Source organism: Athene noctua, chromosome 1, assembly GCF_965140245.1.
Source record: "Athene noctua chromosome 1, bAthNoc1.hap1.1, whole genome shotgun sequence".
NCBI lineage: Eukaryota > Metazoa > Chordata > Aves > Strigiformes > Strigidae > Athene > Athene noctua.
This window is the reverse complement of record NC_134037.1, coordinates 228,902,733-228,974,821: the sequence shown is the minus strand read 5'-3', so window position 1 is coordinate 228,974,821 and position 72,089 is coordinate 228,902,733.

Sequence of the window (72,089 nt, the reverse complement as noted above, 5' to 3'; positions counted from 1 at the left end):
ACAGGAGCTGCTTTGCCAGCCCAGCCCGGTGCAGCCCAGCCCAGCCAAGCCTGGGAATCTTCGCCAGCTTACTTCTAGGAATTCCACATTCTTGACTTAAGGACATTATCTGTACAGGATTACTTACGCTGAAGATGCTACATGGTACAGCTGTAGGCCTCTACCCTAGAGCAGTTCAGGGCTGGGACTCCTCCGCCAGAGGAGGTTGCCTGCCTCCACCTTCCCATCACTCTGCCTTGATAAGGAAAGCTCTGGTCTCTGTGATGACATCTCAAAACCCCAGGAACATGGCTTTTGCAATCACCTTTGTGCACAGAAATTTTCTCTACGTGATTTTTTTGTGGTTGTTTGTTTTAGGGTTTTTTTAGGTTTTTGGGAATGTGTGCATTAAATTGTTCTGAATCAAAAGGTTAAGAGTGGACTTTCATCCACTTTCCCAAGACTAGTTTCTGTTTTGTGAGGCTTGTATGTGACTTTGCTTTTTTCCTTACAACCTTAAGACATTATTCAGAAAGGAGAAGAAGATCTGAATGTGACTTTTTTTTTTTTCTTGTCAACATATGATAAAGATGATTACAGCTGTAGGTATTTTTAAGCAATCATGAGTGATGCATTTATGAGTAATAGAAGTATGTGCTAGGAAAAAATGACATTGATTTTACCGCAAAGCTACTGGTTTCACTGGCATACAGTAATTACTCTCCTGTAGAAAAAAATAGATAAGATGCTTTTAAAATATTATTTAAACAATTAATAACAATTTTGTTTTGTAAAATACATAATGTAATTAAGTATAATGGAAAGCAGAGGATACTATGTAAAATCAGACAGCAGTACACTTTTTAAATTTCATTTCACTCCGAAAATTATTAGAGACAAATATAATAATTTATTGTACATGAAAATATGAACAAATTATTTTTTCACCTTGGAAAACAGAGGGATAGAAAAATGTTCTTAAAATATGTTTGCACAAGACAGTTTCCTGCACTAACCATGAGCAAAAAGATAAGAGAAAATTAAACAGTATTAGGAATAACACCATCATGTTCAGTTCTTAGGAAGAAACTGAGCCCAAAGTTCTGCATGCATAGCAGCAAAATGTTTTCATGATAAACCTGTCTTATTCTTGAAAGCAAATTGCAATGCTGGTATGTGTTATCTAGTACAGAAAAGCATTATCCTTTTAAAATCTATTTGCACATTAGGATTTAGCTCTGAGTGTTTCTATTTGTTGGTTCCTTTGTTGCAGCGTTTCCTCCCTTCCCCTCACTGTCTCTGCACAATTAGCCATAAGTATTTCTCTGCTATCTGTGCTCTTGTTGCTTATTTGCACTTGTTTTTCCTTTCCTTTCCTTTCCTTTCTTCCTGTTCTCATTTCTGTCCTTTTCTTCAGCTGTTTCCTACATTAGCTAAAAAACATTAACATGGCTTTTAATTAGTTAGCATTATTGTTAATAAAAATTTCTATAAAATCTGTTATAAAGCTTGTAGTTATCATTTATTTCTTTTTAGGGGTTATCCTTCCCATAAGAAGGCCACAGCACAATTAAGGAATAGTACATTTTCCTTTTTTCTAGTTTAACATTATTGTTCTTTCAAGCTATGATTGGTGCTGAATACTAGGAAAGTAACAGCCAGTCCAGCGAAAGACATTCGAGGGTCATTAGTCTGAGTACCACAGACTTGATTTAGTTTTTCAGGTGCCAGATAAATCAAGCTGCATTTGGGGTATCCCCAGATATCAGGTTTTTCAGCTCTATGTATGGGGATTTTTCCTAGCACAATTTATATGCAGAAGGTATGTTGTGTAACTTTCCAATGGAACTTAGACAGAAATTGAGCATAAATGGAGCATAAGTTATTCATGAATAGAAATTGTAAGATTGTTGACAAGAATGGGTCTATTCTTTTTACCTTTGTTGTCATCCATATGGATACATTTTGGCCTAAATGTAATTATATAGTACTTTCTTTCTTAAAATATTTTCATAAGAATGAAATATCTGAATTTTTTTGGTGTTAATGGAGACTTGGAACATAAGGAAATCCAAATTAAATTAGAAATTTATTTCTAAATCTGTCAATTATTGTATTGAGAATGCAGAGAGAGAAGGAGGGAAAAGAAGACACACACAAAAAAAAAAAACCACAAAACAACCCCCAAAAAAAAACCTTAGGAAAAAAACTCCCACAGTCTTGCTTTCTCAGTTCTCATTACAACTTGTTCCTAAATTGATACTTACTTTCTTATTATTTTCGTAAGTGTATCTGATAAATTCTTAATAACTATGTAGCAAATATGTTTGACACTTCATTAAATATGTGATCACAGCATTACATATGAGAATGTTATTATGTCTATTTATTTTTTCTCTTATTAGAAAAGGTAGGTATTGTTCACCAGTGAGGACAAGAACACAGGAAGGTCTAAATCTGACATCAGAACTGATAATCCACCAAGTTTGGAAGGAGTGTTCCAGGTTTTGTTCTGATCCAACTTCAAAGTACTTTTGTAATTACTGTTATTATCACCCATATTATCATTATTATTATTATTGAACTTCTTGCAGCATTATGAATATCTGTCCACCTAGCTGCAGAGTTTAGTTCAGACCTCATCAAATTTTATCTAAAACCTTTACAGAACCAAGCATATTGAATCTGACGTCACACTAACGCATTTCAATGCAACCATATGTTAATCTCCATCAAATCACTGCATATGGAGGAATAGCTCTTTTTTGTTAGCATGTGACATTAAAGAGTCCTGGATCCTGGGCTAAAGGTTGTAAGTTATGCACAACCAAAAATAGAACTATGGTCACTATAAATTCAAATTATGTTCAGAATAGTTATGCTGGTTCTATAACCTTCAATATTCAGTGAGTGAAAGTTTCTGAAAATGAAGCATGCAAAAAGATAATCTAGAAACTATTAGAAGTACTAAAATTGTAGATCCATCTGCATATCATTTTTATCATCTCTGCTTTCAGGTATAGCTACTGGTATATTTGAGCAAAAAGATATAATGTTGTCTTTACCCATGGCATGGTAGCAACACCAAAATATTTCCCTTCAACTGAGATAAACCCTTCCCTTAATCTGAAATAAACATGCATCAAATTCCAGACATCCTGGATAAAAGAAGAAAGTATTTCTCATTTTCTCTTTCATTCATAAACCCCCCATTTTCTCATAATTACAAACAGGGCAAAACTTAGTAGTAAATGGAAAAGAGTGTAAAAGTACACATATTTATTCAGTGTACCTGTGTAATGACTGGATTGTAAATGGCAGAGAGTGAGAAAGCATATTCCTCTCTTTGATACTATGCGGTACCCTAGGTGTGAAAAGGACTGACAGTAGCCAGACTCCCAAAGGGAGTCTGAGTCTCACAGAATCTTGCCTAGCCACAATCTTCAGACAGTTAAAGACAAAGATATGCCCAAACTTTTTCTCAGAAAGAGTCTCATATAAGGTTTGGATTGATTGACAAGAGGATGATGTATACACACAGGTAAGAAATTCATTTGCTTGTATCAAATTCAGAGGTTTGTGTTAGCATCTTCAGAATAACCGTGAAATCAAAAATAATTTTCTTAAAGCCCATGAATTTGCCCATCATCCATCTTCTCTTTATAAGCTTCATAAAGTTCTCTTCTAAATCTCTTGTGAAATAATTATTTCTTCATAGGAAACATAGCATTTCAAATGGAATGAGTAATCTGATACCAGATCTTTGTAAGAGGACAGATGAACTTTTCTGGGCTGAACTGATTCTATTTATTGAGGAATATTGACTTGTTTTAAAGAAGCACCCAGTTAATACTGCTGCATTTCTTAAATTATGGGAAAGAGTTTGTAGTAACTTTCCAAATGACTCCTTTTAACTGAGTTAAGTGTGATGCTTGATCACTGAAATATCTTTGATGGCTTCAAACACAGTCTGTTTTCAAACAAAGGAAAAAGAAGGTAAAAAAAATTGATGTAATGAAATTATGATGAAAATATGAAATTTTCCTGATTGTGATGAACAAGTGCAATAACAGTAGTGACTCCAGTGATACCACTTTTGGCCTTGGGAAATAAGAGGTATACAAGCTAGCCTTACAGTACAAAACCACTTTTGAAAACTCTAAGTTTCCATCACTGACTACATGGCAAGTTTCATGTCCAATTGAGAGTGCAAACCAGGTTATTTCTATCCAACATAATTATATCCCAGAAGTCAAACCTGCAGACACAGTGAGACATGGGGTTCTGGTTTGTCCCTTTATGCATGTTTTAGTATCACTTATGATCTCTACAAGGATATATATAGTAATAAAGTATTTTACTACCAACAGACCTTTCCAATAAATATAGATCCAGTGGTTAATGTGCTAGAACAGCAGCAGGGTTTCTAGGGTCATACTTATGGGAATCTAAAGAAATAAATGCATTTTTTTAAAGCATAATTTTCTGTTTAAATAAACTAACCATTTTAAAAGGTAAAAAATTATCTTACTGAATATTTAATTTATTATTTATTATAATATATAAATATTGCTGATCTTTAGCTAAATGTACAGGAAAAACGGCTTAAAACATATTTACAATGAGCAAGGGAAGCACAGTTTCATGCACTTTTGATGACTATCTACCTGTTACGAACATGAATAATTTAGAGCATTTCTATAAGAACTGTCGTAGTCTATGGTTCAGTAAATTACTCTATATAAATGTTTTAATTAAGAAGAAGAAAAAGAGCACAGTAGGTGTACGAATGTCAACAACAGCATCCTTAAATTATGAGAGATGCATACAGCACTTTGCTGTAAATCTTAACGGCAATCTTTAGGAGATGAGAGAAGGAATCAGATCAAAGAAGAAATAGAATGACTACCAGGGCTTAAGTGAAAGGAAGTAGCCTATAAACTACCTAATTAAAGAGTGTACTTAATGATAAAAAACGACATAAAATAACAGCAATTAAAAGGGTTGGGGAGGGGGGTAGGTTATCGGTCACAGATATTTAAAAAGAAAGTACGATGAGGACAAAATATTTAGCACATTACCAAATCTATTTAAAAGACTTAAATTTCTCTTAAATTCAACACCTGGGGAAGATGTATGAGACTGATTATATGCATAGATCTGTATACTTGCCAGCCTGCAATATAGGATCCTGAATTTATCATGAATTCCATTGCCTTGAATCAGAATATATTGAATTTCAACACAGGAGACACAGGCCCTGAACCAACCCATCTAAATTTAGGCACCTAACTAAAATCTTAATAAAATAACCCTGTCAGTTTAGTTTCTCTGTTGTCACTGGGCAGAGATACTTGGTTCATCATACCTAGGATCTAGTTGTAAGTTGCCTACTTCCTTTCAATAATGCATCAGAATTTAGGATTATGATGCGTAATTTATTTACACACTTATTTGCAACAAGTGCACACTTTTAGGTGGGATAAATCTGCACTGTAATTAATTTCAAGCTGCAAATTAGGATTAGAATAATATAACTGATGCCAATATTTAAATATTTACTACCCACAGTGTATATTAATTTGGATTAATATTTAAGTCTTTATAGAAAACAATAAAAGAAGTAATGCTTAGATAACAATTGAAATCTAGGGTTTTTTTAATAGACTTAGACCTGTTGTTCTGTTTCTTGATTAAATTTATCAGTATGGATTTTTAATTCAGAATGTGAAATGCATCAGTACCATTCAGGAATAAATATTTTCCAGAAATGCTGGCATTCAAATTAAAAAGAAAATACTGTAGACAGGATAAGCTGGGAAGCTCAGTTTTCCACATGAACCATGAGAAAGTGCATGGTTACTTTTAAAATGAACAGACTTTCATGCTTTGAGGTATGTACCTGAAATGAGAAAAAATTTTTGCATGGACAGATTTTTCCATTACAGGTTTCCTACTATCTTCTTCCAAAATATCATTGGTCAGATAGATGTGCAACATGTCACACTGTGCACTAGATCAACCGTTATTCTGATATGATGTGATTCTATGTGTATGTGTATAAATATATCTTACAGGTTTTTCACTTTTACAACCTGCGTCACCGAACAGTGAGTTGTTTTCCATAAAATACACAGCTCTATGTATCATTATGAATGCAGATAAGTCTATAGAAAATAATACACATATAAGCGCTTTGCTGAGCCAGTGCCTCAAGGCATACTGCTACTGTTATTGTTGATGGTACCTTACAAAAAGAATTTTTAAGCTTCAGGACCAAAAGCACCTGTACCAAGGTACTTGCACTTCGTCAAGTTTTAGGCAAAGTGCTTGACAAAATTTGAAAGCTCTAAGTCAGAGAATTTGGGAAGTGAGGCAGTGAGATCAACTATTAAATCCTGTGAAAAGTACTGTCTTGGGAGACATCTCTGTGAGGATAAAGTGGAGCGAAATACTGAATAATAAGGATTTGCGCTGGCTAAATAGTGACAATTGGGCATGTATGCTACCATGATCTCCTGCGACACTGAGCGAAGAGATTGTGAATCCCGCAGGCTGTTAAGAACTCTTCATTAAAGCCATTATCTTTGTAGGGATTTTGCATAGCATCCAGAAGTTAATTTCTTTTTCCTTAGCAAATAATTTTTAAATTAGCCACATAGCATATACCCTTGTGCATAGTTCACCTTCGGGCTTAGTTAATGCAGGAAAAGTGAAGTTGCTAGACCAAGCTGGTTTTGAGATAAGCAGTGGAAGCAGCAGCAGAAAAGAGCCTGTGCAACTTTTCTTACACAGAGATTCTGTGTTTAAGTACAAGTTTCTGGGCAGCAGGCAGGAATTAGAAGGAAAATTCTGTGTCTTATCTGTCATAGACGATTAGACTGGATGAGCATATCCTCAAACTAAAATGAGGATCTGTTTGCTACATCAGTGAATATTGTCCTTCTAGTCAGATGTGAAACTTGTATCTGAACAGACCTTAAGGTAATGTGTTTAAATGTTATAAAGGATTCTATATTCACAGGAAAAAAAGAAAAAAAAGAAAAAAAAAAAGTATTTCCTGGACTAAACCTACCATAATGAGCTTTTTTCCATCGTTCCAGCTTTTACTTATCAAACCAGGTAGTATATGATACAATGAAAAGACGTAAAAGACTACTCACTGAAAGTAATACCTTAATTATATCACTATCATAGAAAATCTTACCATCTTTGCCAGTATCTAGGATGTCACTTAAATAAGTACTTACTGTTTGGGGGGGAAGATCACTTAAAATGCATCACGATTCTGTGATGAAGTTACTGAGGAAATTAGTCTAGACTAGTTAGCTAGGAATGAGATTTAGAAAAAAAAAAAATATCCTCAGTGTGAAGTTTAAAAACTGTAATAGACAATTATTTTCAATCATGAAAATGATTACATTTTCTATATACTCATTCACCCTATATGACCAGTCTGATAGGCTGTTAATAGTAATGTGATCTGCCCTTTTCTGATCTGTTTTCTGTGTTGGTAGGACCTGAGGTGTACACAGCTCCTGGGATAAATAGCATGTCTTGTTCACTCAGCAATGAACTTTCTGGCCAATATATCAGTGTTGACAGCCTCTCAAGAATTCCTGTGTGGACCTTTACCTGAAGTGTGGTTAGCTGAAAGTTATAGGTAGGAAAGCTTTAGGATTTTTTTATGTCAATTACACTGGTGTTTTTCTAGAGGTAAGATGTGGTTCAAATTCTCATAGGAAAGGAGTAATAATAAGGCATAAAAATAAACAATATCTGATCACACTACATCCTAAACAATCCATGTGCCTGTCTGCAGAGGTTGAGATAGATGCTAGCTGCTCTGCTGCCTCCCTGGAGGAGGCTGTCATGTCCCACATGTGGTGCTGAGAATGGATGAACTGAAATGGTGACTGAATTCTTCCATCCACCAGAATGAAGCAGACTATGAGCTTCCAGGAAGTTAAGAAAGTAGGAAAAATATGCCTAAAAGAGTGTTTTTGAGAAGCAGTGTCTTTCCAGACTATATGTCCAACACCTAAGTCCAGAACTGAAATCTATGTTTACATCAGATGTTTATGAATAATTTTTTGTACTTAAGTTGTTTTTAAAGTATGGGCACTTAATGGTTTTACAACTCAGGCAAGATTTGCACTGACAATGGCTGATACATTAGGTGAGCTTAGCAGGTGAGCTTTCTCATCTTTGTTTTCAAGCTTTATGTTATCACTAGCACTACATCAGTGTTTCTGGGTCATCAATCAATATTTCCGCTTCTAACTGGTATATTGAGAGATTATGTAGACGTCTTGCTATTGTAGTCCAAAACTGTATCTAAAAGTTTTCTTTAATTGAATTAGATGGTCAACATAAGGATAGACAAGTAATGCAAGAGAAAACATAGCTGCAAAACCAAGGAAAAATCCACTCTGAAGTGACTTATTTTCTGTCCCTATTTTAAAATTTAAGACATCTTTCAGCATACTTTTTGGATAAAAAGCTGATTTTCACTTTGTTTTTCAAACTGTAGGTGCTCAGGACCTGATCATTATGATTGTTATTATTGTTGCTTTTATTATTATTAAATATGGCAATTTATCAGCAAAACCACTTTGGTTTTGTAATTTCAAAAGAACTGGTAGGCAGTGTCACTCTGCTACTGACTCATTGACAACTTAAAGCTTTGTGCTTTGCCTTGTGACAGCTTTAACAGTAAAAATATACAGTACTTATACTAGTTTCATTCATAAGATCAGCAATCAGGTACAGTCTCCAGGGGAAGGAGATCAACTCCTCAGCTAGTCAAATACTGCTATCAGCACAAAGTGTAATTGTGGAAAAGATGTTATGTGGCTACCACCTTTATGTGTTGTTCTTAAAGAGTGACGATTTTGTTCTCTTTTGAAGCTTATTTTATATAGTGCACATTTACAGAGAAACTTCCTTCTTTACTATCTTCACCTAATCCCACTCTCTGTCAGATGCTGTCACAAAACTTAACCTTTTGTTACGAGTACGAGTAAATCACTTCTTCAAACCTGAATTTAACTTCTCAGATTCACAGCCTGGCTGAGGCGATATAGCTGTCACGCCTCCATTATACATTCAGCCTCACAGAAACTGAAATAAACAGCCTTGTAACTGTTACTCCATTTCACATTAGGTTTGACAATTCAGCTGTATGTGTGAAAGTTTACAGGACATTTTCACATTCACTCCAAACAGTCCCAACAAGTCAATGAAGGGGATTTTGGACTATCTGCCATAAAACATGTGAAGTAGTCCAAAACTTACTCTAATGGTCATTAACTTAACAAACTGCTGATCAGACAAGACCCAGATAGTATATAACACCAAATCTGTTCACTTGGACTGTCAATACTCAGTTTTATTTTGAATCTTAATAGATCTAATTGCCACTAGATTTATTTGTATTGGTTAGTAAATAAAGTCATTTCCCCCTCATCAAGAGAGTCAACGGAATCACAGCTGGAATTTCCATTATTTCATTTTCTAATTCCAAAAGCAACCAATGAAACCTTAATGAGGTGGAGGTTTTTAAATTGTCATTAATCTCAGTCTAAAGTTCTTTAATAGGATTACTAGTCTCAAAAAAACACTAAAGAAACCCAAACAAAACAACCCAAACTCCTCAAATCAACCAACAAGCCAACTAACCCACCAACACCCTCCTCCCAAGTAAGCAATCAATTACCAATCTAGGGGCTTTCTCCTGAATGATGTGAAGCATATCTACTCTTTTGTAAACAAAATTTGAAAGGCCTGGAGGAAATATCCCTTTAACAGAATAAATAAGCATATCTGAAGCAAGTGGATATCACTTGGGAGGAAAAATCTGCGTTTGCCTATGCTTTGTGTAGCCGTAGTAACGAGAATGCCAATTAGCAATCACACTGCAAAAGTGACATTTCCATTGTGTATTTCTGCAGCAATAAATGCAGTGACAATAAAAATTCCAAGATGTAAAAGCTTGAGTTGTTTTGTAGAATTTGATGAAAGTCTGGTGTCGGGCTGGGTGAGCCAGAGACACAGATGAAAAAGAGTGCTGTGCATTGTAAGTTTGCAAGAGAGCACATTCCCTTACTGCATTTCCTATGTTGTGAGGAATAGTTCTAAATAATTTGCATAATATATATTCTGTTGCTTTTGGTGCTATTGAAAATACACAGTAGACACAAGTTTTAAACTTGCCTGTAATGAACTTGCTACAGGGTTGAATTTATTTGTTTATTTATTTTATTTATTTATTCCTTCAATGAAAAAAATGGCATGAAAAGCTGATTGCTTCTAGCTATTGAATTTATAAAATATCACTTGCAGAAATAAACTTTTCTCTTGAACAAGAGTTAAAATTTAAAGCAAGATTGTGCATGTGAAAGCTGTAAATATGAAATTATAAGAGAAGGTGCTATCCTTTAAGAAACTATTAAAAAACCTGCAAATATGAATTATCTTTTTAAAAGTACAAATCCATTAACAAAAGTTTCATAATGGAGGTTTCTGTTGAGGATCTTGTTCATTTGTTTGCTTCTGTTTCTGAAAGGTGCACATTTGTCTGTGTGAACTTTAAAAATTAATACAGCCATACATAAGGAAAAATCAATGCTACATGTCAGCATGCATATATTATGCCTGAGCTTACTGTCGAATGAAAGATTTTCTGTATGGGTTAGTACACTATTTGAAATGTGAAGTCTTTCAAATACTTCGTAATCCTGATTGCATTACTGTATGAAATAGTTATGCTGTATTTAAATATCTTTTAACTTTTTTTTTTTTTTTTTTTAGCTGCCCTGTAAGTGTGACCTTCTATTTTAAAGCTGGACCATATTGATTTTTATTTCTCTTTGAGAATGTTATTACATGTGGAAAACTCACCATGTTTTCTAGTCAAAATTGAGTAGACATTATGTTCTGTATAAAGTTAACAAACTGCATTATTTTTTTTGTTTAATCCACACGATATTAAACCTGTTTTTTAAATGTCATTAACTGCATATGGCCATTTGCACACGGCTAGACTTTATCTACACATATGAATTCAGTATGCAATAATCTTTTACTTTCTTATGAAGGATGGTCTGTGGGAAGGTTACAAACTTTTCCTGTTGAAATACTATGTTTATTCCTAGTAGTGTTTGTTTTAACATAGCCTGAAAACTGTAAGATTAAATGTTTTCAATTTCCTTTCACATATTTCATCTTCCTTCCTTTTTTCTTCCTTCCCTCCACATTTCTAAAAGTGACTAAATTTAAATTCATGATGTTTCAACTGTTGTCTGTGAACCTTTGGGATCTTCTACATGAAAAAGAAAACAAACAAACTGCATAACACAAAGCCTCAAAGGAACAAATAACACCCCCCCCATTTTACTATTCTTCCCTACATGTGTCATTACTGAATCTTGTAAAAAGTCATGTACTAGCCCAAATTCAAGAAAACGCTTCATAATTAAGCAAAACCACAAATAAAATCAACAATTTTAACACTCATGCAATTGCGTGTCTGATCAGTTTGCCCTCTAGTGGCAAAAGATGCACCACAATTACGGGCTCCGTAGGTGTTTCGGTACAGGTGAATCGTGAACATCAGCAGAAGTCAGGTCCCACCTGAAAAGCAGTATTGCAAGGCCACACCACCAGAACCTAGACAAAGGCTTTACTCCCCTCACCTTCAGATGCCACACACATTTGAGTTTTGGCAGTTTGCAAGGTTCTTCTTCCAACCTGATGGACATTTATATTTTGTCTATGGATTAGTATGTCTATGTTGGATTAGTATGTCTATGCTGTGGCACCTAGCTTCTACTTCTAGTGCACCAAATGTGATGACATTTTGTTGGTTTGCATATGTGAAAAATGCCACTGAGTCCCCAATGATTGTTGATCAAGGAAATTATGAATGCTTATATGGTAAGCCATTAAAAAATATTTTAAAATTACTCTGTTAGATTTCCAAGTCAAAATTGTTTGAATTCAAATCCTCAAATATACTAATGTAGTTTTTCAATAGCATTGACATATAAAATATGAACTAGCTTGAGAGCATTAATTTGTTTAGAAATGGTACTGGATTATTTACAAAAAATCCCTGGTTGTCAAGCATGTTCTTGGATGGCTGTTAGCTTGACTAAGGGAAACAGAGGAAAAATGGAAACCTCAGGGATCAATCCTTAGTGTCTGCAACACTGAGAAATTCAGAAAAATCAGGAAGCTACACCAAGCCCAAAGTTTCAGAACTTCAGGACTCTGAGATAGGAGTGTGAATATCCACAGGAGCTAATCAGCAGAGCAAGCCAGCTTTGCCATTGGAGCTTGTGCCTCATCAGTTCATCAGGGTGGGATGTACTAGAGAGGAAGGGGCAGCTGCTGCAGTGTACCTAAATTCCATATTTCCTGCTCAGGTCTTTCTAAAGAGACATGAAAAAATACCAGTATCTCAGGCATAGATACATGACCAATGCTATAATGATATGTGGGTGAAATAATGAAAAATTGAGAAAGAACAAACCCAAGTTTTTCTGAAGTTTCAGAAAGGCTTATTTTCACTCAAAATCAAAACTGTTTCTTACAATACTCCAAATATGACACTGCTCTTGGGAGCTAACCTATTCCTCCCCTCTTGTAAAGGTCCTCTCTTTGTGTTTAATAAACTGAAACATGGTCCTCCCTTCACTGGTTTTTAATAAATTCCTCATCTTTACATGAAGATGTTCTGTGTCTGGTCTGCTGACCTACCTCTCACCTTCTGACATAGCAAGTGGATTTAGCAATGTAACTAAGAATATTTTAAATCTGAAATCATGCTCTGGCTGCTGTCTGATCCAAACCCCACAGGATACCATGCAATTCTTAGTTCCTCTTGGGTGAGCAAAACCTTACATCTTTCACTGTGAACAGCTCATTTAACATATTAGAAGATATCTTCTTGCCTTGTAATGTGCAGGAAAAAAAAAAAAAAAAAAAAAAAAAGAAACAACTGAGGCCTTACTACAGCTCAAGGGTGTCTTACCTGTACTGGAGGGGCTATTGAGCTATTCATCTTGATCAGAAAAAGGCACAGTCTCAGGAAAAGACACTGAGAACACCTTTATCTTCTCCATCTAACAGTAAGAAAACAAGACAGTCACAGGCATGATCTTACAGCTATACCCATAGCTCAGGAACAGTGAATGTCATCCCTGGCTGTGTCATAGACTTCCCCTGAGATCTTTTGAAGTAATTTCCACCTAGGCTGTTTAGATGCTTAAATCTTCACCCATGATCAAAGGAACATTTGAGAATCTGTGTTGTGGACTATCAGGGCCCCAGTTTCCTAATATAAAATGTGAATGACAAAGACTGTCTACTCTCAATAGTTTTCATCAGTATTAAAGGAATATGTTCCAGTGACTGAGATGATGGAATTATAATTTCATGAGATCCATGTAAATCTGCATGTTGTGTGTTTATGTGGAGAGCTACTAGTTTAGTGGGAGGACTGGGGAAGAAAGAAAACCCTAATGTATTTGAATCAGTGGGATCCTGGATAGGAGTCCAAAACATTTTATCCTTGTCTTATCTTTCAATCTTTTAAAGTGTTCACACTGCCAGTTGTAATAAAAAATACCTTCTTAGGATTTGCAAAGTCTAAACATCTTGGATGTATTACACCAACCTGAACAGCTTTGACTTTTTTTTTTTTTTTTACCCTGCTGTACTGTGTCTGACTGGGATGGAGTTAATTTTATTCATAGCAGTATGTACAACATTGTGGTTTAGACTGATGGCCAAAATTGTGTTGATAACACACCAGTGTTTTAGCTCTTGCTGAACAGCACTTGCACAGTGCCAAAGCTTTCTGATACACATTTGCTCCCCTTCATGCAATGGGCTGAGAGTGAGCAATAGGTTGGGAGGGGACATACCTGGGACAGATGACCTGAACTGACCAAGGAGATATTCTATAGAAAATAATATCATTCTCAGCAATAAAACAGAGAGAGAGCCTTTTCAAGGTAGCTGTTGCTTGGAGACTGTCTGGGCATTGGTCTGCTGGTGAGGGATGGTGAGTGATTGCCTTTGCATCACCTGTTGTTTTGATTGCAGAGGGTTTTTTCCCTTCACTTATTAAACTGTCTTTATCATGACCCATGAGCTTTTTTCACTTTTGCCCTTCCAATTCTCTCCCTCATCCCACTGCGGGGAGAGCTATTGAGCAGCTGGTGGGTGCTTACTTGCTGGCCAGGGTCAAAACATCACACCTGGTGTTTATTCAGTACCATTCAACTGCTTGTCTTAAAGATGAGTTTCTGATTCTCATAAGGATTTTCATTTTCAGGACTCAGGGAATTATCATTATGGATATCACAAAAATCCGATAGAATAATTTTTAACTGCTTTTTTATTTTATAGTGTGAGATAAATATTATATGGAGTCTCACATCAGGTATAAATCACTGTAGCACTTATTATAAACTGGTGAACTACTGTCTAGGACTATTTTTTTTAATTACTATTGGAACATGAACATTGATTTTACACTGATCCTGCCAGGGTTACCCAGAGAATATTTAAAATAAGTAAATAGTTAAATCAGTACACAAAAAACAGATCCTTCTAAGTCTTTTAAGAATATCTACAATTCATTTCCTTAGAATGCATATCTGAAGAAATTCAGTTTAAAGTATTGTTAGGAGTAAGTGAATATTGCTAAGTATTTCTTAGAACTATGTTCTTATTAACATTCAGATCTGACACTTAGATGTATGTTCCTATTAGCTTTCAGACCTGATCAACTTGTTAATAAGATTGTAGGAAAGTGAAAAGAAAGACCCAAAAGATAGTGCTCAGCATATGACTTTTAAGTAACTTAATTGTTGTTTTAACTTATCCAAGATGACTGAGAAGTAGAATCAACAAAATGGCCCTACAAGTGGAAAGTCTGTACATAGGTCCAGTATACTGACAGTATACATTCACTTGAAAACCTGAATTAAGCTTTTAATATGGAACAATGGACAAAGCCCAGTATGTTTTTACTGATGATGCCTTCCCTATTATCTGAAAACTTGTCTCATCTTTAACACCATGAACTTAGGCTTGGGAAGGGTGTTCACTACAATTATTCACATGTCATTCTGAATGAAATCATCTTCCATCAAGAAAAGAGTCGAGGTATAAACTACTAAAAAGAAAATTCATAAATTTTACTTTGAGATCCTTAGAATTTCTCTCTTTATATTCATTTCAGTGTAATTTCTATGTATCTGCATCTATACTGTTCCTGATAGTTTAGACTGTTAAAGCTTATTCAGTCACACCTGCATGAGCTGTTTCTTTAATGAAATAGTGTCTTGAAAAACTTAAGGTCAGAAGGGAGTTATTAAAGTAGAATTAAAAGAAGGATTTCACACACAGTTTGCAAGGCAGCGGATTCATCTACCAGACTTTTCTTTTTCTCCCTCTACAGACTTTTGCCTTTTAATCCTTCATAAAGTTTATTTGATCAGAATTATATTAAAAAGTGGAAGCATTTGTTCTAACAACGTGCTTGTAACCATCACTGGAAAATGTATTAAAGTTGCTGTCAAGCTGGTTAACTGATGTGAAAAATCCTTCTTTGATCCAATGAGGGATGAGTTTCATCACAGTTTAGTTTTATGATGAAGGCTGAAGAAAGCATATAAAAATTAACAGGAGTCTTAGGAGAAAATAAGATAACTAGCTTGAAAAGATATTAAGAAAAATAAATTTTAAATTTCCAGTAATACAGAAAAAGTTTTAAAGCTTAAAGCTGGTAGGTTAATGATGCTCAGCTAGTTATAAAAGCAGAGTATTTTAAAATAGCGTCAGCATGAGCATTCACATCATACAGTTTAAATAAGATTAAAAATCATCACTGCTGCGATTAAAACACACGTATCATTAGAGAAAACAAAAACATATCTAATAGGCAATAAAACTAGAATTAGACTGGAAAGAGATCTGGGTTTACTTTTTTTGTTGTTTCTTTTTTTTTAGAGACAAAATGTGAAAATGTGTAGGAAAGCTAGTCTAGACATGCAGTTGGTTAACACGTTGTTGTGCCAGACTGTCATACTAAAACAGAACTATCATCCATCTACTCCAAAATACCACCTCAAACATTGGTAAGTACTGCAAACTGCAGAGATAAGATTCAGTACAAGAAAAAAACATTCTTGTTCACATCATCTATTTGATTATTTTAGCTCTGACATGCAATTGTTTACATTCTTACATTTTAAATGTACGCTGTGTAACTGGCAAATGTTTGAAAAGGGACAGTAGAGGTTTACCATTAGGTGATGCAGGCTAATATGTTAGAAGCTTAGACACAGTAACATACAGGTAAAGTGATGTCTCTAAGTCATTCATGATACAAAGGGGCATGACTGATAAGTGATGGATTTATACAGCCCTTATGTAGCCCTAGCTTTATACATGTCCTTAAATTTTAAGTATTAAGGATGTTATATTTTTCTAGTTGTGACACGTTAAAATCATATGAAGGCCTTCTTTTTAAGGTGTTTAACATTTTGAAGATAAAACTTTCAAAAATAGTCAGCAAAACTATTATTCTCTTTGGAAAAATGTAAAGGGGAATAAACCAGTCTGCTAACCGAGAAGACAAAAACAATGTCAGAAAACTTATAGGTACAGGATGTCAAAACAAATTTTATAATTTACTTGAAAGAAAATAAACATGCAAAAATATCATATGTATTGGAAAATAAATCCTGCAATTAATATATACTGCAGATATAAGCATTGCACCCGAGTAAATTGCTTATTCTATACCTCTGATCGTCCTCCTTTTTTATGAAGTTCAAACAATAAATCAGTTCTCAAGTATCAATATATAAATAAAACATATCTCTGAAGACACAGATGGAAGCACTGATCAGTGTAAGATTTTTAAATCAAACCTTTACATCCCTAATTGACTTTTCCAAGGTAAAGTTCCACATGGAGACCAGGGCAGTAAGAACAAAGGATGTAAGGATTCACTCCATTAGGTCTGACGAAAACAAGAATATGTATCCCTGTTACAAAAGAAAAAAAATAATGTACCTAGTAGACTGGAGAAACTGGAAGTCTTAAATAATTACTCTTTTAACAAGGCCAAAACCAGTGTCTGCATATGTAGTCATATTATCGACTGTCTTTATTAGAAATTTTCTCAGCGTTGCACTGATGAGCTGGTACACAGTGACATCTGTGCTAGATTGCCCCCTTCCTCTTCACTCCATTTAGGACTTACTCAACTCCAGAAAGTACTAGCTAAATGTGCCATTAATATAAGAGTAGTAACTGTTGATTAAAATCTGTTTTGTGTGAGGGAATGGGGTAAAGAATGGGTTTTGTTGCAAGTTCATCTTCAGTAATATCAGGCTTTATGCCAGTCAATGGACTAAAAGAGCAATGACCTGAAATTATGAACCAAAGTTTTAAAAAGAGAAATTATCCCTTTTTTCCTAAGTAAAACAATCTGAAAGTTCACATGGATAAAACCATTACAATATATGGGCTTTGAGTGGTATTTCAAACTGAAGATTGGGGGGTTTTTAAACTGACATTTCTGAGCTAATTGCTTGTGGTGATCATCTTACAAACTATGTCATGTCCCTGCAACACTAATATAATATGAATGAAAGATACGGTAAAACTAATCTTTATCCAGCTTTTATGCAAATTTGCAATCAGAATAGGAATTTTAATGTTTAAAAATTAAAGATATTGTTTAAAAATTAAAACATTGAAAGAATTTATTCTGATTATTTTAGAAAAGGCACAAAAAACAGAAACAAAGTTATCAGTCTTTTCTTTTTAAATTCTAAAGATATTAGTATCACAAGTTATGTCACTTTCAGCAAGGTGATTCTGACCAGCAATTGCCTGAGAAACATTCTTTGCAATTTGTGCTATATTTAAAAGTTTTGGGTTTTTCACTGTAAAAAATATATTTCTTGTACTTCAAACTTATGGAAATCCAAGGTAAAGACAGCAGCAAAGATGCTTCTTAGTCTGGTGTGAAATGAGAACTCAAAAGTTCAGACACAAATTTGGAAAAAGTTTAGGGTAGTACTTGAGGGTAAACCATGGTTCTGTAATAGAGCTTTTATTTTGCAACATTTAGAAATCAGTATTACAGGTAAATAACATAAATTCAACAGTAGGCTGAGACCATAACTATCAGTAAAGAATTCCTGTGTGGTTTTTGCTGAATTTGAATTGATATCAGAATACAGTCTTTTTTGAGTTAATATTTGATCTGGAGGTAAAATAAGATGGGGTCAAATATTATCTGGAAAGCCTCTCAGAACTCTGAGAGTTTAAATTTTCAGTGGTCTCCTCTGAGTCAGATCTAGTAGCATTTTTCAAAGCTAAATTCCCTGAACAGAGACCTCTGATGTCATTTGAGACTTCCTAGATTATCCCAAGTAGTCTCCTACTGATAGTCCAGAAGGGAATATGGGTCATTCATAGGTTTTATGTCATACTTGCCAACTTCTTATAGATAACTTGGATACCCCAGGGCTTCTCAAATGCCACTAAGTGTTTTTGCATCAGGGCAACTAAGATGACCCTTATTGCTTTTCTCTCTGTAATCAGTTTTGAAAGAGGAAGCAAACCGTGTTTGAGCAATAAGCAGCTGTAGCAATATAAGAGGCTTTTACCATACTCCTTTCCTTTCAGTTCAGACTTTATTCAATATTGTTATGTTAAAAATCTTGTTTGAGGGCAATGAGGAAACAGACCTTATGTATAAAGCCAATAATTTATTGTTAGTGTAGTGGCTGTTTTAACAGCCTAATCCAGGAAGCACTATTAGTTCAGGTCAATTATTACAGAAAAGGAAATACTACTTCTCTACAGAAAAAAAAAGTCTCCATAACAGGAGTAATACAATTAAAACTGTTACAGACACATTTAGTTTTTATGCTTTTCCTGTTATTATCCCTTCTGCTCCTCTGAGTCCTGGAGTTAGTTTCATGCTGGTGGTGGTGGAGGAGGTGTTACAGTGAGTTATCAGCAGCAGGAGTCCTTCACAGGGAGGAATATGGTTGGTGTTCATGGTGAGTCTTTCTTCTTCCTCACTCTGGGATTCACTAAGAATAATTTTTATATGTTTGCTAGAATGATTTTACAACTTTCTCTTTCTTCACTGGTGTGCAGCTGCATATTGTATCTGAATAGAATGCCTATGGTAGCTTTTAGGTATGTTAGATACTCATCCTTTTTTCTTTGTTACCCCTAAAACCCATTTTGTCCAGCTCTAGATCTGCATGTCTGTAACTGACCATAGGTGAGTTATTTACAGCCATGGGGTCTGCAGTGCCAGTCCGTACTCCATCACTTATCATCCCACTCCTGTGCTCTTCTGAGCTGCATCCCCACTTCTCAAGGCTTCTGCTATCAGACCAAACCTGTATTTCTCTAATCCACATCATTATCTTGGAACCATAAATATCCCATTCTTCACAGAAAAAAAACCTGCCTGTCACTACCATCAATATAAAACTGTGGTTGCACCATATAATTATAAGCAAAACAAATTAGCTACAACCACCTGATCAGAAGAAAAATTGCTGCTACAGCTAAACCAAACTAAAACAAAGCTGAGGGCAAGTCAAGAAAAGTTCAGACAAAGCAGTCCTGACAAACCTCAGTCCTAAGAACTTGCAAGCTTATTGCAAAGCCTGTGGCCTTTACTAGCTGTGGGTATATTGTATTATAGATTACAGGATTACAGTACTTGCAGAGAAGGAAATATTATCTCATATATTACATGAACTTTAGACACTTGAAACTTCATCTAGTACAAATAAAACTCAATTTTTAATTTGTTTATTTTTAAAATACAGCAGTGAATGTCACACTTATGACTGGACCTGAAATCATTCATCAAAGGGAAACAAATATCCCAACTGTGGAATTTTAAACACCTGTTCTGAACCTGGGAAATGAATAAACAACCAAGACTGCTGCTGTCCTGGACTAAGTCTACCACCAGAACTGAGAAGACTTTGAGAGGGCTATTGCAGATACCTTAGATGTGCTAGTTTTCTTTGTCAGGTTTGTTTGTTTCCTTGTTTGTTTGTTTTGCCTCAAATGTATGTAGGGAGTTAGTATATGGCAGGTTGTGAAATCAGTCTGTACAGCTGACTTGAATCTAAGCACTGTAATATTTTTAACGTTTATATTCATTAAATTCAGTAAAGATGTCATAGCAGGAGGTCAGGATATGGCTCAAAATAATGGTTTGAATATTTCTGTGATATGTAAAGAGATTTCACAATAAAAATCTATGCATTTTTCTTCCCCTAATGTGTAGTCATTTAATAGGAAAACTTGTTCTGGTTTGCTGCTGTACTTTTGAGACCTTAAGCAACAAACTGAAAAAAAGTATTGTGTTAAGACTACTGAATCTGTAATGGAGGGTGCTGGACAGCTCAGGAGCAATTTCTTTATTGAATTTCCCCTGAATTGTCTCAGGGAAAATGGCTTAGTAGATGTGGGATACATCTATCAAAGCTTGCTGCTATGAAAGGACAGCAGGCATGATTTTGTGTTACTCTTGTCTACCTTTTTAATCCTCTTGTCACAAGTAAGTAATGAAATAAGTGTTTATTGAGCATTCCATTAACGGAAGGAATTCTGGCAAAACCTTGTATAAACATGTCAGAAGACAGATGATGTTGTAGCTCCAAACTTCTCCAGCTGTACCTACAATACAAAGCCTGAAGTAGACTTCAGAATAGGCTTACAACAGTTAAATTTTGGCTCCATTTAAATTGATAAAAAAAGGCAGGCCAGGGATTAGTCCCTGGCCCTGAAGTCATCTGGAGGAAGGTTGTTTCAGACCCACATTGACTCACTAGATCAGATTTGTCTCAGAGAGATAAGTTGGAGTAAACCAAACCTGAGCTATGGACCAACATAACAATTAAGCAGAGTGAACAATAGCACTTCATGTACTGCATGATTGTGTGCCAGGGACTGGTTTTTGGCCCTAAACTTGAGTACCATGGCATGACTTGCAGACATCAACCTAACTTCCTTACCCTTCCAATCAGACTAGCCACAACGCATTGCCTACTGTGAATAGTCCTTAGCCCACGTGAATGAACAAATCGTGGTCAAGCGCTCTTGTAGAATAGTGGCTGTCACAGACTAAGTGATGGGATGTACTTTCCTAACACACGAACTCTATGTGTCTGTACCCATGACATATCCCTTTTAACTTTCCTTGGAATAGTATACCCTTACAGATTTGACGCTCAAGGTTTCTCTTCACCCCTCTTTTATTTACTAATATGGAAGTACAGTGAGATCCATGAATTTTTGCCTATATTGTTTTCTGTTGAATTGTTTGTAGCTTGGCTTAAAGTGTTCACATTATGCTTAGAAAAAGACAAACTAAAGTACTGCTGCATGTGACAGTCAATTTTTACTGACATAGCAGTCTGCAAGACTGAACACCTAGATGCACATTAAGACAGTGGATATCCTGATAATCTGCCTTCTAGATCAATCCTATGCCCTAAATATTTCCCAGGTGTCATGGTTTAAGCCCAGAGGTCAACTGAGCACCATGTAGACACTCGCTCACCCCTTCCCACCTAGGGATGGGGAGAAGATAAAACAAAGTTCTCAGGGACTGAGACAGGGAGGAATGACTCACCAATTATGGTCATGGGCAAAAGAGACTCAGTTAAGGAAGAAAAAGAACATCAGTTTAATTTGAACGCTACCAGCACTACCTTTAATTTACCAGTCAAACAGAGTAGGAGAGTGAGAAATAAAACCACATTTTAAAAACACCTTCTCCACACCCCTCCCTTCTTCCCAGGCTCACCTTTGTCCTGATTTCTCTACCTCTTCTCCCTCCAGGGACACAGAGGGGCAGGGCACGGGTGTTGCAGTCAGTTTATCACATGTTTCTGCTTCTCCTTCCTCCTCAGGGGAAGGACTCCTCACACTCTTCCCCTGCACCCACACAGACTGCCTCTCAGGGGAGACAGTCCTCCATGAACTTCCACTGACATGAGTCACTCCCATGGGCTGGAGCTTTTCACAAACTGCTCCAACATGGGTCCCTCCTGTGTGTTGCCATCCTCCCAGTGACAAACTACAACAGTGGGAGCTTCCCACAGAGTCCCAGTCTTCTTTACACAGCCACCTGCTCCGGTGTGGGGTCCTCCACGGGCTGCAGGTGGGCATCTGCTCCACCGTGGACCTCCATGGGCTGCAGGGCACAGCCTGCCCTCGCACCACGGGCTGCAGGGGAGGCTCTGCTCCAGCACACCTCCCCCCACCTCCTCCTTTAAACCTCTGAGCTCAGTGTTTGCACAGGCATCTCCCTCACAACCCCTCCTCCTCTCAGGTTCCCCTTTTTAAATACTTTATTAGCGGGGTGCAGCCGCCATCGCTAACTGGCTTGGCCTTGGCCAGAGGAGGGTCTGACTTAAAGCCAGGGGAGTTTCTAGCAGCTTCTCACAGGAGCCACCTCTGTACCCCCTCCCCTGCTACCAAAACCATGCCACACACACACAAACCCAACATATCAAGCTATAACAATACAGAGAGTAATCAAGACTTAGACTCACACGTGACTGACAGTATGACAAGCTTTCTATGTGTAATCTTTGCTTAACAGGGAAAAGTCTTCAACAGTGTGGTTATAACTGTAACATGAAGCCACCGGGAGCAGAATACTCACTTGTTTCAAATGGAAGACTGATGATCCAGTTGTGGTCTCTCTCCTTTCATAGATGTTTGTCTGCATCGTAAAGGCACCATGTGGCTTTTCAGACATCTGGTAACGGCTGATCATATTCAGGACAAGGGCAGCAGGACTTCTGTTTGGCCAGATTGCAACACAGCACTAAAACAGCAATGAAGAATCTTGCATTTGACTTGACTCTATCGAGTATTATCAGCCTCCTCCTTTCAGGAGCATTCAAGTATTAAATGAAAACCAGAGCCCATTTATGAATAGATTGTTCCCGTTCTATATATGCTGTACAATTAAAGAGCTATTACACCCGTAACTGATTACCCAAAATGACTGCAGCCAACTGTAAGGGAACACACAAGACTGTATTCACCATTTGTTTAGTAATTTAAAAAATAATAATAAAATTTTTAAAAGTCCAACCAAGTCTAAGGGTGAAGAGAAGGTCAAATTTCAGTGGATTTTATTGATTAGATTTTGTTTACTGCTATGGGGCACACTCTTATGAAATGTGCTATACAGAAAAAGAATTAAACCAAGCTAGAATAGCTCAGGGGCCTCCCAGGGCTTTTAAAGCAATGTTTTAAAATTATGTCTGGAAAGGGTAGCTTGGGGTTCAGCGTACACCTGTAGGCTGTGGCAAATTTAGGCCTAATAGCTATAAAGAAATGTAAGCAAGCCAGTGTAGATAATGAAACTGCCCTCTGAACATGTGTTAGCAACAGATTTTCTAATGTATGGATAATGTAAATATATCTATAGTTAATAAAAAGATAAAATTAAGAGACTGAATATAACTATTAACAGCATACCAGATGACATTAAGTACCATCTGTCTGTTCAAGAGCAAAATATTTTCTGGTTGTTATATTGGCTATGCTTGTAGAATTAAGGTTAAAGCTTTCTTAACATTTAAACAAATAAGGCACCACTCCTCCTCTGCCTGCAAGTACTTTTGTCACAAACCTATAACAGAGTGTTGTGGCTTAATAAACAGAGACTCTGTAAGCACTTAAATAATTTTAAAATTTTATTATTGACTTCTACCTATTTGAGCACTAAATACAGATACAAATATTGCATCTACTGTAAACATAGACTGAAAACCCAGTTTTGTTCATTACAAAATCACAAGGCTGAATTTCAAAGGAGGGATGTTTTCGCTAAGTACTAAATGATATTTCCGTGAAAACTTGAGTCATGTTCTGAATTGTAAGTAACTTTGGGAGTTAATCCTCTCAGATTCAAGGAGGCTTAAACAGTTCTAACCATTTTCCATTAGTATGGAGAATTCTGCTAAAACAGTTTGGGTCTGGTTTGGTGGGGTTTTTTTTTGTTTGTTTGTTTGTTTGTTTGTTTTTTAAATTTACCCATAGATATAGAAAATTATATTGAGTGTGCAAGTAATTCAGGGACTAGTCAAACTCTCAGCTAAGCTAATGATGGTTTTGCCAATTTCAGTAGTGCAGGATAAGGGATATTACATTTAGTGTGCAATAGGAATTAAAACATGGTCTTAGCATTTCAATACAGGCTCCAGCTGTGAAAGGCATTGTGTTGGTTCACTGCTCCCTTTTGGTTCTCTTACATGACTCTGGATAAAATTCATCTTTGTTGACCAGAATTTCCACATAGGACACTGAGAGTAGAAATGGATCTCTATTAAAAAAGGTACTACTGATATAGAATTGTTCCTGTTTTGGGCAGCTTTAACTAAACGAAAGAAAACCTTTGCTTCATGCCCTCAGAATTACTTTTAGCCATATGAGGTTGTATTTAAAATATCAGAGTGTTCATGGGAAAACTAAAACTTACTGAAAAGCCTAAGCTGCATATATCATTGCTAGACTAAAATAACACCATGTTGCGCAGTGGCATTCTGTTTTAACTGCAATGGGCTAAGGACATCAGCAGGATAAAATTTGCAAGCAGATGTACCATCTTGCATTAGTCACCTGGAATTGCAAAAAAAACTTGGCATGCAAACCCTACTTACAAACATTGTCCTGTCTTTGTTATAAAGAATAATTCATCCTGAAGGGCTCCAAAAATATATACACAGATGTGAAGACATTCTCTTGGTGTCTAACAGATCACTAAAGTGTATTTCTATGCTTTAAGACCTCCAGTATGCTTGTACTTTTTCTCATGCTTCCTACACAGTAATTCCCATGGTGTATTCTTTCCAAGTATCTGGCTGCCTGATATTCAGAATTTTTCTTGCAGGTAATTGAGCTAAATAAGAAAAAAGGGGGGAAAAAAAGTAATTTAAAAAAATTAGTCATTTTCAAATAAATAACTTGTTTATTTCGATAATTTTGTTACTTCTAAAGGTATCAGTACCTGAGAGTAAGTTCTTTGATAATTCATATCTTCAGAAAACTCCTCAACTTGGCACAAAGGTAACAAGAAGCAAAAAAAAACAGAAGCCATGTGTGGGAAATTTATAGAACGAGAAGGGTGAGAGAGAATAAACCATGGAATTAAGTCCTTTGCTCTACCTTTATAACCTGCACTGTGGCTGAAATACCACTAATATATATTATTTGGTTTAATAGTTAATTCAAATATTATAATACATTACAAAATTTCAGGAGAAATGTGATGTGAATGAAGGAGAATTTTTGGATGAGGGGTGTCCTGGTTCAGCTAGGATAGGGTTAAGCTTCCCAACAGAGAGAGAGGGGGAAGGGATCTCCAGCCGAGTTATTCATACCATGCTGGCGTCAGGTCCAGGGGCGGAACCTTTTTCACCTTGCTCTTTGGCGGGCTCGGTGGCGGGAATCCTTTGTCCGTAAACCAGCTACCGGTATTTCTCTGTATATCTTTTGTTTTGTTCACTGTTATTGCTGTTTATTGTTATTATCACTGTTACTGTTGTTGTTCAGATTGTTCTATCACTCTGTTGTATTAAACTCCTTGTTACTTTAGCCGGGGTCTGTGCCTAACTTCCAGCCCGACCGGCCGCGGGTGGGGGAGGGGCAACGGCAACGTGCTCTCCGATCCCGGCAGGAATTAAACCTGCACAAGGGGCAACAAGATCTGTTCCCCAATGGTGAAATATGATCTGCAACCTAGAAACATTCCAAGGATTTATCTATAAGCAGTTGTGCCATCTCACTGATTTCAATAGGCTAAGCTTGGCTCTAAGTCAACCAGTAAATAACATTCCAGTACAACCCCCCCCCCCCAAAAAACATTATTTAGTGTAAAACTCTTAATTTGAACCATCTCTTTTCATCTATTTTCTCCAGTCATGCTAAGGTAAGAAATTTTAGAACAATTGGAAACAAAAGATTTTTCAATATTTAATTACTGGTATGACCTAGAGTCATAGAATCATAGAATCATAGAATACCAGGTTTGAATGGTCTTCAAGGATCATCTGATCCGACTTTTCTCAGCAAAAACAGTCTGGAAAAGATGGCCCAGCACCCTGTCCAGATGAATCTTAAAAGTGTCCAATGTTGGGGAATCCACCACTTCCCTGGGAAGATTATTCCAGTGGCTGATTGTTCTCATTATGAAAAATTTTCCACTTGTGTCTAAGCAGAATCTCCCCAAAAGTGACTTCTACCCATCACCCCTCTTCTTTTACATCTGACTCCTTATAAAAAGGGATTCACAATCTTCTTTGTAGTTACCCTTTAAAAACTGGAACATGGTGACAAGGTCTCCCCTAAGCCTTCTCTTCTCAAGGCTGAACAAACGCAGTTCTCTCAGCCTTTCCTCATACAGCAGGCTTACCAGTGCTTTGATCACCTTTGTGGCCCTTCTCTGGACCTTCTCCAGCTGTCCACATCTTATTGTATAGTGGGGACTAAAACTGAACACAATATGCCATATGTGGCCTGACAAGCACTGAGTAGAGTGGGATAATGACTTCTTTATCTCTGTGTGGGGGTTTGACCTTGGCTAAATGCCAGGTACCCACCAAGTCCCTCTATCACCCCTTCCCCCTTTTTTTCTTAACAGGGCAAAAAGGAGAAAGAAAATAAGATAGGAAAAAACCCCAACCCTTGTGGGTAAAACAAAAGCAGTTTTAATGTAAGCAAAGTGAAGAAAAAGGTCCATGCACAGAAGCAAAAAAAGAAAACAGATTTATTCTGTACTTCCCATGAACAGGCGATGTCAGGCCTTCTCAGGATCAGGGCTCCCATACGCGTAGTAGTTGCCTCGGAGGGCCAAGGGTGACCCCACCCCCTTCCTCCTTTCTCCCAGCTTTATCCTGAGCAGACGTCACATGGTCTGGGATATCCCTTTGGTCAGTTCGGGTCAGCTGTCCTGGCTGTGTCCCCTCCCAAGATCTTGCCCATCCTGTCCCATGTGCGGGGGGGAGGGGGGGGGGGGGGAGGAAGTGTTGGAAAGAGCTTTGGTGCTGTGTAAGCACTGCTCAGCAGCAGCCACAACACCAGGGTGCTACCAACACCCTGCCAGCTCCCAGCATAAAACACAGCACCGCGAGGGCTGCTATAGGGGAAAAACAATTCCAACTCAGCCAGGCCCAGTACACTCTGTTGGCAATGCTCTTGTTGATGCAGCCCAGCATCCTGTTGGCTTTCTTTGACATTGCAGCATGTTGTTTACTCATGTTGAGCTTGTTGTCCACCAGGACCCCCAGGTCCCTTTCCACAGAGCTACTCTTCAGCAAGGCAGATCCCATCTTGTGCTGCAGTTACGTTTTCCCAGGTGCAAGACCTTAAACTTGTCCTTGTTGAACTTCATAAGGTTCTCATTAGCCCAATCTTCCAGCCTATCCAAGACTTCATGCAGGATGGATCTCCTTTCCAAAGTGTCCAGTTCCTCACTCAGTTTGGTATCATCAGCAAACTTCATCAGAGTACACTTGATCCCATCATCCAGATCACTTATAAAGATATTAAACAGAGTTGAGAGGAATATTCATTCCTGGGGGACCCCACATGTGACCGGTTGCCAGTTTGAAAAAGAGCTATTTATTACCACCCTCTGGGTGGGGCCTGTCAGCCAGTTACCAACCCACTGCACTTGTCTAGACTGTAATGCATTGGTTTCTCTAGGAGAACAGTGTGAGGCACTGTATCAACAACCTTGGAGAAATCTGGGTAGACAACGTCCACTGCTTTCCCCACATCAACCAAGCAGGTTACTTTGTCATAGAAGTAATCATGTTTGTAAAAAGCTATTTGCCCTTGGTGAATCCATGCTGGATATTCCCAGTCATGTGCTTCATTTGATTTGTGATATCTGCCAGAAAGATTTGTTCCATAACTTTCCCGGGGACTGAAGGAAGACTGATGGGCCTATAATTTCCTGGATCTTTATTTAAGCCCTTCTTGTAGATGGGGGTAATATTAGCCTTCTTCCAGTCTTCTGGGACATCCCCCAATCTCCACGACTTCTCAGAGATTATGGAGATCAGCTTGTCATGACCTGAACTGGAAGCCCAGAGAATCGCAAAGGTTCTGTGATCCCCTCGGGTTAAACTAAGGTGAAACACCACATGATCAGTTAAAATGTTTTACTTGCAGTAGAGAAAAATTTAAACTTGGAAAAGGATAATAAGCAATGTGGTCTCTCATAATTCTATAAGAAAGAAAAGAAAGAAAGACAAGGAAAGGAAAAGAAGGGAGAGAAAGAGTCAAAGAAATCTGGATCACCACCCCTGGATCCAGCATTGTCTCAGGTCTGGTAAACCTGGGTGGTGGGTGCACACATAACAAAGTTCTCTGTTGCCCTTTTAAGTTCATTTTATCAGCTGATCAACATACTAGACAAGGAAGGACAGGTATTCCACAAATACATTTCCATGAGAGACAAGGAAAAAGGTGGAGCATGGGTTCCAGTTAAGTCAGTAGTCTTTGTCCAGCTCTGTTTTTTCCTCTGTTCCCAGAGATTTTACCAGTAGTCCCAGAAATTATCACCTTTTATCAGTTCTTGCTACCACTTCAATGGTGAAGGTGCTATTAGTCATTAGCAAGTCATTAGGCAAGGCAAGCATGGTGTCTGGCATGCACAATGGAGATTCCCTCCATCTAGGTCTCCCCCTGAGGCTTATCTAAGGAGTTTGACAATACAACTGCAAGGAGTGGGGGGCGCCTCCTTCAATACACCCCTGCTTCCTTGGGTGACATTCCTTAGACTATCCAAAGGTCACATCTTGTCCTTGAGGTTTTCTGTTGATGAATGTTTGAGGCATTTCTTCCTTCAGTTCCTTACACAGCTTCACAACGATGTCAACCAGCTCTCTTAACACCCTCATGTGGATACCATCAGGATCCATCGATTTGTAAGGATCAAGCTTCTGTAACAGTTCGTAAATCAACTCTTCCTTTACTGATAGTGGGTCTCTGTTTTCATCAACTTGGATTTTTGTTCCCAAGGCCTGGGGCCCAATAGTGATGGTAAAGAGAGAGGTGGAGAAAATGTTGAGAATCTTTGCCTTTTCAGAGTTGTTTATGACTAATTCACCTTTTCTGTTTAACAGTGGGCCAATATTTTCCCTCTGTTTCTGCTTGTAGTTTATATACCTGAAGAACCCTTTCTTGTAGCTTTTGACATCTCTGGACAATTTCAATTCGACCTGAGATTTTGCTTTACTAACTGAATCTCTGCATGCCCCAGCAATGCCCTTGTAGTTCTCAACAGCTTTTCATTCACTTTTCCACCTCTGGTAACACTTCTCTTTTGGTTTTGAGAAGACTCAGAGGCTCGCAGTTAAGCCAAGGGGGTCTCTTGCTTCACATACTTCCCTTATCTTTAAGGAGATGAACTGTTTTTGTGCTTCCAGGAGAGCATTCTTGAAAAAATCCCAGCACTCGCTAGCTCCTTTGTCTTCCATGGAAGCTTCCCATGGAACCCCTCACAACTTATCTCCGAGTGAGCTCACATTTGTTCTTCTAAAATCTAAAAACTTTGTCTTAGTACTAACCTTCAGCATGTTCAGCAAAATCCCAAATTCCATGATACTGTGATCACAGCAGTCAAGGCTGTAACTAACCAGGATATTACAAAACAGCTTTTCTCAATTTGTGAGTAGGAAGTCCAGCAGTGTCTCATTCCTGGTTGGCACATCTGAGGAAGAAGCTGTCTATACATTCCAGGAACTTGAAATGTGAGCTGCTGTATTTTCTTCCAACAAATGTCTGGGTAGTTGAAGTCATCCACAAGAACCAGGTTCTGTTGGCCTGAAGCTTGCTTAAGTGACCCAAATATTGCTTTATTGGCCTTGTCGTCTTGGTTTGGAGGTCAGTAGTGGATGCCTACTGCAAGATCCCCCCTGGAGATGACCCCTGATCTTGACCCAGAGGCATTCGATAGGGCTTCCACAGTTGCTGCAGTTGACTTCTATACATTCAACTTAACATACTTAACATAGAGCATGACTCCTCCTCTTCCCTGCCTGTCTACAAAACAGCCTATAGCCATCCATGACAATCCTCCAGGCATGTGAGTTTTCCCACCATTTTCAGTTATTCCTATGATATCATAGCTTTCTGATGATGTGAAACTCCAGTTCCTCCTGATTGTTCCCCAGGCTGCATGAATTGGTATGCACGTACTTGTGGTAGTTAATCTTCTGGTTCATGTCTTGGGAGGCAGCTAAGGAACATTTGTCACTGCTCTGGTTGGCCTGGCTTATTCTTCAGTCGTATGCAATGGCGTGAACAGTGTGACTTTGGACCCTGCCCCCCCCAAGTCCTTCAGTTTAAAGCCCACTTCACTAAGTTGGAGACCCTGCTGTCAAAAATTCCCTTACCTCTTCTAGACATGTGGATCCCATCCCTCCCTAACAGGCTATAGTCATCAAAGAATGTTGCATTGTCATAAAAGCCAAAACTCTCATGATGGCACCAGTCACAAAGCCAGAAGTTGATTTGCATTGTATGTCTATTTCTGGCTGCATCCTTTCCTCTAACTGGTAAAACAGAAGAAAAGATAACTTGGGCACCAATACATTTCTCTTGGACCCCCGGGACTTTGCATATATCCTTGATTCTGTCTAGATTCCAGATTGCAGTGTCATTCATGCCTACATGAAAGAGTAGCAATGGACAGCAGTCTGTGCTCTTGACAAGTTGTGGCATCCTCTTGGCAACATCTTGGACCTTAACACCCAGAAAGCAGCAGATCTCTCATGCCTCCCTGTCAGGCTGGCAGATGGGCACTTCAGTGCCCCTTAACAGAGAATCGCCCATAACAAGCACTCATCGTTTCTTTATGTGGTGTCTGCTGTGTGCTGCTGGTACAGTTTCTTCATGCAGACCTTGCTCATGGGTGTCTACAGCTGTTAAAGCTGGTTTTGGTTGTAATGCCAGAGAGTGGGGACTGAAGCAGAGACCTGCTTTTGTGTGTCACCAAGGTCCAAGGTGCCTCATTCTCTGTGGTGCCTGCCACAAGGTCATGGTTCTGAAACCATTTATCTACCTCCATCTGAGCCCCCCCAATACTGCGCAGCCTTTTAATTCTTTCCTGCAGCTTGGCACTTGATGCAACATATCATCAACCTGTGCACATCTTTTGCAGGTACTTACCTTTTCTCCCAAAGAAGATTCTAGACTGAAGCCTGCTTCCCTGCCAGTTCTGTCTGAATGGGAGCATCAGACACCTCAGGGGCTTTCTTTGTAGAGAAAACTCTGAAGTGAGAGTCCACCATTATGGTAGAGACCTAGAGCACTTCCCTGGGCTGTGGGCCTACTAGCAGGGTGCATGGCCCATCTCATGTGTCCTTCTGTGCAGCCCTTTGCTGCACAAACTGCTACACAAGCTGTGGTGCCCTCTCGATCCTTCTTTGCATGCTCTGGTTGAAGTGGTCCTGGCTGCTAGCCCTCCCCAGGGCTGTTTAAATCTCCCATGGTTGCTCCTGGTAATGACCAAGCCACATCAGGCTCTCACAAGAGCTGCCAGCTCCTGGCAGGGCTCTGCACTCTTCCTCAGGTGTCCCAGCTTCAGGACTCACCCTGTACACCTTGACCAAGTGCTCAGCCTCAGAACTTACGGTGTCCACAGCTGCATGCCTAAAGGCTGTTCTGTTCAAATGGGACAATCAAACTTTGTACCTATATAAAAAGAAAGACTTCTTTTTAAAATGCCGACATTAGAAGGTTTACAAAAATCAATATTATAGCATATTTTAGGAATATTATACATTAATGCTGTCTCAACATTATAAATTTCCTATTTGAAAATAATTCCCACTACTTTAAATGAATCCAAGTGAAAAAAGAATATTACGTGAAATGAAAAAATAAACAGTAATATTTCTCAGGCTTTAAATGTCCCCTCTCCCCAAAATCTCAACATCAGTATATCTGGACAGGTTTAACAAGAAATGAAAAACAGAGGCTGTTTTCCAGATATAAAGAAATATTTTTCAGACATAAAAGAGTATTTCACTTCAACCTTTTTAATAAATATAATCTTCTCTTTGGTAGTATTCTTTTTACTATACTGTATTTTGAATATGAAATACAAAAAGTTATAGATTATCCTTGATCTTTAGTTTTTTATATTTTATTTTATTTCATTTTGTCATGAGGAACAACATATTAGAGAGGAATGCAGTAATAGTGTGAAGTGACTCACCTGAGTTCATAAGGTCATAACAACCGTGACAATATATTATATATTGCATTGCAATATACCTGGACTTCTAGTCCAGGACTGGATCTTTAGATAGTTGCTATCTTAATATCCAACAGCACTTTTGCATATAATATGCAGGTACAAATGTGCATATAAGAACCACATATAGATAGGCAGTGTCATATGTGGGTGTATTCAAATTTAGCCACCCTGATTTTGGGATTAGGATAGAATAAGAAATGTTATGAAATGCACTACATATATTTTGTATGTGTGTCATAAACTAACAGAGGTCTATTTAAAGAGTGGTTTATATATCTTAAATACTTAAATGAAGCAGTTTTTCATTTTTTGCCCCACTTGTTAAGCCAGATGCCACAGTTTCTGTGAACTCGGATGTCCACAGGTCAGAAGCAGTTGTTTACATTTCTGATAATGTGCTAAAATGGTGACTATGTGCATTAAAAAGCCAAGTCTTTAATACAAGGCAATCATATTACTTCATAAATATACAGCATATATATAAATACAGGCTGTGTATTGATGGAGCAAAATGTTTTTTCAGTGTAATAACTGAACACATACATTGATGAGCATCATTTTGTTAAGTCTAGATCATTACCCATTTTGCTTTGACGATAAGCTGTTTGACCAGTTTACTTTGCAGTGTTTTCACAGCAGCACACAGCAGTTCTGCCTGAAGAAATAAATCCTCATTTGCCAATCTACATATGTATGTATATATTGATAATATATAGGACCATATATGTATTTATAAACCTCTGTATGTATATGTATACATCTCTATGTATGTGTAAACTTCTGCATACATATGTATATGTATATACATGTAAGCAGAAGTTTATAAATACTTAGATTCATATACATATACATACATATCACATTGAAAATATTTAAATATTCTAGATCTACAGTGAACATAATCTTTCAGAATACATGAGATTGTTCTGTGATTCATATAAAAATTGTTGTTGCTCTTAGTCTATTATGTACTGAAGTAGTGTCCATAACTTACACACCCAAAAAACAATATCATTGACACCCTTGTTAGTAGTCTTATAAAAAGAAATACTTGTTCAAAAAGAATTACAAACTGAATCCAGCCTGTGTAACCTTAGGCCACTGAGACATGAGCCTGGGGCACTTGCCTGTCATGTATCCCTTTACACCTCTAAATCCCCACAGTAACAGACCATCTGCACCTGTAATCAGATGGCCAGACTTTAAAGCAATACACCTTGTTTATAAAGGGCAATTCTAATTTACAACAAGCTCTATTTTGGGAGGTACTCTGGGAGTAAACCTCTGATGCTTTCAGATCAGCCATCTGTCTCCACTCTTGCCAAGTTACCTCTAGGTTATGCTCTTTCCCCTCTTCAGCATATTATCTTGTCTGTTGCACACTCACATAGAGGGAAGATCAAGAGAAAGAGCAGTTGATCAGGTAAAGCAAGGTAGAATAGTCTTACGATATATGTTTCCGTACTCTTCTAAGCAGATATGGTTTCAACAATGGGATGAGGCAGATTTAGGCACTTTTTGCTGTTTCTTGTGGCCCTGATTTTCAAGGGGAGAGGAGGTGGTACAGGGACAGACCCTTCATACAGTGCAAAAGCATCAGTACTACTCACCTAGGTCTGTGCTGTGGGGCTTCCAAGGGCTGGAACATCCCTGTGTGGCCCTAGGCATCTCTGCCCAAGCCCATCACGTCACTTGCAAGTGGCTCTCCAGAAGAAATAAGCTCTCTTCCCTTGCAAGCTGCAGATACATTTGCCTCCTGAAGAATGGTCTACCAGATAAGTTTGATGCCAGCTTTGCCAGTCTGCAAAGTGGATTATCCTGAAGATAAACTCGGTTAATAGTAACCTAATTGTTACACAGAAGTGTAGTCATTAGGCAAAACCAGCACTTTGGACCACACTTGTGCTTCATTAGAGGTGTTCACCTGTAAAGTGCCCAAGCCATACCAGGCTGCTTGTTGTCCCTGCTGCCTTTATGTGTGCTGACATTTTGCAGAGGTACAGCAAGTTCTGAACAGGTAACACAAGATAAATTACTTCCTGGAAGAAGCTGAAGTGCGATCAAGATTTCAGCAAATCTCCAAACAGCATGCCATTTCAGTGCTCTAAGCACATATCCCATCCATCAGTAAGAGCAGCCACAAGCACCAGAAACTCTGCTGCACCAGAAAGGATGTTGGCACTCACATTTCTAGGAAGAAAAACAAGACGACAGGAATATAATACAGAGGTTTAGGGAAAAGATAGCCAGATCAAGTATTTTGTTATTTGAAAAGAGGCGTGAAAAAGTTTTTACTGCGTTCCTTCAGCAGACTGATAGACCGTGACCATTGTAAAACTAGGTCCAATACAATCCACATAGCTATGCTGAAAATCTGTCAGTCTCTGGAGTAGCACAGTTAGCAGATTTCATGTTTGTTAAATTCACATTTGTATCAGCTGCATAATGTAACAACCTAAGGAAAAAAAAAAAAAAAAAAAAAGTTGAAAAATACCTCTAAGAACAGCTACAGCTAGTGGATTTAGCAGTCTGAATAATATCAGTAGAATGTTGTGAAAATAGAAGTCAGCATAATCATGTCAGCTCTGGCAGCAGCTATCACTTTTGTTTAAATAGCCACCTAAACCTCTATAGAGAAATTCTGTGAAATGGTACGAGGGCAACGTAAAATTTGTTTTCAATAAAATATTACAAATATTTTTGAGGAAATACCTAAATATTTATACTTATTTTATTATTAACTAGGTATGTGAAATATTCAGATGAGCTTGGATTTACTTCACGCAATCCCTGGATCATCCAATCCTGCATCCGTTTCAGACATCAGTGTCTTTACTGTGGTGTCAGGGTATGCTGAAAAGAGCACCAGCTGAATTGCTCTTTTAGCATTAGTCTTGCACCATTTTCTTGAGAAACCTGCCTAGTCTTTGTATAACTAAGGTCTTATTAATTCATAACCTTTATATCAACATTACTATTTTGATAACGCGGGTGACTTCTAATCATGTTATTATGGAAATAAAATTTCAATAAAGACAAAAGTAATGTTGAGATAGTTTATTTTTTTATAAGGAAATAGATGTTTGATCTAGAAACAACTGCACAGCTAGATGCAGCTGCTAGATTTTCTGTCTCACTCCCAGAATCCACCTCACACCTTCCTATTGAAACCACTTGCAGGTAAGTATTGCTCTGGTCTACTTCTGTCTAAATGAAATGAGCTAGCAAAAGACTTATTTAAATGTTTTGGGCCTGTGGACAGATATTGTGGACATACCTCCTCTGTTGAGATATGTCATCACCCAGCATAGCTTGCTATTTATCAGAATTTCTCAACAAGATGATTCAGAACTGTTAAAATGTTCCCAAAGCTAAGTAAAAATCAGCCAAGTGAAGTCAGACCTTGTATTTAAAATGCGTGAGCTATCTGACCAGACAAGGAATAAATTCTTCATTATTTTCAGCATCTAAAGTTCAGAAAACTCTCACTTTCCATCGCAAAATTTTAGTTCATTTAGCAAGAGTTAATGAAAGCAGGGTTTTGATTTTTTTTTTTTCTTTGAAAATATTTTAAAAGATTTTTATTTTTTTTTTACACTCATTTATCTCTTTGTTAAACATTCCAGGAAAATCTGAGATTTTACAGAAAGGATATTTAAAGGAAGTAGGAACTTACATTAAAATATGCTCCTTAAAAATATATATATAGCTATGAAAATTTTCATTTAATTATAAGAAAATGAGTAGAGCATTCCTGGTCAATCTATTTTCACTCTGCAAAGAACCTGAATAGAATTCATATGACTGCTAAAGGGTATATATTTTCAGAATGAGAGTAAAGAAAATCAGGGGGATTTTGTGAAATATTGATGCAATTCATTTCTCAAACTCTTTCTGAATGACACAGTATAATTGTCTGAAGTGTCATGTTTTTAGTATCAGTGAACCAGTTGAGTCAGAAATGAGACTTCTCTAACCTTTGTCTACTTTTACTGTCACATTCTGTTCAAATCTTTCTGAGGTGCTTAAAGACTTAGATAAATATGATTTCTCTTCCATTTTCAGGAAGCTTGAATTTGAAGTGCCAAAATATTATGATACAAATTGTTCTTCAGGGATTTTGGCTTAAAAGTGCTATTGGCAAAGTAGAAAATATCTGAAAATCTGTTTTTATGCAATTTTCTCTCCCATTTCAGCAGTCACAGATTCAGGAATTCAAATACTTCAGATACATTTCATAATACTATTTAAATTTTAATATTTTTAGAACCTTAAACCCATTTTTTTTTGTGGTACAGGAGTCTAAGTTTGAACATCTTGTAGAAATATTCTGGACTATCGCATTTTCACTAATTCTTACATTGTTGCAAGTAATACTCTAGTTCATATTGGTTTAGACAGTCCTCATCTCTTCTTTGCTGCCAAGACTGAGGTTCAGACGTATATTTCATGTTGAAACAAAACTCTTATTGCCTATATATCATAATAGGTTATATGCAGTGAAAGGAAAATCAGCTGATTGATTCTAAAGTCACTTATCAGCATACCAAACACCGAAAACTGTTTCCACATTTATTTTTTTCAGTCATAGATCAAAATAATAGATGGAATGCTGATTTTGTTAAAGTTTCTGTATTGATTAGTTATGCAACACATATCTGTTATTATTATCTATCTGTCTATCTATCTATCTATCTATCTATCTACCAAAATTTGTATGTAAAAAACAGAAAATAGAAACACATATAATTATATATAATTAAGTTATACAATGTAATAAGGGTTTCTGTTTGTTCCCTTTTAAAATTTTCTCATTTCATTACACAAATGCTCTGTCATATAAGAGCACATCAACCAATACACATTTTACAGTTCAAGTGCCACGTGTAAGTTAGAAATCAATATCCAAAAGTTGACAAAGTGCCAAATATTATCATCTTCTATGATAAATAATGACTATACAAGTGTTTGTCCCTGAATCATAAACCCTTGCTGACAGATCCTATACTGAAAAAGCTGGAAAGCTGCAGTTTATGAGAAGCAATATGCTATGGTAGAGGTATAGAGAATGTACATCCTTTATCCTTTGATTTATTAATTAGAAAATTTGATAATTTTTTTCCCCATGAATTTCAGTTTTGTCAAACCTTTAGGTTCTAACGCAATGATTTGTTGCCCAAAATATTTGGGTTAGTTCTAGCATCAGATAGCTAAAATATTGAATGAAGGAATATAATTTGCCTTCTTTTATGTGAATATTTAGAAATAAAGTTATTATGTTTTCCCTTCTAACTGTAGAACTAACAGCATTTCTTTATGATTTTTAAGACACTGTTGAGATACATTATTCTTGTGAGGCTGTAAAAACACCACTGGATTTGAGTAAACAAACCAAAATAAAAAGCCTACTTCATTCTGGAAGCTGACTAGGATGGGATTTGAAACATAAAGAGCCCACTGTCAATCTCCCCCATTTTCTTCCTGAATAAAAGCAACAGGAATCATCCATGCATTAGATCAAGGAAATAAAAAATCACTCAGATTTACACTATAGATGCTGAACTCAGACTTTATAGGCATCTCTCTGTCTACAGAAGGAGCCAGCTAACAGCCATAGCATGCACAGGCTGAATTGCTCGTTGACTTCAGCAAACAATATGAGAGGCTGAATGCTTTATCTTGCCAGCAGCTGTAGGTCTGTTGGTTGCCTGCATCTATAGCTTTCATAATTTTAAACAACTTCTTCTATTCCCTGGAAAAGCCAAGCCTTATTTTTGTTGATAAATTGCATATTACTTTAGTAATACAGACTCAGCCCCTCCTCAAACATATGTAACCTGCAATCTTCTGAGTTTTGCAGCTTAGCTGAATTCCACAGAGCTTTCTCAAAAATGGCAAAAGGGGGTATTCCAGATAACAGGGCGAGCATGGTGCCAAATTTAAAATTGTTTCTCCAAGGCATGGACAAGCTACAGCTTTCTGCCAAATGACTGTATGATTAACACAAAACAAGCAATGTATTTTTTCTCTAGACTCATACTGAAATTTATCCTTTTCTGTCTGTCAAAACAGAAACCCAAACAACTGAAAATACTCGAAGACAGACATGTAAAAATCATGTCAGGAAAAAAAGTCTTAAATGTTTGGCCAAATTTTATAGAAAGTCCTAAAAATAAAAATTTACAAAACTGGAATACTATGTGTATGGACAGTTCTGTCATCCATCTCCTCCTCAAAATTTTAGTTTCAGTGGGACCATTTTTTTTTTTTTAATGTTTTCTTTCTCTAAATTATTAGAATGCTGTTTTAGGCAACAAAGTAAGATGAGGAAGGAATAGAAAATAGTAAAATATGTAATTTTTACATTATCACAGATAATAGAAAGAAGGCAGCATATTATAACAAAGTTTTCATCTCATCACAGCCATGTTCATGTTTCCATTCCTGTTATATATTCTGTACGATCAAAATTTTAAAAAAGGAAATAAATGTCCCTGTGAATCTGTATCTTAATAGCTTAATCCAAAACTTCTTCATATACTTTATCTAATACTAACAAAACATTGTAAAGAAAATGTGATTTATTTCCATCAAAGAATGTTTCACTTAGAATGATTAATTTAAAAGCAGAGTAGCACTGATTTAGGGAAATAAATCTCTGCTTCATTAAAAAAAATAAGACAAAAAAAAGAAACAAAAAGAAAGGAAAAAAAAAAAATTTAGATCCTGTTATCAAGGAACTAAGAAAAAAAAAAAAAAAACAAAACCAGACAGACTGAAAGTATTTAGAGTTTGTAAAAGATATCCTTTCTCCCATACTTTTGTGATTTATTTCCCATAAGCTGTGTTCAGGTACAATACAATTTTTGTTATTGTTTTAATAAATCAGAAGTATCAGTTCATGTCAACTTCGATTTACCAAAACTCACAAACTCTTCAGTATTGAACCTAATCACTGTGTTCCTATCAGTAAAATAAATAGAACCAGGACACCGACTTAAACCCTGGGCATTTTCTTCACTCTTTAATAGTGAGCTCTTGCCTCTGGCACTGTTTTGGCTTGCGTGAACTGACACTCTTCCAGGTAATGTTGAGGCCGTTGATGGTTCCCAGAAGGCAGGATGGAAAAAGCCACTGTATTCTGTGCAAAAGAGAGCTGTGACGTGCCAGTAATCCCTAATACTGGAGAATGAGTCCATTTTATTTAATAATATAGATGATCCAGTGAAAATCTGAATGCTCACAGGAACTCTGTCTCTAGTACCTTACCATCCTGGACATAAATATATGAGCAGACTAGCTCTTATTTCTAACCCTACCAGAAATACTGTGGAGGTCATAAGTTTTACTGAACACTCATGTCCTTATGGGTCCTTAGCTTTCCCACAGGCAGTTTTATTGGGACTTCAGGAACCAAAGAGCCAAGAAGTAGCCATAAACATAGCATTTCTCATAAGCCACTCACACCTTTTCCGCATAGAAGCCTCAGGCAGTCAGTGTTCATGAGTGCCTATTCGTAAACTACCCATCTAATAGCACACTAGTGCCCTACTGTACCTCCAGAGCCTCTACAGAAGCCATATGGAGCAGTTGTGGCCTTCAGTCATGCCCAGGTTCTTGCTTCTTATTTTGTGGTTTGAATAAAAAGCATGTCTCAGAGCTCAGAGCTGTGAGTGAACTCTTGGAAGTATCAACTGGATATATCCAAAGATTTCAGTATTTAATAAGGTAGAAACAAATAGCTTTAAACAATCATTAAAACTTGCCAGAATAGTCAAGCTCATTAGTTGGTATCAACAACATCAAATGAACAAAAATTGGAGTTGTGGTATTTTTGAAAAGTTATAATCAATGGAAGTAATAATAATTTTAAAAAACCATAAATTGTAATAACTTAGCTTCATATTCTTCTTTCTGACTAGTTTCCAGTTGAAATAGCATCTGACATTCCTCTGAACCTTTGCTTTAGTAGAATGGTTTAGGAGACAAATTAGGCAAAAGTGATGTTTTAAAGAAGTTGGTATGTTTTGGTTTGTTTTTTTTAATAAGAGATAATTTGGAAACTAGTAATGACTTTGTCTACATTCACTGTTCAATATTATATTTGAGTAAGTGTTACTGTACAGTATGTAAGTAGAAGTGTAATATGCATGGTACTATATTTTTCTGTTTGATTGTAGTACTCATATCTGTATCTTTGGGAAAAAAATATCTTTAAAATCAGTCAGGGCCATAACTTTACAAGCTGTAAAAAAACCCCAAATCATAGTCAATTTATTCCTAGGAGAGTCACCATAAAAAACAAACAAGACTTTTTTAATGTTTTCTCCCCTCTTTTTGCTGTCAGCTGACTCTACAGATATCGCATATATTGTTTTCATTTCTGTGCATTGTAACCCACCTGAGAGTTCATAAAACATATGCATGTTCCTTGTGATTTGGCAGACTCAGTAAATGGTAAAAATATATTAAGCTTGCACATCCCTAGTAGAACTATTAGGGAATAAGAAACAATGACCCATACAAGAAGTCAGTATTCAATAGGGATATAAAGTAGATTGATCATAGTAAAAGAAACATACCAAAAGAAAATAATACAGTATTCAGGTTCTTCAGGTCTCAAGGTAGCTTCCTAGGCAGTTGAAACTGCAACCAGAGCTACATTTTTTTAAAATTTAAATACATCTTTAAATAAATTTTGTGACCGAAATTTATTCTCATGGACAGCAAGGGTTACAACAAACTTTCTTCCAGGTATCTGCTAGTGGCTAAACAAACGCCATATAAAATTCTTCCACGTGTGAGATGAATTTTGGAGTTATCCAAGTCTCTATGTGGGGAATGTAGACACTGGAAAATATTCTCCTCATTTAGATGCCTCTGACAGGTACATAAAGTTAGGTGAAATCGACTTGGGTTATAATGGCACTTTGCCTTTTTTCAGCAGAGGCTGAAGAGATGTAGATCAACATTAGGACTTCTCATTTTCTCCCCAATATGTAGCAGAGTAAATAGCCATTGCTATGACATAAAATCTGATCCTTCCAGCAGTACTTATAGATTCTTTACCTGGTTCTTTGTTCTGTGCTTAGTTCTACATAGAAGAACTTGAAATATATGAAAAAATATTTAAAATTTCTAACAGTATTTTCTTCCTTAATACATTCTTCTGTTAAAAAATAACTCTGACAATATTTTCATATAACCCTGTGAACAATGATTCTTTCTGTGATTCTAGGCCTTTAAAGGTATCTAGCTAAAAGGAAACACTAGCTATGGAGATGCAGGTGATTATTACATGAGCTGAATCTCAATCTGTGAAGTTTAATCTTAGATTTTATATCCAGAAAATTCACTGAGTAGCACTAATTTTCAGAATTCCAAACAGTCTCTAATGAATTCAATGGATAATATTTGATTTTATAATATTGAAGCACTTTTAAAACCAATCAAATATGACATCAATGTTTTAACACCACAGTGACTGTCCCTGCACACTCACGCAAAACACACACCCCACCCCCCCAAAAAAAAAAACAACAAACCAACCAACAACAACAACAACAACAACAACAACAACAACAAAAATCCCAACCATCTAAGGAAACAAAAAAAAATCAGTGGTATTGGACTGAGTTAGATATTTAATAGTCTGAAGCTATTCTGCTCTAGATGCCGTAATATCTTCCAAATTTCTGTTTGTCATTGATGTTAGATGTCCATATCTGTTTAAGTGCATTAAATTAGTCTGCAATAGTAACTTGAAGCTTATTAAGATCCAGGTGTTAATCATCATTTTGGCTTATAAGATTTTGTGAAACCTTGCGATAAAAATAATCAGCCCGTCAACATATTGATAAACACTTATTTATTGCCTTTTTCAAATCACTTCAGGAAGGAGTAAACATCATTATATCTTTTGACAAGCAAGTAGAATGACTGGCTGAACAACAACCTTAAACAAGTGAGAATTCATTGTCTTCCCCCCCAAAAAAGTAGTACTCAGTTGTGAAAATGACAGCAATATTTTTCTCGTTTGCCTAGAAGGAGTTGTAATTTACATGGAAATTGAAATCTGACCCAGTAATTCTGGTCCACAAGCAAGATGGATAGAAAGTATGAAGTTTGGTATATACACTGCCTTTGCCCTGTCCTATTCCTGGGATCATATTTCCTGGGTCCTACCAGATACATCTGTGCTGAATAAAGGAGATTCATGAAGGGAGCTTGACTCCTTAAGTCCACACTACTTAATTGTCAGCTCACTACATAAGTTTCTTTGGGACTGCTCCAATTTATATTCCTTAAGATATTATCTGGATGTTGTCAGGGAATAGTTTACTTCCTAAAACTCTCCAAAAGGCAGCGGAGTGGACAGTACCCTATGTTTGGTACCCTGCAGACTCTACAATGATCTGATGCTCCTTCAGAAACAACCTTTGCAGCCTCAATCCTTCCATGTTCTTTCATGTGCATCACAGGGCATGTAGCACATGCTCCCAATTTTATTCTGCTACTGGCGAGGGGAACAACATAACCCAAACTTTTTACTTCAGACATACAGAGATGACAAAACAGCATCAATAACTAGGATGTAGGGAAATCCAATTGGACTTAGAAGACCTAGGACAAAAAAACAAGGTCAATTCTTTTTAGGAAGGGCTTAATCAATGTGCCAAAAAATGGACCCTGATCTTTTATTTAACAGCATACTCATGACTCCTAAACCAAAACTGTTGATCACAGAGACACTAATGAAGATACAAAGGAGATTTTATCTCCCTTACTTGGATAACTAACATAAACGATTAAACAGCATTACTAATTTAGTTACCGAGTTTATAATGGACAACTGTACTTAAAGAAAAACTATGGCTCCTAAACAAAAGCCCATGTAATTATCCCATGTAATTATCTTGTTATATACTTACTTTAAATGGGGAAGAAGGACACTTCCTCTTTTTTTACTTACTTTTTTTCTATAGCAAATATTTGTCAAGGTAAAAGAATGGTAAAACTTTTGCTACCTTTCAATTCAGTATTGAAAACTTACAGAATCAGTTTTTGCATCTTCTCCCAAAGTCAGCACTTGACTTGAAATTTTACACTGACCCTTTCTGTGCCTTGTCAGCTAATCTATAGGATATTGCACTGATGTGGGCCTAAATGAATAAACTATTTCAAGAATGAAGAGCATAGTCCAAAAAATCTAGTGGTTTGCTGCACTATCTTGCCAAAGGCCTGATAGTGTAGTGTACAATGAGGAACTCTATCTTTATTTTAAATTTTTTCTACAAAGACGTGACTTATTGTCTATATTCTGCCATTCAGTTTGTTGGGGTTTTTTTGGTCCGTTTGTCAAACCCTCAGCTGGGGTGAAATATTTAACAGACATATGCAAGCACATCTATAAACTCCCTTGAAGATTTATATAACATGAGAGATTAAAATAAAGCAGCCTATATCTTCTCTTAGGTGAGGACAGATGAAGCTGACATTACAGTGGGTGCCTGCTATAGGCCATTGACCAGGAGGAACAAGTGAATCAGGCCCTCTGCAGACAGGCAGCAGCAGCCTCACCTTCGCAGGCCCAGGTCCTCATGGGGGACTTCAACCATTCTGATAACTGCTGGAGTAACAGCACAGCAGGACACAAGCAATCCAGGAGGTTCCTAGAGTGCACCGATGATAAATTCCTCCTCTTCAAAGGTAATCTTAGAAGAGTCCCATGAGATAAGTCCCTGGAAGGAGAAGGAGCCCAAGAAAGCTAGTCAATATTCAAAGATCACTCACTCCATGCTTAAGAGTGACCCATCCCAACAAATATGAAGTCAGGCAAAAATGACAAAAGACCTATGTTCATGAACAAAGAGCTCCTGGCCAAACTCAAACACTAAAAGGAAGCCTGCAGAGGGTGGAAGCAAAGATGGGTAACTTGGGAGGAATACAGAAACATTGTTCAACACTCCAGGGATGAAGTTAGGAAAGCTAAAGCCCAATGCAATTCAGTCTGTCCAGGGATGTAAAAAACAACAAAAATGGCTTGTGTAAGTACATAGGTGGCAAAAGGAGGACTAGGAAAAATGTGGGCCCATTGCTCAATGAGATGGGGAACCTGGTTACATAGGACATGGAAAGGGCTGGGGTACTGAGTGCTTACTTTGCCTCAGCATTTACTAGCAAGACCAGCCTTCAGCAATCTCAGGTCACAGAGACCAGAGGGAAAATATGGAGTAAGGAACACATACTTTTTGGTGCAATAAGATCAGGTTAGAGGATATCTAGAGTAAACAGGACATCCATAAATCCATAGGGCATGATTGGATGCACCCAGGAGTACTGACGGAGCTCTGCTATGTCATTACAATCCCACTCACAATATTCATTGAACAAACATGTTTACTGGGAGAGGTGCCTGAGGACTGGAAGAAAGTGTGTCAGTCCTATCTTCAGAAAAGGCAAGAAGAACAATCCAGGGAACTACACAACAGTCAGACCCACCTTGATCCCTCATAAGGTGATGGAACAACTAACGTTGGAAACCATTTACCCGGAGGACTAGAAAGTGATCAGTAGCCAGCATGGATTCATGAAAGGGAAGACATGCTTGACTAAGTTGATAACCTTCTATGATGAAATGGTAGACAAGGTGAGAGAAGTGAATATTGCTACCTTGACTTCAGGAAGACTTTTAACACTATGTCTCATAAGAACTTCATAGGGAACATGAGCAGATAGTGAGGTGGATTGAAAACTGGCTGAATGGCAAGGCCCAGAGTGTGGTGATGGGTTGCATGAAGTCTGATTGGAGGCCATTAACTAATGTTGTACCCCAGGGGTCTATACTGGGTTCAGTTCTGTTTATCATCTTCATGAATGATTAGGATGATGGGGCAGAGTGTACCACTCAGCAAGTTTACTGGTGACACAAAACTGGGAAGAGTGGCTGACACACCAGAGTGTTATGCTGCCACACAGAGGGAACTTCCTAAGCTGGAGAAGTAGGCTAACAGGGATCTCATGAAGTTCAATGGGGGAAGTGCAAAGTTCTGCACCTGGGGAGGAACAAATTCATGTATATGCTGGGGGCTATCCAGCTGGAAAGCAGCTTTGCAGAAAAGGCTCTGGGGGTCCTGTTGGATGCTGAGCTGAACGGGACCCAGAAATATGCCATTGCAGCAAAGAGGGTTAATGGTATTATTAGGCTGTATTAGGAGTGTTGTCAACATGTCAAGAGAGGTGATCTTTCCTATCTACTCAGCACTGGTAAGGTTTCACTTGGAGTCCTGTGTCCAGCCCTGGGCTCTCCAGTACAAGAGAGACATGGGCATACTGGAGAGAGTACAACAAAGGGCCAGTGAGGTGATTAAGGGACTGGAACATCTCTCCTATGAGGAAAGGCTAAGAGAGCTGGGACTGTTTAGCCTGGAAAAAAAAAAGAAGGCTCAGGGAGGATCTTATCCATGTATATAAATACCTGAATGGAAGGTCTAAAGCAGACAGAGCCAGGCTCTTTTGAGTGGTGTCCAGTGACAGGACCAGAGGTAAGGGGAACAAACTGAAACACAGGAGGTTCTGTCTGAATGTCAGGAAGCACTTTTTTACTGTGAGGGTGAGTGATCACTGGCACAGGTTGTGCAGAGAGGTTGTGGAATCTCCCACCTTGGTGACATTCAAAACCTCTTTGGACATGGTCCTGGCTCACGTGACTCTAAGTGACTCTGCTTGAGTAGGGGATTGGATGCGATGACCTCCAGACAACCCTTCCAAACTCAACCATTCTGTGATTCTATGAATCTCAGACATAAACAAAGAACATATACATGTATTTTGGGTTTTTTTAAAGGATATTAAAGAATGGTTTTCAATTAAAATTGTAATGGCTATAGTGTTACAATTTTACGTGCCTTGAAAAGAATTTTATTTTACAGAGACTCAGTGTCAAATTCTTTAGCAGAGCAGAACACTACTGATAGACAATGTCACTCCAAACATATTGGCAGTGTGGTGAAGTAATGATCTCAGGTTACGCATAAATACTTTTTCTTTGACTCTACAATTCCAAGATATATATTTTATGGTTTGCATCCAGTAATTTTAATCTGAATGGCATAAATAATTTGCACAGCCTGTTGTTCAGGAGAGTGAAATCTTAGCATGACCTCTGCTACAAAGTTTGCAGAACTAACCCAAATTTCCCGGATACTCATATGTTATAAAATCATAGATGTCTAAATCAAAGTTTTGAGGTAGCAGATATAGTGCAGAGAAGAAATGTGACCAGTCTAGGTTATTTTATCAGTTTTTTCTCTGTAAATCTTTAGCCAATGATACTGCAATTAGCTTTGAAGTGGGAAAGGGAGAGGGTAGGAAGGAACATGAAGGAAAAAGCTCTCTATTTACTTATTTGTTTGCTTGTTTATTTTTATATTTTGCCTTTAGATGAGAATGTTCTTAGTCAACATCAGGTTTAAGAATACCTTGATGAAATGTGTCAAGCACTTAATGGCTGTATTTGAACTTTGCAGTGGAGAGACACATAGCTTTTCCTGCATTTAACACAGAAAGACTCCATTTAAGAAAGAACTAGTTCGATCTTTCCTGGCTTGCAACAAGGTGCTGCACAGTTTTACCGACTATTACATCTTCCACATCAGCTCACTGAGTCATAAAACAGTTGACAGGAAGTAGCTCTCAGCTTTTGTTTCTCTATTTTTGTCTTTCTAACCTTCTTACAACACAGCATTTATGAAGTCTCTTCATGGCTTTTTCATTATGTGATATGAATTAATAGTTTGTGTTTTATTTATTTTTCTTACTATTTCTAAAAAATAAATCTGTACTGATTTATATGTTTTTCTTTTTCACTTGTAAGAAACTTTAAGACTGAAAATTCTATAACAAGGAATTCAAAGAGATGTAAAACGTTAAATTTTCATAATCATTGCTATTTGTGGCATAGAAAAAGATGGATCAAAGTTGATTATTCCTCTTAAAATGCTTGGGTTATTGACAAAAATTTAAAAGCACGCTCAATTTTTTATTTTCAGTGAAATTTTGTAGGGTTTTATATCTTTGCAGAGAATATGTGGGTTTTTTTCATTTTTACAAGAAATTTTTCATTCATTTTAAAAAGCCCTTTGAAGGAGAGCATTTGTTTTGTTTTGTTCTGCATTGCTTTTCCTGCCAATCCTTATAATCTTTCTATTTCTTTTTGCTTGAAAAATTGGGAAGCCAAACAAGCAAACATATTTTTTAATAGAATTATTGTTTCTTTCTGCAGGATTTCTAAATGCATTTAGAGGAAAACTAATCTAAATAGCAGATTCAGGTGCCAAACAAGCTAGGTTTGCCTATCTGAAAGCTGATTTCACTATACCTTCTCACTCTTCTTTATGAGTGTCTGGATGTAAGAAAGTATATTTATAAATTATTATTTGTTTTATAGATAAAAAAAGGAAAATAACAAGAAAAAAAATAAATATTTAAAATAAATTCCTTTGGACAGGTATAAATGACATGGTTTGTCAATATATTCTTACATTTGAATAATACAAAAAGCAAATGCAGCTTCAAAATATCCACGTAATTCTTAGATATTGATTTGCCAGTGTGTATGTTTATTATTCCTGAAATAATCTGAAATTAAAAAAAAAAAATAAAAAAAATTTAACATTTAGAGAAGGCAAACTGAAAAGAAGAACCCAAATTACCAACATATTTTAGAGGCATTAACTGGCAACATTAAAATACAGAAACATGTCTGGATTTCTAAATTCAAAATATTTATAGATTAGAAGATAATAGCTATAACAAAATTAAGTTTAAAGTTTTTTATCATAGGTACTCACTATGGCGTTTAAAAATCATCTTATAATACACAGTAACTTTTACTTTGGGGCATGTAAGGGCTGAAATCTAGAGTTCACTTAGAATTTTGGTTAAAGCACTTCAAAATTTAACTCAATAACCTCTTTTTAATTTTTACTGTTGTCTTTTTTCCTTCTCTCTCAGCCCTTCCTTTGCATGTACACACTCACTCAGACACAGACATGCACACATGTAAACAGGGTGTATGGGCAGTCAGAGTTTAGTTTCAGCTGGTAACTCAAAGCATTTAGAAATTATTCTGAATGCTATGGATCAGTTTCCAGTGAAATCAAGACAGTGACATACAGTTTCATCTCCAGAACTCATTTCTTTTAAAACAGTTGAATTCTGATTTTCCCTTGTGGCAACTGTTAACTTTAGTAACATCAAAACACATCCAGAAAGAAAAATTGCTCGACATGTTTTAATATGATTCTGAAATGTAATAGGGAAAAAGTGATCTGATACCATAAAGGTCAGGGTTTAACAAAGTCTTGAATTTGGCTAATAGTCCCTTAGGAAGCATAGAAGTTAAAACCAAGGGTGATCAAAATATGTTGGACTTGATATTTCTTTTATGGGTCCCTTCCAACTTGAGACGTTCTATTGTATTCTATGTATAGAATTGAAATATTTGTAATGATTGAAGTGGAAATTAATTGGGCAAAATCGAAGTTATTCTTTAAACTCTGGGTACATAGCTTAAGAGTTAATTATTCATAACCTGTTATATGAAGCTAGGGACTACTTGGAAGTGTTGTTGCAAGTAATAATAAAAATTAAAGAATATAATATGAAAATATGCTAGTTTGGAAAAATTACATCTCAGCTGAGAGCTAAGCAGTACTTTTCATTCATCTAGACTTACCATTTTACTACAGATTTATTAAAAAAAAAAAAATTTTTAGTGTACATGAAATTTATGATTGCTGATGTTTTTTAAGCTGTTGATATTTAAGGTTTATCCCACAAAAATACAAACTTAAATTTAAAGTAGGTAGCAAATCTACATATGAAAAATCCAACAACAACAAACAAAATTTGAGCTATCGTTATTGCTGGAATCAAAATTAATTCCAAAATTGAGCAAGTGTTCTCACACTTGCCATTCTGCAAGACAGAAACAAGATGAATGGCAATTCTTCTGACATCTCCTTGAGAAAGAAGTCAAAGAAGTAATTCTTTAATATGCTTTTTATCTTCAAATGGTCTAATTTACATATTAATTAATTAAGTATAGATGGTGCATATCCCCCACAATAAACTTATGATACCATATTCCATTACTTTATAAGGTAGTTTTATTGGCATTTACACTGAAGTGGCATTAAATCATAACAGTATTTAACATGCACACGTCTGAAAAAATTTCAAGCCTAAGCAACTATCCTTACAAAATATTTTATGCATTCTGAGTATTAAACCAACATTTTCCTCTACTCTGTTAAAACACATTGCAGTCCTAGCAAATATGTACATCATTGTGGTAGTTTGACCTTGGCTAAATGCCAGCTACCCACTAAGTCGCTCTATCACTTCCCCCCTTTCCCCTTTTTTTCTCAACAGGGCAAAGAGGGGAGGCAAAATAAGATAGACCAACCCTTGTGGGTAAAACAAAAGCAGTTTTAATATAAGCAAAGCAGAGCAAAGGTCTGTATGCAGAAGCAAAAACAAGCAAATATTTATTCCCTACTTCCCATGAAGAGGCTATGTGGGGCCTTCTCAGGAAGCAGGGCTCCCATAAGCGGAGTGGTTGCCTCGGAGGACCAAGGGTGACCCCACCCCCTTCCTCCTTTCTCCCAGCTTTATCCTGAGCAGACGTCACATGGTCTGGGATATCCCTTTGGTCAGTTCGGGGCAGCTGTCCTGGCTGTGTCCCCTCCCAAGGTCTCGCCCACCCCGTCCCACTGAGGGGGAAATGTCGGAAAGAGCCTTGGTGCTGTGTAAGCACTGCTCAGCAGCAGCCACCACACCAGGGTGCTACCAACACCCTGCCAGCTCCAACATGAAACACAGCACCGTGAGGGCTGCTATAGGGGAAAACCAATTCCAGCTCCGCCAGACCCAGTACTACCACATTCTTGTCTGACTACTTCATTAGCAAGAAACCCAAACACTTTCTACGCCTCCTGGCATAAAGATCACTTTCCATTGTGTTTGTCACCATTTTTTAAAGTTTTTTTCTACATTACAGACTAAAATTATTTCCTTACTTTTAAGTTTACTTTTCTTGCTATTGTCAGTACACACAAAAGGACACATATGGTATGTAGCTTCACCTTAGATATGGTATTTCCAAGCTGCATCATTATTATTGTCACTTGAGTGGGAAACAATTCAAAAAAGAAAAACTCTCATCCTCTAAATTACCGATGTCGTTATTTCCATATCCAAATTCTTCCTGAAGACTGTTTCGGAGTGCTTCTAATTTTCTACATGGTTTTAGTCTGTGGAGTGCAATGAGAGTGCAAACATATGTTATGGCTGAAGATGCAGAAATTAGGTGATTAACATATAGAAGTAATAAATTTTACATCAAGGGCAAATCAGCTTTCAGATGTCTGTTTTACCCTTTTAAAACATTCTCCCCAGGATCCAGATTACTCAATATTCTTGACACTTAATCAACGTTGGCCAGCGTACAACGAGCAAGCCTAAGTGAAAAATGTATCCCAGCAATATTTTAGCTTAACACTATCTTCTGCTACCTTCAGCTTTTCAATCTGTCAGCTTTTCCATGTTACAGGCAGTATTTGATCATTTTCAGTATATTTCCACATCCCATTCTTTTTTAAAAAATACTTTCATAGTAAATTAAATAAGGTATAGCATTAGGTCCAAACAGAATATCAAAGAACAGAGTACAACTTGTCAAAAAATAGTAATTTTAAAAAACAAAGTGAAAGAAGATTCCATACATCATGTGAAAATAAATCCCTCTGAACTAAAATAAAAAAAGAATAAAAGATAGACAAGATTTTCATAATGCCCAGGTAAAAGACAATGTGACCGTTACCACATAAAAAACTCCAGATCACAGCAGGAACCAGAAATCAGGCTAAAGGTTCATTGAGTAACCTGCTTGACTTTTACCTAAAGTTAATGTTGCACAGAAAAGTTGTCCATTTTCACCTTTTTTCACCGCAATATAAATAAGACCTTTTCAGGACCATGGGCATGTCTGTACTATGCAATGGTGCATAGTGCTGAGACCTTTGAGGGGGTGACGTAACTATGTTTACACAGTGCAGCATGTTGTAAAGGTGATAACACAGTTCCCTATATTAGTGCAGTATTAATACTACTTTATCTACTTTGAAATTAAATAGCTCAGACTATTCTGCTTCTAACTCTAGAAGTACTGGCAACATCACTTTTAGGATCTCTGCACTGGGATTGTGAAATATAGACAGACAAGGAAAAGAAAAAAAAAAATCCCTTCCCACTGCATTCAGCTTCCCCCCCCTTTTTTTTTTTTTTTGTCTAACAATAAGGAGATTATTTCATGCCCGTTTATAAAGGCACCTTTCTTTCTGTCCTTTCTCTAGGTTTTTCCATTCTCTAGGTTTTCCCTCAAGTCTATAGTCTTTCTAACTTTAGTTTTTGTCCTGGTTTCAGCAAGGACATAGTTAAATTTCCTTGGGCTGAGAGGGAGCACAGCTAGAGGACTATGTCCTGGTCGATCATTGGAGTATTCCATATCATGTGATGTCATGCTCAGTGTATATAGGTGGACATTTGCTCTCTCTGGCAAATTTCTATCTTAACATCTTCTTGTAAGAATGTATGTCTTCATACTCTTGAGTAAATTTTTATTTAAGCATAAAATATTAGATTACTTGACTTTCAGCTCTGAATATACAAACGTTGAGATTGCATGTTTTTCAATTTTCATACGTGTTTTGATCCAGCCTACTTGCTAAAATAGTCTTGACAAAAAGACATATCCTTCCAAATTGCAGTATCTGATTTCTGTAAAAAGTAGGTAACAAAAAAAACCCAAAACAAAACAAAAGTGACCTTCTGTTTTATAGGTAGGAGCCATACCATACAGGTACAGTCAAATCCTTCTGAATCATTCATAAATGCTGGTACTTTGCTATTAGTAACTGTTATTGTGGCTGCAGACAGCAGTTGGTATCTTCTGACCTGGTTATGTGTTAGCTTTACAACAAATCATGCTGAAAACATTTCATTGTGGCTATGTATAACTCATGGTTTAATTTTGGAAGATAAAGATAGAAAAAATGTAACTCCTCTGCTCATAAACAGTATTCCAGCTGTTATCCCACTGATGTTTCAAGCATTTTCATGTAAATTTATGTTAGATTTTGAATGACAGCAAAAATCGATTTTCACAGATGGCATAGGTCTCTTATTTCCATCACCTTGTTTAAGATAAGATCGCAGTTCTAGACATAAAACAGTTTAATTACTCTAGAAATAAGATGCATATTTGCAGGTGATTTAAAATATCTCAGCAAACATTGGAGTACTGAAGTGCAGTGCATCATATTTCTCAAAAGTCTTACAGTTAGTCCATTCAGGGGAACAGATCTCTCATCTATATCTCTATTGAGATAGTTCCAAAGTTTTATCTTCTAGGTCTTTTATCATAGCACCTACATATTTTAAATCACTATTAAATTAACAGAGCTGAGCAGCAACACAAATTTAGACACCTAAATGGCAGTCAGGTTGTGCAATTTACCCTTGTTCTTAAGGACAAAGTATACCAGTAAAATGATGTTCCTGGTAGCATTGCTGGCCCTGAGACCAGCTGGCACAGTCTGGCCACATTTACCCCATGAAACTCTTGTATTCCCCCAACAGAGGGAGGCTACATGCAACCTGCTTCTTGGGCACAGTTTCTTTGAATCTTCTGTCTCAAACCATGCAGAGAATTTGTTTAGAAGAATGATGGTTGGCATGAGGTAAAAGTAATTATAAAAATTCCAGTTCCTAAAAACATTGTCAGGTGCTTTTTTTTTATTATTATTATTTTTTTTTCTGGTTTCGCACCTTGTGGTCTAAAAAAATTAAAAGTATTAAAAATATATTCTATTACTACTTAATGTAAGAGAGTAATTTTTTCAGGTAAGAGAACTGAAGGATAAATAACAGTATTTTGATGCAAATGCCACATTCATTCTCTCTGATCAGAATAGAAAAAAAAAAAAAAAAAAGGACTTAAAAATAACATCTGTAGTATTACTGTAGAAAATACTTAGCTCATCTCAACATGGAAGCATAAGGTACTGTTTGACCTTAGACAGGAAATTCTATCTCGTTTCTCAAAAAGTCAGATTAGTAGCTACTTGTGCTCAGAAGCTCGACAGAGTATTGATCTGCAGAGAAGTTTTCATAGATATTTGATAAGTCGGACTGGGAAAAAAAAAAAAAAAAAGGACAAAAATAAAAGAACAGGATGGGAATCTTGGTATAAGCAATGGCTCAAGGCCATCACCTCTAAAATTTTTTTTTTCAGACCTACTTCTCTGTATTTTTGAGAAGTTTCTATTGTACCATAACATCTGCATCCTTTCTGTATTCCAGCTCAATCAGTTTTAAAATAAGATTAAGGGAGTCTACTTTCCCCCATGTTGACCAAAATTTATAGCTTAAAATAAGGTTTCTGAAAAATTTAGAAGAGGTTTTTTTGAGAGACTGTTCCTCTTAGTGATGAGTTTTTCCCATTATACTAACATATAAAACCTAGTCTTTCAATTGTTTGCATAAGAGTTACTGTTAACGTTCCTGATATTTCATCTGCTTAAATATTTCCCTCTTCATTTTTCGGGGAGGGGGTTTTTGGTTTTTTTTTGGTTTGGTTTGGTTTGGTTTAGTTTGTGGTTTTTCTGCATGGTCTGGGTCAAGCAGTAGCAGATTTATGCTCTAGTCATTCAACTGAGAAATATTTGGTGTAACTCCTGGCATCAGTTTCTGGACTTTTACATAGCAACAATTTAAAGGCCTGGCTTTTCTGACTGGGAGACAACTGACAAAAAGGTCAAATGGCAGGTGCTGCACATGGTAGCAGCAGAAGACCCAGTGTCAATCCAAAGGCCCAAAATACCCAAATATTCCAGTTCAGGAATGACAGGTTCAAGGTCATCTCCTCCTGTCATAGCAAACCCAGTGTGAGAGTATTGCTGACAATGGAGTTATACTAGTCCAGAGGAACTGTGAGAGCAGAGTCTGGTCCTCAATAAATCTCTTAAATCAAACAAATAACTGAATGAAAGACTTTTATGTAATGAATGTGCATGGTTAGGAGGTTATATAAATCTCTTGTAATTCTGCCCCTCTCTATGTGACTGAGCAATGGTGCAAAGAAATCCCTTTTGACTTTTAATATTTTCATCTTAAGCAAAATGTTTTCAATCATAAAATATTTGAAATTAAAGTTTTGTAGTTGATCCAAATGTAAATGTGTAAAGTCTCAAGATACTTTTATGATCTTGGGAATTCACTTCATTGATATGTGCTCTTACTTTCTTTTCATCTATAGAACAAGAAACATGGTCACCTTTCTCAATGATTCAAATATTGAAAATCATTAAAAGTGCCATATAAGCAATAAATATCCTGAGACCAATACTGCATTATGTGATCAATGCAAAACAGTGTGGAAAAAAAAGAGGATCTATATTGTGATTTTTGTAATTTATATTTAGGCATCATCGTGTTCCACAGGTCTTTAAATATTACCATGATTATTTCTGTTCTGAAATCATGTCAATTAATAAATTTAATTAGAAAACTGTTAGCATTATGAATAATTTTTTATAAACCAACAGATTTTGCTTTTCAGTTGAAAATGTTGCTTTTACTGGAACTACAAGTACTACTATTAGTGTTTAAAGATCTATAATGACATGTTTTGTCTTATGAGGGATGTGGCTTTGCTTGGGATTTTATATGTACTTTCTATGTTTTGTAGGATTTTTTCTGCCACTTCTTTTTCTGATCATTAGCATGTCTAATTGCCATACTTATGCATATTGATCTTATTGAACAGTCAACTCCATTAGATAATATAGCTCAGTGACATGTTTCAGAAATATTTGCAAAGATTAGTTCCACAGAGTGCACTGTCTGAACCTTCTTTTGAGCTTTTTAAAATTTTTAAATGTTTTTTTCCCAGCAGGGGTCAATGGCAGAAGAACATGAAGATGTAGAAGCTAAAAACGTGTTGTATTTACATTTGTATACATCTGAGCTAGGCACCTTTGTTTCTGAGAAGATCAATAGGCACAGATATGATCTTATAGGATATTGTTCCTCTCTTTTTAATGAAGACATTTAAAATAAGCCACATGAATAAGCCTTAAATGCTTCCATTCCTTTACACAGAATATAATGAGTAACCATTTCAGACATAAACATCTAGTTGCATAAGGTTAATTTTAAGGTATGATGTAGTCCCTAGCTTTTCTTACTAGTTAAGAAAGCTACTGCTTTCTACCATGTCTTTGCTTTCTTCCATAATTCAGGCACATTATAGGGAGTAGATTCTAACAGGAGTGTGGAGTACCTAGATTCATACTATGAAAATTCCATTCAATTTACATTATATTTCAGTTTTTAAAAAAATAAAGCACAGGTCTAGGCAGTTCTGCTGGCAGTAAAATAGTTAAAGAAAGCTTTAATTATTTTTTTTCTAAAAAAATTAGGAAAGTCCATCTTATTATTAACTCAATTAGAATATTCAATATTAGACTTCCATTCTGCTATCTAAGATAGAATCATTTGCTAAAGAATTTGCTCTAATGAAAAAATACACATTGGAAAGTGGTTGTCTTACAAAGGTTACTTCAGCTGGTGTTGGAAGATAAGAGGGTCTACCATTTTCCAGTAGTCTGCGGAGTTCTACCTCTACAGAGATCCATACTATTTCTTATCATCTCTTTATGACAAGGAATTAACAGTTACCTTCAGCCCTTTTGATCAGATGTTATTTCCAAGGTACTAAGACCAAAAGGCAATTTATTTCTAGAGAGAAAAAATAAGTAAGTAAATAAGTTAATATTCACTGATTCCTGACGATACCAGGTCCCTTTCCTCTAAGTGTGCAGGTTTGTATGAGTCTTCTTTACGTAAATGATTACGCGTATTATTGCAAGTATGGCCATAGTGGATATGTTTCATTTCTCACATCTTGCTCCTCACAAGCAGATAGCAACAGATATGCAGTGAATGAAAATAAGAAATAGGTCAAGCACACCCTACAATCCATCTGGAGTAAGCAGCATAGAGACTTCAATGATGATGTGTTCTTCCAAATTATCATATTTAGTCAACTATTATCAACTCCTATTTGAAAAAATGTAATTATAAATTTATAATTTGTGATGATCTTTGCCAGTATGTCAGCCTCTAAGCATTTATTTTTTAAGTGTTGCTGCTTGCAAAATTTATTGATGCCCTCCTTTCTTTAACAAGAATGAATTATTACTAATTCTGAACTCAGTGCCTCAGTTCCACTCATGATTTTACAGACCTATAATATGTGCTTTTGCTTGCCTCAGTACATTACTCTTGGGACAAAAAAACTTCACATTACATAATGAATCAAAAGATAAATTTCTGTCATTGAAATATTCACTCTATGAAGTAAAATAACAAGAATTTTTTTTCTTATATTATTTTAACTTGGTTAAAAGAATTAAATTTATGTTAACAAACTTGCAAGAAACTTAAATCATGTTCATACATATTCAGTAAGTAGATATTAATTAGAAATATTTTTGTATTTTAAAATGGTTGACATTCAGAAATAATTCAGAGTGGACAAAACTCTGTTCTTCTGAATTTAACTTTGTTTCATTAAAAAATGCATCCCTTCCTTTCCTGGAGAACATTGCCTTCTGTCTCTAGACCTTCATCCACTCTCCATTCTCATTGCGTTTTTCACACAGATTCTTCCTCTAGTATTTCAATGAGGTATTCATTTGTAGGCCTCAGCTGTAGGGAGTAAAAAAAAGTGAAGGGGAGAAAAAAAAAAAAAAAAAAAAAAAAAAAAAGTAGATCTTACAAATTGAACTCTTGAGAGGATTTTTGAATATAAATGTCTGTTTGGGTTTCCCAAAATCATCCAGCTGGGAAAGAGTAGAAAGAAGATTGCTGACCAAACCAAATAAATGCATCTTGAAGGTGAAATAGATTGTTAGAAGATGGAGAGAAGAAAAACCTCCCAATGTGTCTATCCCTCCCCACCATCCACTTTTCCCATCTTATTCTCCAAAGACAGTTTCATTAACCCTAAGAGGCAGGAATAAAGCTGGAAAGGTCCCAGTTCCTGAAATGTGTAAAACTGTCTCACCTATTTCTAGATGCCATGAGGGAGAATATAATACATTTAGAGTGCTTAATGGAATATGTAATCAAGATACCTAAAATCTTTCATACAGCAAACTGTCCCTAATCAAGTAAAGCTGCATAAATTTTCATTACTAAGTTCTACGGAAAAAATTGAAATTATCTTATTGCAATTGATTGACCTTGTGCTAGAGTATCACAAAGAATAGATCTTCTTTTCTAGACCATGGGTAAAGAACATTGTCATGAACAATCAAGAAAGCAAAAGAAAACAAGCAAAAGAGGAGACAAAGCATTGGTAGATTATAATGATGCTTGAGAAAATGAAACATTAAGTATGCATAAATGAATAAGAAGGATCAAGTATCACAGAGTATTTTCAATAAGAATAATAGTATATACAAATTAAGAAAGGAAAAAAGAAGGTTCTGTTAAGAGCAGATGACAATTGCATGTCAAAGAAAAGAAAGCAGATTAATCCAATTACTTTTCATTTAGTCTAACAAAACCAGAAGTGCATGTGTTTAATTCAGTGTTCCTTTGTTTAGTAAGAATAGAAAGAAGAGACATACATATCTGCATAATTTTGCTTATTTTGCATAAGTATAATGACTTGCATTGGGGAATAAAAGACTCAACATTTAAATATTAAAAAGTATGAAAAGAACTACAGACATTATAAAAAAATAATCAGTAATACTTTGTGTATTAAAATATACATCTAGAAGAAACAGGTTGTATTATTTATCATGATAATAACCACTGTATTGTTTGAAATCACACTTTCCTAATCTTATAGTGTAATTTTTGAGACAACACTGGATATTTAGGGTAGCATCTGTTTAGATAATTAGCTGGCTAGCTCCCTGATTCTATTATAACTTTATTTCAGTGGTGTTCCTCAAGACAGTCTGCTAGTCAATAGTCTTTGCAAAACTGGGGCTATGGTATTACGAGGTTCCAGGTGGCTCTCAAGATTTGGTTTGCCTAGCTGACACGATCTGAACTTTGGGAAACGTTCTTTATTTGAAAAGAAATATAAATGAGTTAGAATGCCATAGTCCAGCTTCCACCTAGTACATCAATGGAGGATACAAAGAAAATGGTGAGTGTCCTTATGCAGCAACAGAATGAGTTTGTAAATATCAGTGTATGAATTCCTGCTGACACAATATATTCAGTCACTATAATAATGAACTCCAGGTTTTTCAATTTCTTTTAGGAATGTATATGAAGAAAATAATAGGGATATTAACAAAAGTGTAATTTGAATTCTGAGATAAAAGTGTATGACATTTAGACAATGAGACTCTGGGATATACGCAAAAGATGTGCTTAACTTTTGTACAGAAATTAATTTCTTCATATCAGTCCAAAGTAGCTAGTTGATTGAAATAGGCTAAACCACCACTATAAAAGCACAGCCATCATTTTGCTAGAAAATCCAAAGAGAAGCTGAAAGTAAATAATAACGATATGACTTACCTTTATTGTCATAATGTTGAAATAACTTGTGATGTAAACGTAATATATTGCCTTACTTAACTAAATAAATTAAAGTTCATACAAATATAATCTCTAAGAAAAAGTTTATTGAACCCATTTACACAGATAGTGCAATAGTTTTCCAATAAGCACAATATCACATTTTGTTTCTTTCTGCTAAGATGACAAATTGAGAGTGTGGTCAATTAACAACAGGTTTCAGCTGCACAGGTTATATTCATAAATGTCAATTACAACATCTACATTTTTTTCTTTTCTATTACACTGGCATTATATTCCTTCCTATGTTTTCCTTTTGGAATAGAGATAAGCTTGCTGATGTGTTTGTCTCCACTCTTATTTTATTAACTCTGTTCTATAATGATGTAATTTCTCCTCAGTCAGTTTAAAAATCTAGAACTAATAGGACTGAAGATAAAAAAGCTGAATATTAGTTATGTATTGTTAAGTACAATTTGAGAATTATGTCAGAATTCAAACAGACAAGACTTGAGTTTTATTGCTGGAAAAATATCTGAGTACTTGTATCCCATATCAAGGTTACACTGAACAAGGTGAAGATGATGGACTGTGATGTTAAAGAAGTAGTATATAAATCCAGAAAGGTGGTATAACTATGATTGTATACTGCAGTATTTATATGACACATTGAGTAGTGTATATAATGCTGGTTATCATACCAAAACAAGAAATACGGTAGCTATTTTTGAATGTGGCAGATTTATAAGAGGTTGAAGAAGCTGATTCTGTGTTGATAGACAAAATGTCCTAAATGGTATTACTAAGATTATGAAGTGCAATGATGAAAAAGATCCCAATAACTTTTGAATAACACTGCCAATGCATCTGTATATAAATATATATACTTATATATATGACCCTGTGATGATTTTACTATCTACCAACTCCAGACAGCCTCATTTCTGCTGCTTTACACTCCTCAGTCTCAGTTCATCCTTAAAAACTTTGCTCAAATATTGATCTACATTGGCCCAGAATGAGAACTAATAAATTCTGAAGTCTTGTCTTTTAGAACAGAAGCCTTGCATTTGGATACATTTCATTTGATGCCTTTCTTTTTTTTTGCCTCTATCAATATACTTCCAGAGTAGTGATATCTTATAAGGAGCCAGAAAAACAATATACGGAATTAGTAATTCCTTTAATGTTGTCAAAGTAGAATTTAGCAACTAGCCATAATTTATTTGTATAGTAAAAAAAGATGATGGTATCATATTAATACAGAAGAGATAATTAATATACAATACATGATAGCTTAGATCATTGTTTTAAATTAACATTAGAAATATATATACACACATATATAAGTACTATGAAAGCTTTTATTAACATTGAAATAAATCATATTCTGCATAGGAGAATCTGAGAAGACTTTCAGAAGTTTTGTTTAGATATGAGAGTGAAATTCTTTGTTTTCACAGTAAATTAGTTCATGGAGGGAAAATTGAGGGACTCACAAAATATTACTTTGAGTGTCTGGTTTAGACAGTTATTAGAGCACACAGAAAGCTAGCACTCATCTAATAAGTAGCTGCATAAGTTTCAATTTCAGAGTTCCTTTATTTTAAGCTCTCTCTAGATTTTTAAGACTTTGGGATTTCTTCTTTAAAGTTGAGTGTTTTAGAACTTTCTTAGAACAATATGCATAGTTATATAACTAAATTATAAATTACTTTTTTTTTATTAAATAAGGGAACATGAACCTCTTTTAGAAAGTTTCATGTATTTTTAACTATAAAATGAGAAATCTGGCAAATAAAAGGTGAAAAATGAGATATAACCTTTCTCCCATAACAGGAAAAGGGAACAGATCTTTGCCCTTCTTATTATTTTTCATTGCTATGACAGCAAAGGGCTTAGCCAATATCTTGAGGTGTAATACAAGGCAGAAGGAATGCTTGAACAGACAGCTGTTGAATCAATCAAAGCTTCACCTCACATCACTATTAACATGATTGTCTAGAATTAAATAATTTTTACTTATTTTTAAAGGGAAGTAACCCACTTCATTGGAGACACCTCACTCCTCTCTTTACATGATAGTGAGGGTAACTGGGTGACATCATCAAGGGCTGACATGAATATCTTCCTTTGGTGAGTCCTATCTGGAAATTTGGACCAGTAGAAATGATAGCCTCTAGGGAGCTTCTGCCCTTCTGAAAGAACATTAATGAAATGAGAGTGTGGTCTTGTCTCATACCACCTACAAACCTCCTTTAGAAATAAAATAGTTACAGGGTCACAGAATGGTTGAGTTTGGAAGGGTTGTCTGGAGGTCATCGCATCCAATCCCCTACTCAAGCAGAGTCACTTAGAGTCACGTGAGCCAGGACCATGTCCAAAGAGGTTTTGAATGTCACCAAGGTGGGAGATTCCACAACCTCTCTGCACAACCTGTGCCAGTGATCACTCACCCTCACAGTAAAAAAGTGCTTCCTGACATTCAGACAGAACCTCCTGTGTTTCAGTTTGTTCCCCTTACCTCTGGTCCTGTCACTGGACACCACTCAAAAGAGCCTGGCTCTGTCTGCTTTAGACCTTCCATTCAGGTATTTATATACATGGATAAGATCCTCCCTGAGCCTTCTTTTTTTTTTCCAGGCTAAACAGTCCCAGCTCTCTTAGCCTTTCCTCATAGGAGAGATGTTCCAGTCCCTTAATCACCTCACTGGCCCTTTGTTGTACTCTCTCCAGTATGCCCATGTCTCTCTTGTACTGGAGAGCCCAGGGCTGGACACAGGACTCCAAGTGAAACCTTACCAGTGCTGAGTAGACAGGAAGGATAACCCCTTACATATTTGTTGGATGGACAACTCTTGAGATAGGAGGAGGTGATCCTTAAATATTAAGCTCCTTTCTTTGGCCACTCTTCCTTCCAGAACCTTGTCCCATGGGAGTCTTCCAAGTAGTCCTTTGAGCAGGCCAAAATCTGCTCTCCTGAACTCAAGGGTTGTGAGCTTGCTCTTCACACCTCTCCCTACCCTCAAGATCTTGGACTCCGCTATCACATGGTCACTGCAACCTAGACTTCTTTCAACCTTGACATCCCCAACAGGCCTGTCTTTTTTTGTTAGAGGTCCAGCAGGGCTCCTCTTGTCATTGGCTCCTCCGTGACTTGTGTGATAATCTGTGATCTCCAGGAACTTCCTGGACTGCTTATGCCATGCTGTGCTGTCCTTCCATCAGATAATGGGGTGATGAAATTCCCTGATGAGGATCAGAGCCTATGAATATGGTGCTACTCCAACCTGTCTGTACAGGGTCTCATCTATTTGTTCTTCCTGGTCAGGTGTCCTATAGTGGACACCCACCTCAATGTTGTATAATATTGGTATGCTCTGTTCTACTATAGCATCTGGAACCTCATTTCCAGATGTGACTTGATCCACAACTGTCTTTGGAACAGCACCAGGAAACTAAAGTGGGAGAGTTGTGGGAATAGTCCATTTTTGAGTAAAATGAGTGAACTGGATAGGGAAAGAAAAAGGTAGCCTAAAACCTATTGAGGAGTATTTAAAGCAAGATAGACAACTGTTAGGTTATAATTTTCTTCTTGTCAAATGAGAGTTTTCAGATTATTTAGTTACTGAGCTGAGTTTATCTGGGAAACAAGGAAGACATGAGACCTGTAATCAATTTTTAGAGGTAGAAATATCATTGTGTTCAACTCTCAGCCACCACTCAGTTACACATTTCTAAAATATATAAACTACAGATGAATTCTCTAAGTCCTAATTAGAATGATCACATGGACTCATTAGGTAGCAATACTTATCTTTAAATTCTTTTGTTTTCTTATCTGTTACTTTAGAGTAAATGGTAAGTAACCTTACTATAAGTCAATGAATATACATGAGTCTCTACTGTAATCTTTTAAATAAAAGACAGTAAAAGCTATTAATTGGTGCATGATGTTAGGTGCTTGAAATCACTCTGGCTACCCCTCTGCTCTACTGGAATCTAGCGAAAGATTTTTTTTTAGTTTAAAATATTTTGTAATAAATTTATGAAGGACTTAACTTTGATTTTTTGTCTTTTCGAAATCCTTTTATAGTGAGAAAATAGTCTTCCATTCATGTAGCACCTTTTTCCTCAATTCATACTTTACCTGCTTACAGCTGTAGAGTAAGGGGCTTTTCCCCTTTACTGCCTAACCTAAGAAGAGTTTTCAGTTTTGGAAAAGTCTTTCCATCGAAAGAAGACACTTTGCCAGAAGGTACACCAGAAGACACTACTGCAATATAAGTTACTTTAAGACTTATTATTGCAATAAATTTATCCTCAGCATCCCAAGTGAGTGCTTTATTCCTGAATATTCCTCCTAGTTCTCTTTTATTGAGAGAACAACAGAAGTGAATGAGTAAGTCAACTGAAGAGCCTAAACTGACTGGCTTAGTCATTGATGCTAACCTTTATGAACCCTGTAGACTCCTGTTTAAATAACAGGTCCTTAAGGGGACATAACCCAAAGTTATGATCCCTTTTAGAAGGGACTATTTATTACAGGCATTGGAACAGGAAAATATTTTTTAATTGTTTAGGAATGTCTCATGTAATATTAGCTGAGACTAATAGGAAAATAAACACATTCTTCAATTTTATTATCAAATATGTCAACCTGAGTTGCTAAAGATAGGCTTTAAAATATGTATATAGAAAGGAAATTAATTACTGCAAATCCCTTTGGCTTTGGGTGGGGATTTTGTTTTCGTTTAGTTTGGGGTTTTTTTTATCATAACATTTTCTATATAGAGAATGTTTAGACTGATGTATCCATGTTTATATATCATGTGTCTAGCTTTCAGAAAGTCTGTTTGAAAGTCTTGCCCATGAGACCATTTCAAATGGTGTCCATCCTCCGTTCATGTTGGTTTATAGACTCACAGTTTTTTGTACTTATGCACTTTTGTTAAATATGTTTGCAAGAACCATTTTTAAAATGAAAATGCCATATAGATGGCAATAAACATGTTCAGGGTTCACATTTACATTTTTAAACTATGTTTAAACTTATCAAGCAATAATTAATCTTTAAAGTCAACAAATTTCATTCATGTTGGTAGCCACTTCTAAAAAGAGGTAGATTACAGCTTTTCACCATAGCTCATTGGAGGGATTTTTTCTTCCACAGTGTGAAACAGTAGTTCCTCCACACATTTGCCATTAAGTTAGGTTTAAATAGGACTGTCAAATTAGTTCATAAAAATTTATTCATGAGTTGGAAACATAAACCTCTGAAATTGTATCTTAAGTTCAAAATTTTTTCCCTAGAGAATCTATGGTAATACATAGCTGGTATTCTTCCTTCTTCACAGATGAATTAAATTCCCAGTTATATGTCCCAGTCAGCTATTTCAGAATTTTTATTTAACATCTTAATTTGAGTCAATGGTTATTTTCATCCTAGGCCCTGCTTTAAATGTAGAGGGAGAGATCTCTTATTCCTCAGTCAAGGAAACATGACAATGCTCTACGGCTTTATTGTCCTTCTGTGAATACCTGCAGATACTTCCTGAGGTGATCTAAATGTTTTTACCTTCATCCCCTTTCCACAGATACTTTTTTTCCAGACTATCCCATGCTCTTCTGTTCTTTCTTTCTCTATAGATCCTTGGAGGAGTGTCTAGATAAAACAAGAAAGCAGTCTGAATCTTTATAGTATGTTTGAATATAAGAAAACCTTTCTGCCATATACATGGGATAAGTAAAACGACATATTTACAGTGCTCTACTTTTATGCAACACTTCACCGATATAAAATCTATGTCTTAGTAAACACTGACTTAAATGCTTCTTTTAGATAATTTTTTCTAGGCTAATAAGAAGTTATTACAGAAGATATAAAAAACCATGGCATTGCAATAACAATGTGTGTTTTGATAAATCATTTATTTACATGTAATTCGCTAAACTTAGAAACATGTTATATCGCTTCATTTTGATGTCATTTGTATCAAGACAACACTGCTAACTTCAACATGAGTTACTTTAGGTTTATAGTAGAGAAGAAAATTTATTAACTACAATAATTATTATATTTTCTATTACAGAAATAGGAATAATGAAGAAATTGGTTACAATTATGTTATCTCTTGTTTATTGAGATAACTTGCTCCCTTATTAGCAAAAAGACAAAAGGGGATTAAGACACACTACACTTAAGTGATTTAAGAAGAAAAAAATTATAATTTATAATTATTGATTTTAAAGTTGATAAGTGAATTATTGTGTATTATGTGAAACATTTGAGCTGAGGTTTAGCAGCACAGCATGCTAAGAAAATGAGTTAACGAATTTAAGACTTATTTTTATAAGTTTATGAATACATACAGTGGCACATATCCTAAAATTAATCAAATGACTCAGCCAAACTCACTACAAAAGTTCCAGTTCAGGTAAGTTCAAAATCTAGCCATAATAGTGGAAAATTAATAAATACAGCTTGAGCTATTGAGAGACATTCCTGAAAGAATATTGTAAGCTGGTTGAATAATGCTGAAACACTATGCTGATCTCACTTTTTACAGAAATTTTAGAAAAAAAAAAAAAATCCAAGAGGAAAAATTATTACTTTCTGTTATCTTCTGTGCTCTGAACACACTGCCTCATATATGTTGCTCTCTGGGAGTAACTTTCTTTTATTTGTGGCAGACTAAAATTGTCCTGGGATTTTTATCTACAATTCCTTATGAGGGAAAAAAGCAATTGTTGAGTCTTCCTCTCAACCACACCCACCCATTCTCTCTCTTAATTGTCTATTGTTCTTGGAAACTACACTTAAATTAATTATGTAGAATGGTAGGTGGAGGAGGCAGAGTCAACACAACTTCAGCAACTGCTATTTTTCAAGTATAGTCAGAGGACAAAAACAAAAAAGTTTTAAGGAACCCATTCTTATATTTAACATTTCTTCCAGAGAGCTTCACTTTTCACAACTAGGCTGAACACCCTCTGAAGAGACAGGTTGAATGAAGTGTATATTTAGTTGAAAGCAGACTGAAGCACTTGCTTTGCCAGTATCTCCCATTGGTGTTGCAAGGACAGAGGAGGAGGAATTAATGAGGCTGTGTGCTAAACTTCATGCAGAAATCCAAGAGATTGCAAGGAATGCCATGGAGGTTAGATATCTGAAAAATGTGAGAAATGCAGTATCAACTATGTGTGTAGTTTTTACCTGTTTTGGATCAAACCACCTCAAGATATTATTTATGAGATCAGACACTGTGCTTGGCATAATGGAATAGTCTGGATGACAGATATTTGTTGTTTTAGATGCTAGGCATATCGAGGCTCACGTACTTAAGATAGTTTTGATTGTTATAATAAGGACATTGAAAAAAGTTGATCTTTTTTTCAAGAATACATTGTATGTTTCTACTTAAGTCTCAAGACTACCTTAAATTTATCAATGACATTCAAAAGTGAGAGGTCGGAAATGTCTGTAGTGCAAAGCTCTCCTAATCAATACAAAGGTTATGATGAGACTAAAAGGTATAAGCTTACAGACAGCAAGTTGGTCACCAGACTCATCAATGGAGAAGTTTTGAGAGGAACTTCTGAAATTGTTTTGGAAGGAATGAACATTGTGCAGTATGTCATAAAGAAATGGCTAAAAGCCTAGATACCATGACCTGAACTACAGACAGGGAGTCTGCCAGGAATTTGCAGGAGGAAGAGGAAATGAAGGAGTTACAACCAGCAAAATTTCCTGAAGCAAAAGAGTGACAGTATGTATCTCAGCACATATAATTTATCCTTGTTATGACAGTCCATAGCTCATAAAGAATAATTCCTATTTATGGGAAAAAATATATTTCCTAAATTTGAAGATAAGACATTCCTAGACTGTGCAAGACTCAATCAGACAGGTAAAATTTGTTATAAAGAGACTGATGTGTTCCGGTTGGCCAGTGGTGCAGAAGACACAATGTAGCTAACATCAGCAACCCTGATCCAAGATTTAGTGTTTTTTCATAAGCTTCAACAGGCTGCTTAGCTATGGGAACTTCATGGGGATTATGACTAGCCTGAAAGGTAGTAACTGTTATCAACACAATCGTTTTCCATCTTTATTTGCAGAAATTTCATTCAAGAAGATATAGGAGTCCTGCCTATTGATAGTAAACAACAAAGATGATGTTAGGCAGGGAAAACATAGAATGTGGCTTCTCTTAAACTTAAACGGCAAGCTACAAAAAGAAGTATGCTATAGGGGTCTATGACCATTTCTATTTCTCACTTTGAATTATTTATCAAAACCTTTACTGTTCCTTCAGCCCTGAAGGTATCTTCTCCTCCATTTCTCTCATAATAGCAAATACAAGTATTAAGCAATCCCAGACAAACTAAATTCCAATTCTTTAAAATATTCTTTAAGATCTTATTCTGTAGCAAATCTATACTTGATGCATGCCTCTGCTAAGGTTACTGAGGAATAACTTTGATTAGTCCTTTGCTTTTAGATCTTTTGTTTTCTCCTTCCTACTTTCTTATGTTTTGCAAATAGATTTAGATGAGCTAACTTCCCCTTACATTTTTAATTATAACTATTAGAGGGTCTGCTATAATGTTTTAGAGAGTTTTTTCTGTGGAAACTAGTATAGCAAATTATACATATTATGGAAATAAAGGTTCAAAGAATGATTTTTTATGATTAATTCAAAAAATGTACAACTTTTCCCAGTCCACTATAATGTTCAAAACCCTTATCGAGTTCTAATAGAAGGTGAAAATCAGGACTAATATGTATTTCCTTGATATATTCTGACTCTCTTCCTTGCTCCCTTCTTCTCCTTATCCCCCATCAATATTTTAGAAGCACATAAAATGAGCAAGTCAATAATTAAATAGAAAGGCTTTAAAATGCAAGTTTCTGCATCCTCTAACTGTATTTGTGTTGCAGGAATTTCTATGACTTAAAATCAGATTATTTTCTTTCAATTTCCTCATTTCATTCTGATTTACTCCATTCTTATTTTAAATTTAAGTATTTATGTTAAATTTGTATCAGTTATATGTTTTAATGTTTGGGTTGTTTTTTTTTTTTCTTTTTTCCCCTAGATCTCTAAACACTTGAATACACTTTTTGTAGAACTATAGAAATGTCGTGCTAAAATTATTGTACACCATTCTTAGAATCATAGAAATTAAAATAGGAAGAGACCCATTTGGATAGATGTGAATTCCACTACTAGTAAAGTCCAGATCAGCTTTAAAAAAACCTGCATTTGCTTCTATCTTCCACACTAAATATCCATTGAAATATGTTTCACCAAGATTGTGGAAAGTGAAGACCAGTTTGTCCCCAGGTCTTTGTGCCAGAGACATTTGGGGACATCACTCTGAAAGAACTGATGAGAGAAGGGAAGGCATGAAACTGTGCAGGTCAACATCCTTCAACATGAGACAGTTCACACTGTTCTCTTGTACAGTCAGAAAGAACTGAATGCATTTAAAAGCCCTTCTGAAATTTGCTCTAGTGTAGCATATGTCTGCTGTGCTCTCAGGAGCATGTCCATGACAAAAGATCTTGACATAACCTAAGATGTTGTTCACCTTAGTCAATATTTAGACAAGCTCTACAGCTTTAGCTCTTTTTAATCTTCACTCATAAATCAGTCTGGTTATTTTGTGCTATTCACATGTAAATTTCTTCCAATTTGTCAATATCTTTTTGGGAAATGTGGTACCCAGAACTGAATACAAGAAGTTTAAATAACTTTCAAATAGCTGTATTATTATTATTGTTTTTATTATTATTATTATTATTATTATTACTACTACCATAATCGTTACCATTATTGCAAACACTTGATATTACAAATATACCTATGGGGCCAAAGTTTTAATAATAGACTTTTGTTTGGTAGCCACAATCAACTGCAACATAAATCAATTGCAGATACTTTTGCTACATTAAATAAATAATGATTTTACCCTTGCCTAATTACCTGTAAGTTAGGTACCTAGGTAAAACCTCTTTATGATAAAAGTCCTCTGAAATTATGCCTTGATATGTCTGGATTGCCTTTTGATTTATATCAAATCAAACATGAGCAGAAGAACAGACTAGAAATGAGAAAGTCACCACAGATCTTTTTAGAGTTCCCAGTACTACTGTGAAACAGAGCATTCAGGAAATGTTTACAAAAGTATTTTACAAAGGCATTTTTAACACTTTTCATACTAATATGCTTAGGATGTGACAGATGTGAAATCTCTTTGACTCAAAGAGTATTTCAGTGACTTTGGAAGTCCCTGAAGGCTGTAAGAACAGCCATGAGCCTGGCATGATTTAAATTTTCTATGCATCTGCTCTACAGGCAAGCCGCAGACAGCTTCTAGGAGTTCCTAGCAATGCAGCGACACTCCCATACAACCTCTAGCAAGCCCTTTAAAAGCGTTTCAAACATTTTCTGTTTTTTCAAGAAAATCATATTCCTATGACTCACTAGTGTGTTGTGTATACATTCTGGCTAATAGGCCTTCCAAAAACCTTTCACAAAAAATTCATGAGGTATCAAAGGGTTTGGTAGAACATTAATTGGATAGGACATTTATAAGATGAGTACTGTTGTTACTGCCTTTTTATTTCTAAGATTTAAGCAAGTGATTTAGCTGTTCAGCTTCCTCCTCTAGGGAACAGTTGTGGTACTTTTATTCTAACAGTTTGGGAAAGTGTCACAGCACCAGCTGGTAAATGAGTAAATACCAAATGTGAGGGAGAGTCCTACAGGTCAATACGATATACAGCAATCCTCTGCAAGCAATTACCATGAAAAGTATTGCTACATAAACATAGTAAAGATACAACAATGAAGCTTGACGCTACCTAAACTGCTGGATGCTGTAATAAGTTTTGAAAATGTTTCTGTAAGCATATAAGCTGACAATTCCTGAAGAAATGTTCATTGCAAGACAGTGAAGGTATAAACAGAATGAGTCCGTGAAAGTGAGATATAACAGAACATTACATTCTGAGAACAGTAGACGCTGGTAGTCTTAGCATCGCTAAGATCACCAAACACAGGCTTCAAGATAAAGAACATTAAAATCACATGTATATAACAATAATGTTAGTTGGAGAATTTCTGAAATAGTTGGGTCACAGATCCTCTAGTGTTCAGTGTTCCATCAAAAAGGAAAATTGCATTGAACATTATTCAGCATACGGTATGAAGGGTGCTTCTGGTTCTTTTCACAAACTGTTGTAAATCAAAAGCAACACTATTAAAACTGATGAAGTTAAACACTGATGGAAACAAAACAAAAACTATTTAATGAGAATTCAGCCCTAAGTATTGAGGTTTTACAGAACCTTTAGTGTATGTCAGTACCTAGAAAATATAAACAAGTTTAACTGACAAAATCAGTGACAGGAGAACAGAGTTTATGGAGCATGTGGTACAAAACATTCCCGGCATTCCTGCCTGTTGATGTACACTGCAACTAAAACTGAAGTGAGAGTTTTCAGAACTGGCATTTTCTCAGGGTTTAATGTAAAGCTGAATCTCAGAGATGAAAAAACACTTATCAGGATGTTCTGTTCTTCTGAATTTAAGCTGATCCCATTCCCAATAATCCAGATCAATCAAGGTACATACTGTTCTTGGAATTACAGATGGGGATTTTGGTGAGACTTTTTAATTGGAAAAATACAGTTTGAACATTAGATGATCTGATATTAGCTAATCTGAAATGTAATTAACATCTACTTGTAATTAGGTGCATATGTCAGCAGTCATGGCTCCAAGTTTGATTACTTTTCATGAAAGGTGTGATTATATGTGGCTACCTACTGTTATTTTCTAATATGATGCATGGGGAATGCCATTAAGAAATGTTATCCATAAGTTTGCTCCTTCCTGCCCTGTAAGTAGGCATAAAGAAAAACTACAGACAAAGCACATAAAGGAAAACTGATTGCATTGACACGAAAAGATCAATTTAAGATATTTCAATATGTTAAATTTGTCTCATAATCAACTAACAATTTCCTCACACATTATTTACTGATTCCCCCCCCCCCCCCCCCCTTCCCCCCAGGATAACAATATTTGTAAAACAAAAAGGATTGCAAAAGTTATTTTTTCACAGTTAAGCTTGATGGAATCAATAACAAAAAATCTGAAGATACTTATCCTTTTTTTTTTTTTTAAATGAATACTTCAAATTTTATTCTTATTTATTCAGAAGTCAAGACAAACACTATTTAACCCGAAGCATGTGAATGCTCCCTTTGATGTGAGTGCATGAAGTTAATCACATGCTCTATTGGATGAGATCATGAATATATATTGAGTTCACTGGGTTTCCAGGACAGAAGTTGCAGTTAAAGCTGAGTTGTATAGCTTTATAGTTGTGTATGAGTTCTTGTGGCAATGTATATAAACCTGATTGGAAAGTACATTAACTTGGCATACTGTAGTGATGAAATTAAAAAAATAAAAAACCCACCCAACAAACCAAAACCAGTGACGCAGTAGTTAATGACATGTTCAAGAACATATACATCTCTTCTGCAGTCTTGCCAACTACAAGCAGACCTGTCATATCACAGGATCATCAAGGAATCATTAAAATGGGATTAACCAAATGTTTATATATGAAGCCACTGATTGCCAATGATTTCCTATTTCTGGATACAGCACTATATATCTATTTCCTTTATCTTTGTTGAATGAACTAGTTCCATCAGTTAAGAGTATACCTGCCTTTAAGTAAGATTTAAGGTTAGAAGGTATTTAGGAGTTTATAATTTTCTTATTTCTTATTCTTAAAAGCACATGCAGCTTGCTTACCCATGATCAGGTTTATATTGATCTCATCATAACAATACTTATGTCTTACCTGAATCCGACCAAGAGGAAGAGCTTTCTAAAAACAACTCTACTATTGGATAAAGCCAATCTTTATATGAAAGCCAGTGTTTATATGAAAATGAAAATACAGGTGGGTTTTTTTTGGTTTTGTTTTTTTTTTTTTTCCACATTTCCACTTGCTCACTGTCTTGGCACCCTTT